Raw genomic sequence first — 70,849 nt, 5'->3', positions numbered from 1 at the left:
ATCAAAATCAATGAGTGAGATCTTTTTCAGCCTCTCTCCGAGTTAAGGGAGGTAGGGATGGGGGGAAGAGATGGAAAAATACTCAGCAGATGAGAAACTTTTCACACAATTTTTCCTGCCTGCAGTTTCTATATATAGGTTTAATTAGAACATTAAAGGCACCTCAGGATTATGCTGTGAGATTTGTTTCCTTAGCCCCATAACTAATGCCCTGCAGTTTCATTGCCATGACTTCATTAAATCTCCCAGCAAAAATCTACCTATGGAAATTGCAGAATTGCCATCCTGGGTGGGAGCACCACGTGGGCTTGGGGAAGTCAGAAGTTCTGCTTTAAATGCTCTCTAATTACCTCCAGCTGAGGTTACAAAGTGGTTTGGCACCTGTGAATTGAGTTCTTGGGAGAGAGCCCCTGGAAATAGGCTTCTTTGCCTGATACTGGAAAGTTTTGTCTCTTACTTCCCAGAACCCTGGGATGGAGATCAGATCTTTCTCACCTACCTGGAAAAGGACTGAGCAAATTCTAATTGGGATGTTGTATTAACCAACTTCCTTCTGGCTGCCAGAGGAGCTTGGTTTGTTCCTTTCAATCACAGAATCACTAAATCACAGAATGGTCTGTTTTGGAAGGGACCTTAAATATCATCCAGTCCTTCCACCTGCCATGGCAGGGACACCTCCCACTGTCCCAGCTGCTCCCAGCCCTGTCCAGCCTGGCCTGGGACACTGCCAGGGATCCAGGGGCAGCCACAGCTGCTCTGGGCACCCTATGCCAGCCCTGCCCACCCTCCCAGGGAAGGATTCCTTCCTAATATCCCATCTAAACCCGTCTTCTGGTGGTGGAAAGCCTTTTCCCTCTGTTGTGTCTCTCCATGCCCTGTAAATAGTCTCTCTCCATCTGTTTTGCAGGCTCTCTTCAGGCACTGGAAGGCCACAATGGGGTCGCCTCTGGTCTCTTATCCAGCTGAACAATCCCAGCTCTCCCAGCCTTTCCTCCCAGCAGAGCTGCTTCATCCCTCTGATGATCCTGGTACCTCCTCTGGGCTCTCTCCAGCAGCTCCAGACCCCGAACTGGGATCCCCAAGCTAGTGGTAGGAAAGCAGGAGGAGTCTCAGCAGAGCAGGGAAGCAGTGGAGGTGCAGGAGCCAAAAGGGGTCCTACAGTTACACCACACATTCAACCCACATTGCATTTCTCCACATATTCCATGGGATTCCAGATCACAAGGAATAAGCCATTTCTTTCTCTCAGTTTCCCTTCTGTACCTGCCATCTCGTACTTTTTACTCACTTGAGCAGAGGTGAAATGGCATTTCATGGTCTTGCAATGAACACAAAAGAATCATTTCCATTTTGACAATGCAGAGATCTCTGAGTCAATCAAAACCTGGTAAAGTACTCTGACATTTCCAAAGTTACTATTTTTTTTCAATCCCTTAGAGTTCTCCTTATTGTGCTTGTAGAAATAGGGCATATTGAGCTTGACTGTGAAGGAAAGAGAAATGCTAAAGTAAATCCTCGGTTTGAGGCTTGGATCTCACAAGAATGTCCATGAGCACCTTACAGACAGAGAGGAAAGGCCCCACTAAGAGGTGATCTCCTGGTCCTTGCACACCCACCTTGACACACTTTCAGTGCCCACAACACAGGAGCCAACACTGCAATAGTTGGAGATATTAAAACATTAAATTTCAGGCTCTGTCTAATCCCTACACCACAGCTTTCTTTCGTAACAGACATTGGATCAAGTCCACACACAAGCTGTTAACCAGGGCATCCAAAACACCTCTGATATTCATTCATCCTATTCATTAATTTATCCAGGTCCTGCCCAAGGAGAAACCTCTTGACAAGAAATCTGTCCCATGTTGTGCTGTCAAGCCCCAGTGCCCAGCTCACCCCTTCTCCTTGCCCTGCTCCATGTGTCACATCCCACCCCTGTCATTCTGGTGGAGATTTCTCCTGAAAGGAAGAGAGGCATCCAAGATCTGAATCATCTCCAAAACACTTTGCAGTAACTGTCAACCAGACTTAGAGGCAGATAATAATTTTTCTGTGCCCAAAAAAGAAAAAAAAGAATCAGTCTGTGAGTAAAGCCTGAACTGAAACTCAGGCATCTGAAATAAGTTTATAAATATATTCAACCCATTTCAGATGGTTAATTAATGTAGAGAAAATACACTCTGCTCATTGTGAGAAACCAAACCTATGGAGCAGATTCATCAGAGGAACTATCTCCACAGACCACTGCAGTGGCTCACAGAAACCAAGCAGCTTTGAGACAGCCACTGGTATTTTGTGTGTTTTAGTAGCACAGCTGTTAATCTTTATTCATATATTTATTCTCTTTACAAAGCAAAACAATTAATTTTTAACCAGCTCATTATTAGCTTTCAGCACCTAATTCTCAGATCGAAAACTTGCTTCCAGAGTTATATGAAGGAGGAATTATGAAACACACAATAATGAGAAAATCAGGTAGTCTGTGAGTTAGGCTGGAAACAAATGATCCCTCCTGAACTGAAGAATTAGCTCAGAAAATGTAGTGGAAGTATGAAAATACAAATTAAACAAAAAGTTAAAAGGCAGCTGAAAGCTTTCCCTGTTGAGAGGAGGATTTGCAGAGAACACTCCTCTGTCTGTCACAGTGACAGCTTCAAGAATCAACAGGAGAAAAGAGAAAATAGCATGTCAAGGTATTTCAGGAGACTGGTGAAGCTTACAGGGAAATTCCTTTGCAGACAAAGAGCAAATATATATTGCCCTTGCATTATTTCTCCTGCCCACTCCAAGACACAAAGGGCTCTTGCTCAGAACTCAATAAAGAGCTCACATAAACCCTCTGATCTTTCAGACAAGTTTAGATCACTTCTGGAAGCCACCATAAGCATAGAAATAATTAGTTGTTCTAGTTGTTGTTAATTTGGGGGAAGTTAATGGAAAATGCAAGCTTTAAAACTGAGGGGGAAAGGTAGTCAAGACTGGGCTTTGTCACAGAGCTTGCTGAGATTCCCAGATATTGAATGTCAAAGATCCAAGTGCCTGGTCCATCCTTAACTGAATGTCTGGCCTGAGATGCTGCTCCAAACCAAGACATGGAGGGGAAGTTGGGCCAATCTGGTCTGCCCTGAAGCTGCTGTTCTGAAAACCCAAAAATGTGTTTTCCCATGCAGTGGAATAAAGCAAAATTTAGTGGCCAAATTGGATTTGATGTGCATTGGAGTCCACAGGAAGAGTGGACCCAAGTGAAACTGGAGCCCCACAGGAGCTAGAAGGAAATCTCTGTTTTAGATCACGTCACCCTTGGAAGGAGTAAGTTGAGTTGGTGTCACACTGGAAGACCATGGATCCCTCCATTCATAACCTGCCCAGCACTGCCCAGCTGCTCCCATGGGATTCACAACCAGACCCAACAGCAGATCCATCAGTTTACTGGAATAAAACCAGTAAGTGCTCTCAGGAGCAGGACCTGCACCCCAGTGTGCTTTGCTGCATTTGCTCATGTCACAAATTCAGGCACCTGGGAGCTGGGAGAGCTGAGCCATCCTCACCTTGGCTGCCTGAGACAGCAGGGGGACTTTGTCCCCTCGTTCCTCCAGTGAACTGTGGTGAGTTCCTCTGGAATGCCACTAGAAAGGGTGTGACCAAGGCAGGTTCAGCATCCACAGATGGCATGAGGTGTCAGCTCATGTGATGGTGTGGGCTGGATGGGACCCTAAAGACCATCCTGTTCCAACCTCTGCCATTGGGCTGGTGTCTGAGACCCAGCTGCAGGAAGGCAGTGACCAGAACAGGAGTCAGACAGCTCACCAGCCATGGGGCTCCTCGGGGTTGCCTAATTTGAGGTTTCTCTCTCTGTGTTGGATGCAACAGGAAACTCCTCAGCCTTTGGCTGTATCTTTGGAAGGGTGCAGTATTCCCACTGGTCCTATATACTGTTTTCCAGCCCCAAGGATCTCATGAACAGCTTGTAGCACCTCAGACTGCAAAAGCCACGTCTGTTCAGGTAACTGAACTCAATGTGTCAATTTTAGTCAGCCTCTACTGAAGCAATGAGGTACCAAGGAAGAATTCCTGACCCAAAACTACCAGTGCTGCAATACTTCTGATAGAGAACTCTGCCAGCAAGTTCTCTATCAGCACCTACCCAAGGCCAGGCTGGACAGGGTTTGGAGCAGCCTGGTCGAGTGGAAGATGTGCCTGCCCATGGCAGGGTGCAGCATTGGATGATCTTTAGGCCCCTCACAACCCAAGCCATTGTGTGAGTTTATGATTTAGTCCCAAAAGTTGTGTGGGGAATCACCCTGCTGCCCTGGCTCCAGACCTGTGCCCTCACTGGGCAGTGATCCTCTGGCCCCAGGTGAAGCCACGTGAGAGAGGTGATGGAACAGTTTCCTTTTTGGTTTGTGATCTGTGACTCCTGAGCTGCTGAACTCTGGTTGTCATGCGAGGAACATCAATGGCTGATGGGTGGTTGTCTGGAAGCAGAGTGGAAGCTGTTTGTGGAATATGTAATGAGGATTATGTATGTGTGCAGCTCACCCAGAGATTGGCTGAGTTTGGCACCTCATGAAGATGCAACCTCCTCCTTGTCTCATTTTGATTTTCTTAAACCCCTTCCCCCACCACACTGGGAAATCAGGATTCATTCTTCCCCTCTCTACCCTCTCCTTCAACTTGAGGTGAGTGATTAAAGTCACAATATTTTAGAAATCCTAATGAGCTCCAGGTGTCTTTTTTAAGTTGCTTCTTGATTTTCTAAGATGGGATAAGTAAAGATTTCAAACTAAGTTTCAACTGCAAATTATAACCCAGCCACCCACCCCACTTCAATACATACTGGATTTTCAGCACCAAACCCAGTTGGGTTTGGATGGGACCATGGAAAGCCATGGAAAGAAGCCACATGGATTTGGGTTTAATGGGTTCCCAGTGCTGCCCTGTGATCCCCTCCGAGCAGCTGCACAAACAGCAATGGCATGGAGGCCTTGGAGGCTCAGGGCTCCCAGGGTTTCCAAGGAGCATTTTGCTTCCCATGACTATGGCTGCAGGCAGCTGAAAGGATGGAGAAAGGCATTTTCCAAAGCTGGAAATCAGTCTGAACTTGCAGAGGTGGACTGGGACACCCGAGTCATCCTGCTCCTAAATTTCACAATGCAGGTTTTCCGGGGGCAAAATTCTGTTTTATTTTGGAGCTGGTTTATTGCTGGGTGTCTGTGTGTGTTTGTGGGGAAAGGACAACGTCCTTTCCCCTGCTCTTCTCCTCAGAGCCTGGGGCATGCTCAGCGCCCACTCCATGGACCTGAATCCATGCTCAGTGAAAGGGTCTTGCCCCCCAGCTCCCATACCACTCCACAAATCCTTTATCCCTCCTTCTGTGCACTGGGATTCTGTGTAAGGGCTTGCAGCAGAAGAGTTGGCTGAGATGGAGCAGTGGGAAGGGTGAGGAGGGAGGACAGAGGGATGAGATGTTGGAAGGGGGAGGAGGAGAGAGATCGCAATGCAAGATCTGTGTTTGTACTGTCTCCTGGAAAATCCTGTTTTGATGACCATGAAGAGCCCGTCAATAGAAAGAGAAGATTATGGTTTTCTACAAGTAAATCAGCTGAATATCCACTGCAGCACAGGAGCCTCAGCTCGCCCTGGCACAGCTCTGCTGGCCCTCAGCAAAGCACCTCCACCAGGAGACACCGAGACGTGCAGGAGCAGCAGGAGTGTGGCTGTGCTCACACCCTCAGCCCTTGAATGGGACTCCAGTCAGCAGTGGAAGAAGCAGGAAACCTCTGAGGAGCCTGCAGAAACTCAGACTCCTATGTCAAAGACCTTTTCATTGTTAAGTGTTTCAGGGCAATATAACAACTGAGGCATGGGCTCAGACCAGCAGGGAGTCTGAGCCGTTTATTCAAAGAAACCAGCTGGTTTTATACACTTCCTCAAGACTCAGTATTCCCTTCTATGGTAATTCTCACTAAGCGACCTATGACAACCACATCAGCAACACGCTCTGTCAGTGTCCTTCTGTGGGGTGATGACGCTCTGTTCACCCATCTGCCAGCTTCCAGCAAGCTCCTCTCTGCAGGACTCTGTGCTTGGCACTTCCTCCCACCAAGGTCAGGTGGACACAAGCCTCCCTGTGCTGCCATGTGCTTCTTTGTGCTCTGATGTGCTTCTGCAGGTGCATGCCACAGCCTGCAGCTCAACTCCATCCCATCTCTTCCCACAAGGCAAGTCTCACTATCCAGGGCACAGGAATGTCTTTGGCAGCCTTAGGCAAGAGAAAAGCTCAGTGCTTCCAACACTCATTTCCTTGCTGAGAGGGACAGAGAGCAGCTGGTGGGTGTCTGAAATGTGCAGTGTGCCCCAGGAGAAATGAGGGAATAGTGGGACAGTTAGCCCATCACTTCTATGTCCTTCTTCCTTTTCATGTAGCTTTCCCCAGAGGCTTCAGTTTCTCACACTGCGTGAGAAACTGTTTGGAGTTTTAAGGTGCTCTGTGTAACTGTATCATTTCCAGAACAAGAGTCAGAAGTTGCCTTTGCTTTTTCTTTCAAAGTATTCTAAGAAATAGTTTCCTCTCTCACAAAAGCACTGGTCATATTTTTCCCTGAGAACACAAACTGGGTTATTTCCAGACTCATCCTTTCATGGGGTTTCATTCTGTTGTAAGTCTCTGAGAAACAGATGCTGGCAGTCCAGAAAATATCTCAAATAATATTTATATTTTGCATTAGTGAAGGAGCAGAAAAATATGCTTGTAGGGCACCAGAGAAACAAACTACTTTTAGTCCATTAGCAACTAAGGAGGTTGTTAGGCAACTTCAGATGGGAACAAAACTATATTTATATAATTTCAAACCAATAATTTTGCATCATTTTTATTCCCAAGTCTTCAAAAAGATGGTCAGAGTGTTGTCCAGCACCCTGAGATTAAATACTAATGAGTGGGAAATCCTTCCTTTGGGGAACTGCAGAAGCTAATGGAGCTTTGTGCAGAGAAGAAAAGCAGGATGTCACAGACCATAGTCACTAACAGGTGCCTGTCAAGGGGAACATAATGGGAAAGTTGATCTTGGGATTTAGCAAATTGGAAACTGAAGGCTGGGAATGTTGTGCTTTTCATTGACTGAGGTGATCTCTGGTCAAAAGGATTTTCAAACTCAATTTACAGTTGGTAGATTTTGAATTCTGACAGACCTCTTGCTTAGCACCAGCTAAAAGATCAGCACTGAGCAAAAAATGGCCTTGTCAGCCCAGCTGCACTGAGAAAAGGTATCACCTGTCCTGGCAAAGCCAGGTTTGCCTGGCTGATGAAGCAGATGATTAAAGAGCTGCCAGAAGGGACCATCTTTGGGAGGGATGTTTCTGGTGGAGAGCTGCAGAACCACAACCAGGTCATGGAATCATGGAATCCCAGAATGTGTTAGGAAGGCCCTAAAAGACCATCTTGTTCCAACCCCCTGCCATGGACACCTTCCACTAGAAGATGCCTCTCTGTTGATTCATCACCACTGTTGAAACAGATGGAAGACCACATGCGATCAATTCATGTGCAAAGCTCAATAATTTAGGGAATATCAAAGAAGAGAAGATGAGACAGTGATTACAAGTCTCCCATACAACAAGCCTGTTCTAATCCATCTCTTTATGCCTCTTCCTTGCCTTCATCTCTCCTAAACCAGTTAAGGACAAGCCAGGCTTACCTGTGCAAGGTATCTGACAGCTCAGAAAATGAATCTACATGAAGCACCAAACACCAGCCCTGCCAAAAGGGCTGGAGGCAACAGATCCAGAAATGCCCAGATAATGAATATGTGCTGCCCTGGCCCTGCCCACATGGACAACTCAGGTGCTGCCAGCATTTGTGGTTTTGAAAAGAAGGTGAAAGTTCTGAGGGGCTGAAAGCAGAGACCAGGTGTGATTGGAGAGCTACAGAAAACACCACACCGTAGGAGACTTACAGAGCTCAGTCTGGTTTGCTGCTCAAAAAGGGGAAAAAATTAAAAATACAAGGAAGGCAGCACAGGGGGTGATTTGATGAAAGTGTGTAAGTGTCTCCCTGCAGAGAAAATACAAGCAACTAGAGTGCTCTTGAATGCAGAGCTCACCACAGAAGCAGTGGTGAAGATCTGAACCAGGGTAGCTTTACACTGGAAATGAGGCACAAGATTTTTCTGCACTGTGTGTGACTAATCCGTGCAACACAGACTGTCCATCCTTCTGCTGTTTCCAGAGCAAAGCTGGGTACTTTTACAGCAAACTGCCTGTGTCCAGCAGCAGTGATCAGGCTCAAGAGCTCAGTGATGTGGAAACTGAGTAAACTGCAGTCCTATCTGCAGGTTCCAGTGGGACTGCATCCTCCAGGTGAGCAGCAGCCACATGTCACTGCACAAAGCTGCTTGCAGCAGTCCAGGAACAGGGCACTCAGTGTTGATGTTGCACCTACTCCAAAAACTCAAAACAAAGCCCAGCTCCTGCCTTTAGCTCCCTCCTCCCAGGAACATGGGGTGATTCCCAGATTTACGCTCCAGTAATACAGACTCCAGGTTAACTCCTGCTGCTGGTGCCATCCTGGGGGGACCCCACCAGCCGGGAGTGACTCAGCCTGAGTGGGAGAAGGCACTGAGCAAGTAGCACTGCGGGATGACTCACAGGGGGTGTCTGCAGCGCTGAAAGCAGCAAAGGAATTCGCTTTCCCCAGCACTGCGTGATGTAGCTCAGGCAAAACTTCACCTTTTCCATCGGTAATGAAAAATAAAAGCAGCCGGGTCTGAAGTACCTGGATGTCAAAGCCCTCTCTGGACAGAGCATTCTGAAATGCTGATTTAGCTCATTCCAACAACTGCAGCTGTGGGTTTGGCTGCTCCCCAGGGTGTTTCCCATCACATTTCTGAAGCAGCATCTCTGATGAAGGAGAAATTTATGCAGTCTCTGCATGGCAGGCTGCCAGACAGCAGCAGCTTCCTGCTGTTCTGAGGAAAACCTCATTCTCCTCCAGCACCCCTTCCCTGGCACCGCCTGCTGCACACCCAGGACCTCCCAGCAGCTTCTCCTCATCCTGAGGATGCTTCTCATGATTAAAAAAAGCTGCATTCTGCTTCTGATGAAAGCTGGTTCATCAGATACATGCTGGAAACAGCATAAAACTCCACAAAGGAGTTGATATCCCCCTTCCAGAGTTCCGTGAGTTTAAATGAAGTTTTGCTGACTAATTAAAAACCCTTCATCCATCTCATAAACATCCTGGGATCGCTTTTCTCACTGGCTGAATTATTTAAAAGTCATTCTTTCAGGATCCAAAATTATTGTTTTGGTGTTGTATTACTGCAAGTTCAGTGTGGTGAAAACCCTTTGGCCTTTGAAGAACCTCCATTGAATAATAAACACAGAAATGCTGTTGCTCTGCATTCAAAACACTTCCCTCAGTGGAAGCATCTGATCCCAGAAAACAGTGAGGCAGAGCCTTTAGGGATACCTTTCCTGCATTTGTGCTGGTAGAAGTGCATCAAATAAAATGAGAGTAGAGAGAAACTCAAAGCTACAGTTTGATCCTAGAATGGTTTGAGTTTAAGGGCACTTAAAGTTCATCCAGTTCCAGCCCCCTGCCAAGGGCAGGGACACTTTCCACTAGACCAGAGCTCAGAACCCCATCCAGCCTGGCCAGCTTGAGTAAGCAGACCCAGAAATTCTACAGCACAGCTAAGAGCCCCATAAGGGTGATGAACGAGGTGAGGACAAGGCAAGAGATGTTAACCTAGGCATTGCCATCACGCAAGGTAACTGTGACATGACAACCCAGGGGGCCACCAGAGACAGATGTGGGGACGCACATGGGGTATCTGCAGAGCTGAACATGGAAAGCCTCTGCTAAACTGCTCCATCAGGTTCTCAGGTTGGTCTCCCCTGCTTTTCCAGCTGCCTTTCAACAATGTAGAAGGTGGCAGTTGGACACAGGACACTGACAACAGTCAGGGCTGGCTGAAGCCCCCAGGAAGATGAGTTTGGAGGTCTGGAGTGCAGCCACAGCTGCTGCTGTGTGTTGGTGTCGTTGGTACCATGCAAGCTACTCGGGGGATGTTCCCCTGAGGTCTCTTCATCTGCAGCAGATCCACCCATGGGGAAAGAGACTTCTGTAGTTATGGCTTCAGCTGCATCTGTACTTATATATAAACTTCTTGCTAACCCAGTCTTTCCAAATCTATTTCAAATTCCTCTCCTTTTCTTTTTTGTGATGATTTTGGTAGAGATTTGCCCACCAGCACAAAGAGCAAGGCTTTCAGTTCAGGCAAAGCTCCACACCCACAGCAAGAAATGGTCATAAAGTTAGAATCATGAAACATCCTGGGTGGAAAGAGCTCCCCAAAGAGTATTCAGTCCACCCCCAGCCCTGCACAGACACCCCCAAATCCCACCCTGTCCATCCCTGGCAGTGCTGTCCAAACTCTCCTGCAGCCTCAGGGCTGGGACCATTCCCTGGGCAGCCTGGGCAGTGCCCAAACCCTCTGGGGGAGGGAAGAACCTTCCCTGATCCCATCCCAAATCCCCTTGGCCCAGCTCCAGCCATTTTCTGGTCCTGTCCCTGTCCCAGGGAGCAGAGATCAGAGCTGCAGCCCCTGGTGAGCTCTGCCCTCAGCCCCCTCTGTCCAGCTGAACAGGCCCAGTGCCTTCAGCTGCTCCTCGTGTGGCCCCTCCTGACCCTTCCCCATCCTTGTGTCCCTCCTTTGGACCCTCTCCAACAGTTTTAGATCTTTCTTACCTTGTTGTGCCCAGAACTGCCCCTAGCACTCAAGGTGTGGCTCCTGCAGCCCAGAGGAGAGCAGGACAATCCTCTTCCTTGCCTGGCCTCCCTGATGCCTCCCAGGACGTGGATTTCCCTCCTGGCTCCAGTGGGGGAACAAAGGAGTCCTGGACAGCAAATCAATATGATTATGCAGAAGCTGATTTATTGTTTGCTTTTAACTTTACTTATACATTTTAAAACTCCTGTCCACATGATTACACATTTTTTGGTTGGTGCTTTTATCTTGTTCACACGCTCTGCACGAGCCTCACAGGTATGATGATAGGTTGCAGTCCAGAACTTCACCACCTACTTTTATCGTGGGTCTTCTAATCTTGGCATTCTGTTTTTCAGCTTCTTCTCTCCCAGTTTTGCACAATTTATGTTTTAGTAGCTTTGAAGAGTTGCAGAAAGTTTGATAGACTGCAGAAAAACACCTAAAAATGGCTCGTTTAGTGCACCTGTTATAAACATCGGTCTAAACTAAGAAAAATATAGAAAAACAGCTAAATATGTAGAAAAACAGCTAAATATAGTTTGGCTGATGCACTTGATACAGATTATGGGTAGACTGTTCAGATACATTGCTATGGGTAGACTATTCAGATACAATGCAGGGCACTGCTGGCTCAATGACCTTGCATTGACCAGGAGCCCCAGGTCCCTTTCCTAGAGCTGCTCTCCAGCCTGTCTTTCCCCAGTCTGTACAGGGCAGCCCTGCATGTACCACATGTAAGAGCAAAGCACTTCCCAACCTCTCAGCTTTTTGGGCCATGAATGACATACCCAGAGTTCACATTTCCTGTATTAGGCAAGTCCATGCCAATGGCAAGGAATGATGCTTCCAAATGACTTTAATAACATGGAGAAGTGATTGAATAAGGCATTTCACATGAGCACTATCACTTTACCTGTCTCACATTCACTCTGGAATTGCTAAGCATCGTCCATCAAATGCAATTTAATTTCAATTACCATTTCTCTTATAAAGCTTATAGCTTTTTTCTCCCCCACCCCCCACCCCCAAACCTTGGAGCACCCTCATACAGTATTGCTCACACACACACAGTACAGGGCAGGTGCAGAAAAAAGAAAATCCAATATATTTGTATATTTCTGGGACACTAACCTAGGAGCTGTGCTGGATCATCCCCCTTCACACACTCGTGGCATATTGAGTAAGTAGGATCATTTTTAAATGAACACTGCTCATAATATTAGGACTTAATAGATTCCCATGGGAAGGAGTCACAGTTCTGATTTCAGTGTGATACTTTGGAGGAATCAGAAGGCAGAACATTCCTTTATTTGACTGGCACTCAGCTTGGAAATCTGCAGAAAATTGTGCTGTTTCCACTAAGGCTGTAGAATCATTGCAAAGTGTCTGTCTAGAACATATAAAATGGGTGTTCATGCGTTCTACAAAAGGCATCTGCAAGGCTTTGGATGTCCAACGTCAGCTGGGAGAGTCAAGGAAAGAAAGAATTGTTAGCATCTGCCCAGATCCACGGCAGATGACCAGGGAGCTGAGAGCAGAGGGAGGGTAGAGCGTGAGCTAGGGCAGGTAAAGGAGAGGACTGAGAGGGGTAACAATTTGGTTATCTCTGTCACCCAGCTGCCCCTCACATCCTTTCAGAGCTGTCAAGGGAGGCCATTGGACAGGAAGCATGTGGGAGCTGCCTGGACACGCAGGTTTGGCCATCAGGATCTGCTTGGCTGAAAACTCTGCAGGCAGCAGCCCAGACAAGAGTGATGGCACTTGTGAGCCTCCTCCTGGGAGCGCCTCCTGTCTCGGCAGGGAGTGATTTTGTCAAGTCAATTAAGGGCAGAAATACTCCTTCTCATGCAGAAAAAGTCCCGCAGGCAGCTCCCTGTGGAGCAGAGCAATTGTCACAGCTGTCACAGCTGTCCCAGCTGCAGGGCTCTGCTCTGTTCTGGACCTGGCACTCTGCCTGTTCCTCCGGATCTCATCTGATCCTTTGGATTTCATCTTTGCCTCCAGCAATTCCCTCTACCAGGAGGGAAATCGCCAGCAGCCTGTCTGAGGCAAACGGGTCTCTGCTACCAACAGGTAAGCTTTTATAAAAGAGGGACCTTGTAAAATCATGGTTCAGGCTTGTTACTTCAGCTAAGTAGAAAAGGACTGTGGGAAAGAGACTCAGCTGAATTAGGGGCAGAAAAACATGTAACATAAGGACTGTGTGTCCACATCGTGGAGTATGGTGGTTGGTTGAATTATGTTTGTTATGATTTAAAAGTATGTAACTGACAACTGGCTAATGTCGCTATGGGGCCAGGAAGAAGCGAAAGAACACAGCAACACCACTCCTTCCAGGCAGCAAGAAAAAGTGATTTATTGAAAAGCCATGGCATGTGTGTAGGATAGATTGCAAAAAACAAAGTAGAAAAGACTCATTGGTCAAAGAAGGCAACACCTCTTCCAAAACATGCTTTCTGCAAAATATCACGGGACACTCACACGACTCAGGGGTCAACACTGGTCTGTCTGTGTTTCCTTTTTATCTTCCCTTGTTTTGTCTCTGTGAAAGATTTCCAGCCTGGGAAAGATCCTGGCTGGAGCTAGGAAAAGTCAACAATGTGGGAAAAAACCACCATCAGGGCAGTGTTTGGCATCCAGTGGTGTGGGCTGGTTTTCAGTGAGACATCCAACAGCTGCTGCGTGCAGTCCTTGGACAAGTCAGCTGTGGATTTTGATGGAGCATTAGGCACCTGTCCCATCCTCACCTGCTCTGCAATGCAGGGGTGTAGGAGGGGACACAGTGTGTTCAGCTCTGCTTTGAGGAGGTGGCTCAGACTCTGCATTTCAGATACTCTGTCTGGAGCAGAACTGCCTTCAGCCACTGAAGTAAAGTCATTGACCCTGAACTTGAGGAAGAGCTTTGCTATAGAGTGGACACAGGCTGGAACAAGCCACCTGGGGAGGGTGTGGAGTCTCCCTGACTGGGGACATTCCAGAACCCTCTGTGGTAGTCCTGTGCCACATGCTCTGAATTTGCTTTAGCTGCACCAGATGACCCACTGTGGTCTCCTGCAAAGTGACTCATTCTATGATTCTGTGATTCCTTGGGCCATCTGGTGCGTTGTCCATGTCTTCATTTCATCCAAATCCAGCCAGTCCAGGTGGATTAAGGATGTTTCTCCTTGGTGTGTTGGTCCCAATGATCTGCTGGTTGTATCTTCCCTGTGAACACCCCATGGTCCTGCAGACCCTCACAGTCAGAAAACCTCTGCAAATCACCATGGAACAAAAGCTGTTGTTTCCCAGTTCACAAGGGAGAACCTATTTTCTCCTGCTGATACCAACTCCAGAATTCCCCAAGGAAAAGCTGTTATTGAAACAGCAGAAGTGGCGACATAAATTCCTACACGCTGAGATATGCACAGAGAGCGACAAAGGCCTCAAATTACTTCTTTAGTACCACTTTTTGGCAGGTAGGATCTGAGTGAGATTTATTGGCCTCCAGGTAATACTGAAGAGTCCAGTGATTGCTGTAGCTCCCAGCATCCCCCAGACCAGGGTTTGATCCCTGGCTGGTTTTCTTAATCTCCAATGCTCATGAAGCATCAAAGCTGGAAACCCAAGTTCCACTCTGTGTTGGGTTGATGTGGCCAGAAATGTGTTATTCTATCACCATCTGTTGAAAGCTTCGTGGGGCAGTGATTCCTTATCTCCGTGGCACTATTGTCTGCTAATGGACCATCTTTAAGATAAGGTGAAGCAATCATCTTTATCTTTTCCACTGCCTATCCTCCCTCCAGGAAGATATCATTTGCTGCTGGGCCATTGAGTCCCAGTGCATGACTGATAAAAATACATCATCCCATTGGGAGATGCTCCAGCCAGGGGTGGAGCCAAGCCTTTCCTACCCAGATAAAAACTGAGATTTTGAACAGCAAGTTATCCATTTTTCCACTGGATTCCAGAGGAGAAGCCAGACCTTTCCACATCATCCCTGGACATCTGGAGGAAGATTGCACCCTTCTCCAGAAGCACTGCTCCAGCTGAACCACATCTGCCACTGCAGGAGGATGCAGCCACCATTGAATGGGACTGTGCCAACACCCTGACTGACTGACGGGTGTCAGGTTGTATTCTGACTCTGGCAGGGTTTGGATTGTTGGTTTTTTGGGTTTTTTTTAATACTGTATTTCTATTTTCCCAGTAAAGAACTGTTATTTCCTAATTCCCATATCATTGCCTGAGAGTCCCTTAATTTCAAATTTATAATAATTTGAAGGGAGGGGGTTTACATTCTCCATTTCAAAGGGAAGCTTCTGCCTTTGTTGGCAGATACCTGTCCTTAAAACCAGGACACACTCACCCCCAATTTCAAAACCAATGATAATCCAAAGTATTTGTTGACACAGCCAGGCTATCTCCTGCCATGGATCAGTGTCAGTGCCTCTGGTTGGCGTTTTGCCCCCTGTCTGAGGTGTCCTGGTGTCACGGCTGAGCCCAGGAATCCCCTGCAGCTTTCACTCATTCACGCTATTTCTGTCCACTGCTTTTAAGAGGGGACTTAACACATTGCAGCAGGGATGTCGTCACAATATATTAACAGAGTATCTCTGCATAATTCCCTTCCATCAGGTCAACTAGATTTCATTTCTCAGGAAGAGTTTAGGAAATTCTTATAAGTGTTATCCAGAAAATAACTCTGACTCTCACAGTTTTCTCACAGCCCAGCCAGTCCTTCACTCTCTGCTTTTGGTCCATTCCTTAAGCTGATTTTTTTTCCCTTGTATCTGATCACTTTCTTCCTTCTTCTGTCTTCAACTCACTGAAGGTTTGATTTATCTGATCTAACTGATATCTTGTTTGGGGTGGGAAGGAGGTTAAGGTGACCAGTCCTGGTGAGGAGACCTCCATAGTGAAAAATTACAACCTTTCCCCACCAAGCAATATAAAAGTTAAAACAAAATGAACTAAAAGAAAAAGGTTAAATATGTAATTTCACTATAGGAAATATTGCCTTTAGAAACCTTACCCATGCTCAGTACTAGGATACCTTTAGGCCTTTTCCACTGTGAACCCATTCCATTTCCTGCTGAATGGTGTTTTCCAGCCCTCAAATCATTTTGTGTTAAATATTCCCAGGTCCAGGTTGGTTAAACGACAGCAGATATCCATAGATCAGTCTGTCTCATCCCTACAGCCTGGTGATTACATGGAAGATGGATGGGCTGGATGATATCCACAGAGCAGCTATTAGTCTGTCTGGGGCTGCTTCAGGTCCTTTGGCTGGGATAACGAGGTTAGTCACACAAACTCCTTTTCCCATGATTACTTTTGTGGCTTAGGCTCCCCCCTCAATTTCATCACAGCAGCACAAGCACAGCAGAGACTCCCCTGGGCACGGCATCGGGGAGATTCTGGCTCTGGGCTCATCCTGGTATTGGAAACTGGATGATTTCAGCTTGAAGACATGGATTGGGGATGTAAAATGGTCGAGGCATTGCCCAGAATCCCACAGTCAAATCCTAGTCTGCATCAGCAGGATTTTCCTTCCCAATTCATGATGGGAACTGCAGCCCTAGAAAGCTCATGGCAGAGTAAAACTGAGGCACAGTCGAGTGCTTACGGAGATTCCCATGAAATAAAAGCAACTTGAAGGGACCAGAGCAGCACCTGGATCTGATGGCACCATAGGGAGAAAAGGCTGATCCCAATCAAGATGCACAGGACCCATTTTCCCATCACTGAAGCCAGGTGCTCCTGGTCCCTGGCTAACAGGGCGTCATGGTTTTATCTCTGAGCATGGGGATTGGACTAGATGACCTTTGAAGGTCCCTTCCAACCCAAAACATTCTGTGATTGTGTGATTAGATTGCAGAGCCTTGCAAATAACTCTGGAATTTGTCCTCTCCCCCATGTGAGGAGGGATGGAGGTGCTTCAGAGAAGCAGCTCCCTGACCTACCTCCCTTCACTGGGGAGCAGGATGTTCCTTGGAGCTGCTGCCCCTGGAGCACACGTGGGATTCAGCTGGGGAAGCAGTTCGGTGCCCTGGGAAGGGCCGGGGTGCAGCGCTGGCTCAGCATGTTGACAGCATGACATAAATCATTTCTTCTCCAGCCCGTGCTGCTCTGTGTGCTGGGAGTGCAGGACACACATTCCCTGTACTTGTACAAGCACATAATAAATGTCTGGTCCGTGCCCAGAGGCAGTGACAGATTGGAGACTTGTTTTGTCCTGACCTCCTTGCACATGGAGGAGCTGAGGATTCAGCCCTGGTGGAAGCCATTCTGACACAATTTGTCCAAGGACAAGGACACAGCCCTCCTCTTGCAAGAAATTTTACTTTGCTAAGGCATATTTTAGATCCTTTGCCCAGCATCTAAGGACACCAGAAACTTAAACCATCGCTCAGAGGCTGGACTAGGCTTCCTTTATACCCCAGCAGCCCAGAGTGGCTTTTATGCTCATCCTTGCATCCTCCTGGTCCAGAGGAGCAAAATGAACTTGTGGAAGACACCCTGACCTAACCTTGTCCGCGGAGGGAAAAAGAGACCTTTAGCAAAGCCACAATTCACTCAATCCTGAACCTGTACAAGGTGATGACCAGGTGATGCTATCAGAGCTGGCACTATCTGGGCTGGGATTAGCTGTCAGAGAGATAAACCGGCACCAGTGACCTCAGGAACGGAGGATGTGATGAATAAATCCTTCAGAGAAAGTTTTATCCTGCCCCCGCTCCTGCTCCTGTCTGCTCCCGTCCTTGGTTCTGCCCCGTCCCCGCTCCAGTCCCCGATCCCGCTCTCGCTCCTGCTCGGACCCAGCCCCGCTCTCAGCTCGTGTCCCTGCTGCCGGACCCAGCCCCGCTCCTGCTCCTGTCTCTGTTCCCGTCCTTAGTCCTGCCCATCCCCGCTCCCCGCTCCGTCCCCGCGGCACGGCTGCTGTCTCCAGTCCCGCTCCTGTCCCTGCGGGACGGCTGCTGTCTCCAGTTCCGCTCCTGTCCCTGCGGGACGGCTGCTGTCTCCAGCCCCGCTCCTGTCCCCGAGTGACGGCTGCTGTCTCCAGCCCCGCTCCTGTCCCTGCGGGACGGCTGCTGTCTCCAGTCCCTCTCCTGTCCCTGCGGGACGGCTGCTGTCTCCAGTCCCGCTCCAGTCCCGCTCCTGTCCCTGCGGGATGGCTGCTGTCTCCAGTCCCGCTCCTGTCCCTGCGGGACGGCTGCTGTCTCCAGTCCCTCTCCTGTCCCTGCGGGACGGCTGCTGTCTCCAGTCCCGCTCCTGTCCCTGCGGGATGGCTGCTGTCTGCAGTCCCGCTCCAGTCCCGCTCCTGTCCCCGAGGGACGGCTGCTGTCTCCAGTCCCGCTCCTATCCCCGCGGGACGGCTGCTGTCTCCAGTCCCGCTCCAGCCCCGCTCCTGTCCCCGAGTGACGGCTGCTGTCTCCAGTCCCGCTCCAGTCCCGCTCCAGTCCCTGCGGGACGGCTGCTGTCTCCAGTCCCGCTCCTATCCCCGCGGGACGGCTGCTGTCTCCAGTCCCGCTCCAGTCCCGCTCCTGTCCCCGAGGGACGGCTGCTGTCTCCAGTCCCGCTCCAGTCCCGCTCCTGTCCCCGAGGGACGGCTGCTGTCTCCAGTCCCGCTCCAGCCCCGCTCCTGTCCCCGAGTGACGGCTGCTGTCTCCAGTCCCGCTCCAGTCCCGCTCCTATCCCCGCGGGACGGCTGCTGTCTCCAGTCCCGCTCCAGCCCCGCTCCTGTCCCCGAGGGACGGCTGCTGTCTCCAGTCCCGCTCCAGCCCCGCTCCTGTCCCCGAGTGACGGCTGCTGTCTCCAGTCCCGCTCCAGTCCCGCTCCTATCCCCGCGGGACGGCTGCTGTCTCCAGCCCCGCTCCTGTCCCCGAGGGACGGCTGCTGTCTCCAGTCCCGCTCCAGCCCCGCTCCTGTCCCCGAGTGACGGCTGCTGTCTCCAGTCCCGCTCCTGCCCCGTCCCCGCTCTCGTTCCCCGACCCCATTCCCGTTCCTGCGGGAGGGAGGGGGATGCTGCCCGTGGCTTCGGCCCCGCACTGGGATCCCGGGCAGGGCAGGTGGTTTCACAGCGATAAAAATGCCCGGGGACATCCCCCAGAGAAAGTTTTACAGCGGTTAAAGTTGTATGTTTTTATAAATGTTTCCAGTTGTCTGTAATGTTAATTGTTAATGTTAAGTTCTTGGCCTCACCCTGTTTTCGGCCCCAATAATCTTATCCCACATCCCTTTCCCCACGTGTCGGGTTAATGCCCTCGCTGCCTCCCTAAAAAGGCGCCTATGACAGAGGAGGAGCAGTGACGTCATGGAGTACATGCAAATGAGAGACGCAGAGAATGCTGGGACAGAGCTGAGAGAGAAAACCCCTAAAATAACGAGCCTAAATAACATCTAAGACTGAAAATAGAGTTCCACAGCTGCGAAAAACAACAAATAGGCAAGGTCACCAACTGGAGCTTCTGTCTTATTGCCGTGATCGAATGGCACCCTAACATCATGACCCTCCCTTCAGATAGTAAGCATCCCTTGTGGCGGCAAAAACCAGTGAGTGTTAAAGATCCAGTTTTATTCTGTGAAGGCAGGGGAACAGTTCTTTATGTCTGTGCTGTTCTTCAGGAGTGCGCAGCTGCTTGGATTGCCTGAATAAAGGCCTTAAAAAGGAGCGGGTCTTCTGGCCTCTTTATTTTAGAGGAGAGTCGCAAGAAGCATTTCTGGGGAGCTCAGTGGGTGTCTCGAGTGCAGCCTCACCACTCACTGTCCTGTCTGGGCCCCACAGCTAATATTAGGTTAAAGGCCTTTTGTCGGTTCACAAACCTCTGGAATGCTCCAGGCACTCTGTAAGAACTGAGTTTCGCCCCGGGACTTCTGGGAGGGAAATATTTGGGAGGTTTCAGGGTGGCAGAAGTGACAGCTTCCCACGAAGTAGCCGTAGCTCCTGCAATCTGCCCTTGGAAGTGCCAAGGAAAATATCTCCTGGACTAGAACTTCTCAAAGGGCATTTCTGTGCCTCACTCATCCTGTTTTGGCACCTTCAGCTTCCGGGGAGTCTCTCACCTGGTGCTCAGCACATTGCCCCCACTGACTGGAAGGCCTTGGTGATTAAAAAGCCTAAATTTCCATGTGATTTATTAATAAAAAACAAAAAACAAAAAACAAAAAACAAAAAACAAACAAAAAAAAACAACAACAAAAAAAAAAAAAAAAAAAAAAAAAAAAAAAAAAAAAAACCACCAAAAAACACTTTGGGGTTTTTACCCTCTTAAGCTGGGTGTCTCTGGGTCACCTTGAGCGCTTATTTCTTGACTTTCCTACGAAAAACGGCCCGTGATCATTCCTGCAGGGTCAGGAGCTGAAATGTGAGCACAAACCAGTATTTTGGGAGTCAGAGTAAAGCTGAGCAGCACAAACACCTCCGTGCAAAGAATGCAAATAGAGTCAGTTCCTTCCCATGTCGGGGGAATTCATGGACACAGTGACACCTCTCATAGCAGCAGCAGCAAAGCTTTCAAAGGCAAGCAGCTCACTCGGCCTTAGATGGACAAATTCTGCTCAGTGCCTTTGCTGAGCACACCCTCCAGCCAGAAGCAGCTCTGGGCAGACCAAAGTACTGATCTGCCAATCTGGAGCCAAACCTTGTCAAATTAATTAATTTAGATGCTTATTCTCAAGTTAATGGGAATGTGGAGGCTTTAGCTGTGTTGAGTCATCCTGTGTAGCAACAAAATCCAAGTAGGAAAAGACCTGTGAGGCCATATCCCTGCTCTGGAGTGGATGTAGTTGTGTTGGAAAGCTCTGGGCTGGGCTGACAGACTGAGCCTGGCAGAGCTGAGTGTGGCTTTCACCTGCTAACAGGTAAAAGTGCTGCCAATGCACCTTCCTCTGGCACAGAAATAGAGGTGGCTCCAGCTGCTTCCCATTCCCTTCCTGCAGGGAAGACATAACCCTGCCATTTCCTGTGTGGCTGGTTTCTGACCTGTGTCTCTGAATGATTGGCAAAACACAAGCAGCAAGATTGATTGTGGGATTGAATTAGGTGCTGAGGCTGAGGCTGCACATCCCAGCCCTGCTCCAGGGTCCCAAAACCCTGGAGCCTGTCAGCTGTGTGCAGCAGGCAGGAAAAATCAGGGGAGAAGGATGGGAGGGAAGAATGAGCTGCAGCAGACATCTGTCAGTGCAGCCGTGAGGGCTCTGCTCTCGAATGAATTGCAGTGCTGGGAGCTTCTGGGATGGTGCTCCATCTCCCAGTTCAGCACAGCAAACACCAGCTGGCTGGGATATGGTGAGGACTGTCCTTGCCCAATGCACATCCCAACCATGGCAGAGGCTGGTGACCTCACACAATCTGGGGTTGGTCCTGAATAACTGGGAAATCAGGCCTTCCTGCAGCCCTGCACCAGCATGCATGGAGTCTGACCAAACTGCATTTTCCCTAGTGAAAATCATTCCTACCAACAAGAATCCCCTGGTGGCCAGAGGTCAAACAGAAGCCTGGATGTGGGAGAGGCCTCTGGCTTCCCATCCCAGAGAGCTTGGGACCTGCACTGGGGAATTGGAGGAGGCAGGCAGCAAGGAGGGGAGATTGGCAGGAGGGAAGTGCTGCTGCTCAGGGAGATAGGAGAGGAAGAAAAGAAGCATTTTTTTTCTCCTCTCCTCTCCTCTCCTCTCCTCTCCTCTCCTCTCCTCTCCTCTCCTCTCCTCTCCTCTCCTCTCCTCTCCTCTCCTCTCCTCTCCTCTCCTCTCCTCTCCTCTCCTCTCCTCTCCTCTCCTCTCCTCTCCTCTCCTCTCCTCTCCTCTCCTCCCCTCTTGTTTTTTAATTCTACGTCCCAAAAGGGACCTGCCCTGCTCTGAGGGCAGCTGTGCCCTGTTCTTGGCTTCTCCCCAGCAGTCACCCATGCAGTGCCACAGCAATGCTCCCTGTGCCTGCAGGGACCACAGGCTGCCAGCACAAACTTCCCATTCACTCATGGTGCCACCATAATACATCCAAGGACTTATAAGCAAAGGGAAAATAGATCCCTGTGCAAACTGTATCCCTTCTGGCAGAGCAGTTTTGTGATTCCCTCTTTCCCCTGTAATAAACTGCAGCCCGTTGGTTGACCCCTACTCAGTGGTTAATTATTCCTAAAGAAGTAAAAATCCTGACTGAGCAATGATGGAATAAAATATGCATGAGGAATACAGTTAGCAAACTGCCAAAACCTTAAACTCTCTGGAATGATGCATTATATATATATTAATAATCTTTGGGATTCTCATAAACTGAAGGACTTTACAGAACAAAAGAGCAAACCCAAAGACATCCTAAATAAATGACTATCCTTTGTCCCCAGCTGAAGCACTGAGGACCTACAGGATCATAGGTAACATGTGCCTGGAGAAAAACATTTGAAAGAGGATTTCTACCTATGTGACCAAATTATTTTATGACCACAGTTATTAAACAAGTTACTCACACCACTTCCCACATCACCTGCACACTGGTAACAGCCAGAGAAATAGAGATGGTGGAAAGTTTTTTGCCTCATCAAATGTCAGGAGATTATCTGTGAGATTATTGTACAGAAAAGGAGTGACCCAAACACATAAAGAAAATGGGCTGAGAGGCCACGAACTGAACAAGACTTTGCCAGACTCTTTTTGACATATGCAAGTCCTTTAGTACCAGCACTACCACAGCAGCAGTGAATGTTTTCCAAGGGCCATCTCAGGAAGACGAAGCAGAGTCTCCTCAGCCAGTGGCTGAGTCCAGTTGGAGGCTGCATGACCCTGGAAACAGATGGAACCTGGGCCTTGTAGGAGCTCTGCAGGGAGATTTCCCCTCTGGAGCCCTGTCTCCAGCAGGCTGCCAGTGTCCGTCACCATCCCCTCCAACACACCCACCAGCTGCCTTCCCTCCATTTCCAGCACAGCCTTGGCACCAACCCACCTTCTAATTAAGGCGCAAGAGAAGGAAGGGGAAACCTTCAAAGAAATTCCACCAGCAGCTTCCACAGAAAACTTCAGACCAACCTGATCAGCTGCCTGCTCCAAGTCCTCTTCATCCCCTTCCCTGCATGGTCCTGCTTGGCCTCCCAAGCCCTGAGGACACCAGGTCACTTCATCTCTGCCCTTTGAGCCAGCACAGAGATGTGTTTTATAGAATTCTACATTACATTTGGAATTTTATTTCGTTTTTATTTTCCTGCTTTTTGTTGTCTGTGTTGAGGCCCTGTGCGTCATCTCTTCTCAGTTTTATTTGATTGCCTTTTGGAGATGAGGAGATTAATATTTCATCAAACGTACAGGGAATAAATAACCAGGTTTGAAAGACATCCAGAACCTTTCCTGCCTTGATGGGCATTTGCAGACCTGAGGAGCGGGGAGGTATTTTTACCACAAGCTACTTCTGAGGATGTCACAATCCCTGCCACAATCTCTGCAGGACATTTCCACCACCCATGACATGTCCATGATGCTGTGGGGTTATGCACAAAGCTTTGCCCAGTGAGTGTTGCACTCACTGGATATGCCCATTCCTCTGTGGGACAGAGGGAGGGCTCAGTCTGGAGAAAAGGAAGTTCAGGGGGGACCTTCTGGCTCTCCACAGCTCTGACAGGAGGGGGCAGCCAGGGGAGTCAGGCTCTTCTCCTAGGGAACAAGGGACAGGATAAGAGGAAACGGCCTCAAGCTCTGACAGGGGAAGTTCAGGTTGGGCATCAGGAGGAATCTCCTCATGGGAAGAGCTATTAACACTGCAAGGGGATGCCCATGGAGATTTGGAGTCCCTATCCCTGAAGGTGTCCAAGGAACATGTCCAAGGACATGGCACTCAGTGCTCTGGGCTTGGTAACAAGGTGGGGATGGGGCACAGGTTGGCCTCAATGGTCTGGGAGGGCTTTTCCAATCTTGTGATTCCATAATCCATGGAAGATCCTCTGTTTATCCATGTACATCCATGGAACTCATGTACATCTGGGCAACAACAGCACGGCCAATGCAGCAGAGTCATGATGGGTCCCTGTTCTGCCAGAGAGACACAGCCACAAAGAGGCTCATAGCTGACAGGGTTGGACATGTCTCTGTCACAGAGCGTGTGAAGACTTTCAGCTGCTGCATTGATGGGATTGGTTTCCAGACTAAAACCATGGAGTTTTTCCCAACCACAAACCACTGTGATCTGTTTGATGGGAAATGCCAACTGCTGATTGGGAAATTTCAGTTGACTTAGCTTTGAATGAGAAAAATAACAATTATGACTTTTATTATGATCAGTTTAGCATTCTGCCTTGAGGTTTAATTAGCTGTAAAACAAAAGCTTTTGTGTTTCTGTTCTATTCAAAATTGACACATTCTCTCAAAAGCAATTTGAAAAACACGGCAAACACTTTTGAGAAACTTAGGAAGCAAATGAGAAATTCAGTTAGATCCCAGATCTTTGTGTGTTTCCTTGAGTTTGCTTGGTTTAGTTTGCAGATGCCATGTTTTTTTAATGTAGGATTTCCTATCAATGCACACAGTGTGAGAAGAAGAAATGGCAGGAGGGAGTTTCCTCCTGAAGAAGGATAAATGAAGGAATCAGTCACTTGCTGCATGGAGCAGTGGGTCAGAGTAAACCCAGCTCCATGCGTTTCAGTTTTCCTTCTCCCAGCAGGATGCTGGTTTGTCTTCCTGCATGGACAACTTCTGCATCTCCAGCAGAGTTTGGTGGGATGAACAGAAGTATCCAGAGGCCACCAAGCATTTCTCAAGGCCTTCAAGACAAGAAAATCTGCTGGCTCAGCTCTAAGGTAATACTCACTAAATGAGGTGGGTAACAACCTTAGGTTTCCTTCCCCACAATGTTTTCAGCGAGGTTGTGGTTTCAGCCTTCCTGCTCTCGGTCTCATAGCAGCTGTGACACTTGCAGGGGTGAAGCAGGTGATACAGAGTGGTCAAATACAACAGGAATACCCAAATTTAAGGCATGATTATACTATGTGGTGACCAGGAATGAGGGAAACCTGGTCCCAGCAGCCACTTTCATCACGCAAAGTTTGAGAGTGTGTCCCTCTCACTGCAGATCTAGGAGGAGGAAAAGGACACAGGACAGAAAACCTGGAAACTAGTTTTAAAAGCAGAGCAAAAAACAAGTCTCCTGGGAGAAACTTAATGTGTTAGGTTGGATTTTTTTTCTCAGCCTGCAGTTGCTAACACAGCCCCACGTGCTGACAGCCTGTCCTCCCCCGAGCAACACCCCGAGCATTCCCAGCTCCACTCGACCTCCTGGGAAAGAAACAGTCAACACACAGTTGGGGAAATCGAGGCACACTGCTGATCTCAGCTGGGATTTCAGCTGACAAGCCAAATTCTACCCTTCCACCAACCTGACCTAAATCCTCAAGACACTGAGGATTATTTTTTCCTATAGATGTCCCAGCTGGAAGCAAAGCCCTGCTAGCAATGCCGCATGTGGGAAGCAGGGACACATTTCCCTGCAGCCTTTCAGTGCACACACCAGTCCCAGTCTCATCTCTATAGTGCAGGAGGGACACATGGAGTTTTCCCAAACCAGGGGAGGGTTGGCTGCAGGGATAGTGGTGTAAGTCTCACAAACAGCCCCATAGTGCAGCTGTCATGGAGCTGCTCAGACACAGGACCGTCAAACCATGCGCAGTTACATAAAATAGTTATAATTTACCAAAGGCAGGTAAGTCAGACTAAACCTCTCCTCTCCCTCCTTCCTTGAGATCTGATATTTCTCTTCATTGTCTCCATCCCTAATACCCTTCTCCCACGTTTGTCTCTGTGCCACACCGAGGAGCTTTAGATTAACCATGATGAATGGACTGATTTCTGTGTCTCAGGGACTGTTTTATTTTTCCTTTGCCACATCTGACAAGTTGCATTTTAGTATAAATCCCCTCAATTAGGTGCTTCAAACAGCTCTGCAGCCTTTTCCATGATATATGGGGAAGGAATTATCTTCATGTCCCTGGCAACCAATTCGTTAACTAAAAATTGTGTTCACTTCTGTCTTCCCTGCATCACCTCATTTTGGGCACCTGAGCAGAGCATGGCCATCTCACCTGTTCCACTTGGTGGCCATGGGCAGGTTGAGATGGTGATAGACAATCACTGGTCTTGGTGTGGGGATGAGGTCTCTGGTGCTTCCCATTGGAAGGTTCCTTCTGTCCCCTAGGTGCACAAAGCCCTGAGAATCCCCCAAAACCAGAGTGTGTTTTGTGACCAGGAACTGTGCCCTAGACCTGTGATGGTAGAAGGTGTCCCATGGCAGGGGGTTGGAGCTACATGGTCTTCCACTCAAACCATTACAAGATCCTGATGTACTCAGCTGAATCCAGGCTGCACAAAGTTATCTAGAGCTTTCTCAAGCCATTTTTATAAAATTTTGCATTTTCCATGGGCTTATTGAAGTGGAAGGTAACACAAGGCTGCCTCTGGAGTCTGTCTCATCCCATCCTTGTCAGGGAAGGAGTATTAAGAGATCTCAGAAACAAAAAGTTTCCTGAATTTACCAGAGCTTCATATATTTTCAGATTTCTTTGCCAAAGCAGTGACACAATTGATTAAACCCAGCTAGCTAATACCAGAAGATTTATGTCTGTGTTGTTTATTCCCCTTGATTACTGGGCCAGGAGCATTTACCCTTTGGGGGTTGGGATGGGTCACTGGGCACCTGCACATGCTGGGGCCAGTCCTTGTGCTTGGTCCCACAGCTCAGGGACGACCTTGATCCCCTTCTACCCTCTCAGGTGCTCTGGAGACAAAGAGCAGCTCAGTGAAGATGGATAGAGGCTGTGGCAGAGACATTGCCTTCCTATTGATCCATTGACAACCTGTTGTGGTCTGCAGCCATTCCCAGAAGCAGAGGCTGCAGCTGGGAGCAGGATCCAGCAGCCCATGAGAGGCTGGTGGTGGATGAGCCATCATCAGCTAAGGGAAATATCACATCCCTGGATGGCAATATTTGGCATCCCATGGCAATATTTTCCAGCATCCCCTCCCAGCAGTACACCTCACTGATCCTTATTTCCTCAAGGAAGGAAGGAAGCAGAGTGCATTGCCTGGCTGTCTGCTCCAACTCACCTCAGGCTGATGGAGCTTGGCTCCCAGGATAGGTGCAGCACACACAGTTGAGGCGCACCCCCCTAAACCTCAGAGGGTACAGAAGGCATGCTCTGAAACTGCCCTGGCATGGAAGAGCAGGTTTAACCCAGCCAGAAATTCATCCAGCTCAGGACTGGACCCAGTCCTGACCGTGGCAAGCCCAAGAGACAGCGGTGTGTGGGATCCCTCCCCAGGAGATCAGGGGACAGCAGGAGCTGAGACACACAGCTATGACAGGAGACCCTTTAAAACCTGAGGGTTATGCTGGGGGAGAAGGGAAATGTCATTATCTAGCACCTCAGGAGCATCATCCAGGCTCTCTCACACCACTGTCCCCCACCCTCCCCAGACACTTGTCCTCCACCTTCTCTGTCAGTTCAAGCCCGCCCCTGCTCCTGCCCCACCACCTCCCACCACCCATCCTACGGGACCAAGCCCGGTGCCAGCAGCACCTCCACCTCCCCGGGACTGCCCTTGTGATCAAACACCCCCCGCACAGCCCCGGTGAGAAAGAGCTGCATCCACACCCCTGTCCTTCCCTGGGAGCATCTTCCTCACAAGGCAGGGCTGAAACCCCTTCCACCCCATCCCTGGGGAAGAGAAAAGGGGCTCTGCCCTCCCTTCGTGTTCACTATGCATTTTGTAAAGGGGCTGCAAAGGTTGGCGGGGGAAACATTGCCTTGTCCCAGTTCCTCTGCCAGAGCCCTGGACTGAAATCCCCAAATGCAGAGTACCCACTCACCCCCTCATCCCCGGCAAACTGCAGCTCCAAACCCTTTGCGGACACAAAGGAAGCCCCCAGGCTCCGCAGGAGAGAGCCCACAAGGTCTGCACGATGGGAGTAAGAAGGGTGGAGAGGAGAAATCTCCCTCCAAGGAGAGCCGGGAGGGCGGTCCCTGGGCCGGTGGGAAGTTTCTGCTGCTGAAGATGCTGAGGGAGGGAAGGAGAAAGGAAAAAAAAAACAAATAGAGTTGGAAGGCACCAGGGAGGTGGAGGAAGGAAAAGGGGAGGAGGGAGAGGAGGAGGGAGAGAAGGGGGAGTGGGAGGCTGGTAAGGAGGGATGTAGCCCATCGCCGGGCGCGCTGGAAGGGGGGCAGCCGGAGCACCGGCTCCACGGAGGTTATAAAAGGCAGGAGCGGGACGCAGAAGGAGCCGCAGCCCGGCAGCCCTTGGCTGGAAGCGGGAGGATCGGCTCCCCGACGGCAGAGCAGCCAGGCAGCGGGGACACGGCCAGCCATGCCCCGCGGAGCTGCGAGCGGGGGCCGCTGAGGATGCTGCCCGGCCCATGTCCTGCCCTCCTCCTCCTCCTCCTCCTCAAGGTAAGATGCTTTAAGTCCTCTTCTCCCACAGGGGCCCTTCTGCCCCCTCCCCATCGCCCCTGCGCCCTGCGCCGTCCGCGTTCTCTGCAGTGACTTTTCAATTTCTTTCAATGGAAAAGTAAAAAAGAGAAACTGAAACACAAAGGACCTTCGGGAGAATTCCTCCAGTCGAGGCACTGAGGCTTGGCAAGAGCTCGTGATGCTAAAAAACCATCGGTGGGGAGGGGGGCTGAAGTCAGAGGATCATTTAAAGGGGGGAGAATTGCAGCCAGGTCCTGCTGAGCTCAGCCCACGGCTCCCAGCAACTCCCAGCCTTGCATCTCCCAGTGAAATCAGTGCCACCAGTTTCCCAGGCTGCGGGGAGGGGGTGGCCACTCTGGGGGTATGATGGATGTGAACAATGCAAATGCAGAACCCAGTTGTACCCCCCATTATTAATTTTCTAAGGAAGCCTCTCCTTTCCCCTCCTGCACCTGCAAAGCACAAGACTTTTTCTCTCTAATTTGCTCACTGTGGAACTGTAGCCACTGCTAATTTTGCAGCCCTGCACAATATGCAAATGCTGTGTCAGAAGCAATATTCCTCCACCTTGAGTGCTCATCAAAGAGGGAAACATTCACAGCCCAATAAATCCCAAACCCTGGACAAATGAGGTGAAGGGGTTTCTGAATGAAATCTTGAATTTTATTTGAACAAGCCTATAGTGGCAGTTAAACAAAATGATCAGGCTTTGATAAAACCTCTGTGTCAAGGAGGGGTAAAAGAGCAAATCTGCCTGGCTGGCTACAGAATGGTGTCTCACTGGCCCAGCTGGGACTGCACAGTTAAAACAGCAGGTAAAGTGGAGGGAGAGCCCTCCCCATTGGCACCACTATGGCTCATAACCTGCAGGCTGTGCACCCCACTGTTCACCCCACACACATCAGCTGCACCTCTGAGCCAGGAAAGTTCTCACCTAAGTGATGAGAAGAGCTGATGTGCACCAGGAGACCCCCTTGCCAAGTTGGTGTTGCTTCTTAAATCTCCTCTTCTGAGCAGCTGCTCTCTCCTATCACTGCAACCCACTAAGCCTGATTGATAGGATTTATGGGAACTCTTCTGCTGTCACATTCCCTGGTTCAGGTTTTGTTTGGCTCTGATGTAAGAAATGAAGGTGAGACAGGGCAGAATCTCCTCCCTCAGCCCAGGTCCTCCTTGGCCAGTCGGCAGGGACAGCACAGACCTAGTGCAGGCAGTAAGATCATGTTCTGGTCAGGACAGCCGTGATAACTTCAGTGAGCAAAAAGCAGTCTAAAGAAGCCTGAAGTTGCTTGAGACCCAGATCCCATCCTCTGTCAAAGCTCCTTAGGCTCAGGGGATTCCCTCAACCATCCCCAGGTGTTCCCCAAGGATATTCTCCTTGTGAAGCTGTAGCAACAAGTCCTCAAAAATTGTGCAGATTTTGAGACATAACCACCCCTGTGCTGGAGGTGGGACTGGGTGGGGGGGGAGAGGGGTGTATCACAAAACCAGTCCAGGCAAAGAGAAGCCTCTCCCAGGTGGCTCCAAAAAGAAACAGCCCATCTACAACTCTCCCCCCCTCCCCCCTCTTTGCAGTCAAGCTGTCTATTTTTCCTTATAAATACATGCATTCAAAACTCAGATGCTTTTCCAGAACAGTCCAACCCTCTCCCTGGGGCAGCATGGGCTAAAGGACTATGGAACTCCAGCTTGTGAGTGCATCCCTGCAGCCAGGTGTACCTGCAGCAGCATCCAGCCTGTGAGTGCAGAGACCTGCAGCAGCCCAGCTCCAACACAGAGGTCAGCAGGGACAAACCTCTGCTGCAGATTCTGGCTTGGCAGTTTAGATGTTCCCCATGCAGCTCCACTTTTGGATTGGTTTGCCCACGTTGCTTTACCAGATAGACATCCCTCAGGAGGTCAGACAGACAGACTAGGAGACGGGCAGCCAAGTGCTCCCTGACACCCTGCAAGTCATTTAAACAAACTAAAAAAGTGATTAAAATAAACCAGTCCACCTGCAGCTCTGTCAGGAGCTGATGTCATTTCTGGGGCTGATAAAACTGCAAAAGCATTTTATGAAAAATCAGAGATTGATGCTGAGGATGCCTCCAGCAGCAATAAGCCCAAAAAACAGTCCTGCCCCTTCCATGCTCCAGTCCTTGCATAGGATGCAGAGCTGCAGTTGCAGGACATGCTGACCCTGGGGATCTCTTCCAGTCCTCACTTTCCTTAAAAGCTGGAGTTGATTCAGTGTGTATGAAATCATCCCTGTGGTTTCGCATCTCCAGCAAAGAAGTGAATGGAAAAGGCACAGCCTGTTCCCAGAATAGCTGCTCTGTCACCATAGGATGAATATATAGGAATACAATGAGAATATCCTGCACCACCAGCTCAACCCTGCCCTGAAATCCAGCTCTGCTCACCCAAAATCCTGCATCCTTCTAGGGTTAGCCTAGAAGTTTGCTGTGAGTGACAAGCTCAAGCTGCAATTAGGTCTGCAGTGTTTAGAGAGGCTACATCTATGGCTTTGTCTGTGAGAACGATTTTTGAACCCAAAACACAAATCAACCCCCAAATCATGGGGGTCGCTCACCAAGCAGAGCCCAGGAGCCACTGCCCAACACCTCAGAGCTGTCAATCAGGAGAGGGTGGCTCTTTCTGAAGATGGAATAACATACCCAGGGCCCATCTGTTGTTTTTCTTTTTTTCCCTAACTGTATTCTGAGCTGATAGAAGAGACCCTCCTACTCTGCTTTATCCACAGTCACCCTCCTAGGAGCAGTCATCTCCATTCCAATGGCCAAGGGTAAAGTGGGTTGGCATTTTGCAGATCACAGTCCCTCTTTCACCCTGAAATCTGCACTATTCAGCCTGGAAAGGCAGTGACAGATGCCTTGGTGTGGCCAAGCTTTCCTGAGCTGTGAATGTGAATAAACCAGGGAAAAAAATTATGGGGAGTTTAATTGTGGATGTTCATCCCAGGGCGCAGCCCTAAAAAGGTGATGGGTGAAGGAGGGGGTTTGGAGCAGTCAAGATGTGGTGTTTGGGACAAAACTGGAGGGAAAAATGTCCAATCCAAACTTGAAAATACCTGTAAATGCACAAGAGTCACACACGTACAATCTGCAGGAGAGTTTAATAAAATTGTGTTACAAAAACAGCCCTCCCTCAGGCTGTGTCCATCACTCCAATTTTCCTCAGCAGCCTTTGCCCCAGCAAATCCAGATCCCATAGGAGCTGCATGGACTGTGTCCCCTTCCCCAGCTTGTCTGTGCCTTTCGCTTCCAACACCCAAGTGCCATTAGTCATTTTTTCACCTATCCCCAAAAATCCATGTCTCTCTTGACAGATAAATGAAGTCAGAATTATTTATGGCAAGCAAGGGAGACCAGAGCTTAATCCAGGAAAACATTTAATTGCTCATAAATCAGTTTTTACAGGGCATTCATTTAGCCCTGATTGATATTCTTTTGTTAGGATCTGCATCCAGCAGACTTGGAGAGGGACTCCAAACAGAATAAATACCCTCACCAAAGCTCCTGTCTACACACCACAGGGACTGGCCCTCTAATACAGATAAATTAATAAACCCGCAGATTTTAATGCCAGATGGAGATGTTCTCACTGCCTGCTCTCCCCCTGAGTAACATCAGCCATGGAAAATCCCCCCACGGGTCTTGCTTTGAGCCTTGTTCCATTGCCTGAGCTTTGCCTTGATGCCTCGATGCTGGCAGGGCTTGGGATGGGGCTTTGGAAAAGCAATGAAGGAGCAACAGGGGCTTGGTAGGGCAGCAAAGGGGCTTGGAGGAGCCATGAGATCATGGGTGGCAAAGCAGATTACTGCCAGGTCTAAAACAGAGGTGTAAAGAGGGTCCTTCATGGACCAGTTGCTGCCTGGAGGTTTCATTTATGGATTCAACTGAGGATGAAACTTTGCCAAGCAAAAGCCCTCAAGGTGGAGCAGGTAAGAAGCTCCCCAGCTGCAGAAAACAGTTCCTGGAAGTCAGAAGAGACAAAGGCAAAGAGATTCCCTGTGGTGAAGGCAGTAGACACAGGGGCTTGGAGGCACCTCCAAGCACGTTGGAGGGGCAGCCCTTTCAGTCGCTGTTGCAGGCGACCTCCAGCCTCCAGCTGCAGTCCTGGTAGGACTCCTGCACCACTGATGCTGCTCTGCCTGATGCTGCTCTGCCATCTGAAGTTGGCATCCAGCTCTTTTAACGCTCATTGTATTTAGTACCCAAAGTCTGGCACCTTTTGTAGCAAGCTCAGAGCCAAGAACAGGTTCCATCCCAGCCTAATGCCCCAGGGAACCTCAGCAAAAATCCAGGGCAGCACTGCTCAGCCCTTCCCTGCCCATGTGTTCCAGGAGGTCTTTCTTCTTCTGCACCAAGTGTTGTAGTGGGCAGCAAGCCCAGCCAAGCCAGGGAGCAGAACTGATGGGTCAGAGAGGTCCCTACAGCAAGGACAGCTCCGGAGTGGCTGGTGTTGTCCCCCCTCCCAGGAAGGTCAGGCACTGTCCACTGCTCCCACTGCCCTCCCCACCTCTGTGCAAGGCCCTGTCTCCCGGCTTCAATCCCACTAATCGCTCCACTCTCCAATTACAGCCCCTCAGCACTGCACCTTCTAGACTGCTAATTAGGCTACAAGCCATCTATCTCGTGCTCAGAGCTGTCAGCCCTTGCTGCCATGCAGATACCCTCGTTTTTGAGGCAACATTATAGAGGGGGGGTGGGAGGGGGGACGGACACATGTGTGTCTCCGGGTAGCACAGTGTAGGGGGTGATGTTGCAGTTGGATGTGAATGTATTAATTAGTATCTGTGGATTGCTTCAGAGAGCAAAGCACCACAAGGGGACATTAATTCCTAATTGCTATTAATTGAATTTTTCTACCAGGTCAGTGGCAGGTCACAGAGACTGACGCCACGTGTGTGAGTGTGCTGCTCACCCCCACAGCAGCAGCCAGACTCCCAGTGCTGATGAGCTGACACTGTCCTAGTCCACTGCATCTCCTGGCCCAGGGGACCTGCCACCCTGTCCCCTCACAGACACAAGTACAGCTCCAAAAAAACCAAGTGTTATTTTCAGAGCCCTGGTGGGACCAAGACATGGTTGGCGTGTCCAGATCAGAGAGATCTGCTCCATGTAGAGCCCCACGGCCTGAGTGACCTGAGACAGGTGGTCCTCAGTGCCTCAGTTTCCCCTCTGGGATGCCCTGGCATAGTGGGTGGTGGAACACCAACCACAGCAGATGTTTGGTCAGTGTGGGATGCAGGAGACATGGGAGCAGTGTCAGGTTTTGGTGTCTGAGCTGGGCAGTGAGGACTGGGGGCTGGTTCTGCTACAGAAAGTGTGGGGATGAGAGGAAGGAGCTGGTGCTTCATGAGGTCCAAGAGTAAACCAGAACCATCCCTGCGTATAAAGCAGAGATGTTACAGAGCCTGGAAGGGAGCTGGGTGGATGCTGAGGAACAGCAGGGGAGACAATGGTGGCTCGTGATGAAGAAGACGCTGCTGCCAGTGAGGGCCCTCCTGCAGCCCGTGCAGCTCCTGGCAGAACCACCATCCCTCCCTGTGGGAGCAGCTCCCCGGGCTAACTGGAGCACTGTGCAAAGCGACTGCTTCCAGAGGAGCAGATTGCCTTCCTTCCGGACAGCTGGGGGCTCAGCTGAGGCTCTCCAGGATTCTGGCAGGCTGAGGGAGGTCACAGAGGTGTTGCTGCCTGCAGAGCAGGATCTGCCATAGCTGTGTGAAGGAGGGCAGGAGGGCGGGGGAGCACAGCCCCTCTCTGGCCCGAGCATGACCCACTGCCGTGTCGGGCTCGTGAGGTGAGCTTGGCTCCAGCCTGGCCAGGCTGGGCCCTGCTGGGCGCCATGTGGCATCTTCCAGAGCAGCGATGCTCCGGCACGAGACGCTCCTCCAGGATGGAGCTTTGACCTGTTCTCTCTGTAAAAGCGTGCAGAGGGGGTGCACTAACCCACAAAGAGCAAAACGAAAAAAAGAGATAAGACAGTGACCAGCAAGTGCCAGGTAAGAAGTTTTTTCACTGTGGCAAATCCCCCTGCAGCTGCCACCACCCCTGCTTATTCTCCTCAAAATGCTGACAGGAGTGGAACAAAACCTCTGCCTCTGTTAAGAGCTTTGGCCACACTGCAGTGAAACAAGCTCATTTACAAAGCCTGCAAAGAGCCAGTGACTGCTCTATCCACAGCCCTCTGGCTGTGGCTTTCTCCATGTGCTGCTCAGCACCAAGACCTCTCCCTGTGTCTGGAAAGAGAATGGGCACTGCCAGGCTGGAGCAGGCTGGGATTAGGAGAAACACATCCAATTTACACGTAAAAGCCTGTTCAGGTAGACAAACTATCCCAGCCGTTTTTGGGCAGAGCCCTTGTGTCTCAGCTGCCAATGCCAAGAGCCACCAGGTGCAGTGGGCTCCAGCTGTGGGCATCAACACAGAGGGGAGCAGACTCCCTGTACCTTGATTCCCCCCTGTCTGGAGTTTGGGTGGTCTCAGTTCTGAAAGGAGACTCAGGAGGTGCTGGGCTCCTGCAGGACCAGCATCCAGGAGCTCCGAGCAGCTCCCGCTCCAGGGCAGGGTTGAGCTGCCGGATCCCCTGTGCCATCTGGAGCAGTCACAACAAGGGAGCTATTCTCAGCTCCATTTATACGTCTGCCTGACATCTCTCTTGCTGTCAAAACCAGCTTCCCAAGGCAGTAAACTGTTGTTTGGAAAAAAGCAAGTGGGTGCTGAGCTTGTCTCTGTATCTGAATAAATCCTGCTAATGCCTTGCTAAGGCATAAGGATGTCTGGGTGTGCCAGCAAGAGCAGACAGTGTTTCTATGGCTCAAGGACAAGAAGAGGAATGCTTTCTCCCTGTTCAGAGCAGTTTGGGAGGTAAATTGCACTCAGGAAAGGGGTCAGGAACTAGGAATCAGCCTGGCTGATGGGGAAGACAGAGGCTGTCCCCAAGGAGCTGGGAGCTTGCCTGCAAGCAGGGGAGGTGCAGCCCTTCCTGCCTTCAGGCTCAGGGCTGTTTCCCAAGGGATCTGTATGTGAATTATTTTGGGGCTCATCTCTGTCATTTAAGCAGTAACTTCTCTCCAGCTGATTTGGTCGATGAAGGTGAAAGAAGTGGAGTTGAGCCTCATCCACCATTAGTGCTCGTGGAACAGAGAGGGTGAGCCTGTGTCACCCTTCTCTGAGCTGGAGGAGAGAGTGGACAGCTGCTTGTGTAGAAATCTGTGTTCTGCAAAATATCAGGTCCTGTCCTTCCCTCATCTGCACCCTGGTCAGTTCTGAGACCAACAGCATGATCCCTCTGCCATCCTTGAAATCCCTTCATCCTGACAATTGGCTTTCTCACTTTTAGTTACTTCAAACTCGTGCAAAGGCACAATAATTCAATAATAATTTTTCCAAAATAGCTCCCTGTGCAGAGTTTTAGCAGAGCTGGGTATATCCTGGTCAGTGCTTTCCGACTCAATGGGAATGTACCAACATTTACCATTGTTTGCTGACAATTCTCTGGAAAAAAATACTTTAGCCAGAGCTTGTTGTCTGTGGATTGGATCTCCTTAGGGACATCTTTCCACTGACAGATTACAAGGCTGTGATTTCAGTAAGGGATTGAAAATCCAAGCGTGGTGTCAGGCTCATCATGTTTCCCCTGTCTGCTCTCAGGATTGAAAGATGCTAAACCCAAAAGTGTTGATTAAAATGCTAAATAGAGGCTCCACAATTCAGCAGGGGCTGCAGGAGGGTTTGCTGAGGAGGTTATTCGAGGCAGGAGAGGATCACTGTTGGGAAACAGAGAGCAGTCCCCAGCCTTGGGCTTGGATAAGCACAGTTTCCCTAAGAAACCATCCTGAAAATGGTACATGTCCATTGTGCAGCTTTGGGGGCGGTACTCACCCAGACATGGACACGCACAGGTCTGACCCAATGAGGCATGTGGGGCTGGGGAAGCAGCCCAGTGCACATATAACCCCAGCCCTGTCTGCTCTCTCTCCATGCAGGCGTTTCTTCTCTGGGACAGCCCGGCTGCAGCCTCCATCCAGGAGCAGTACTGCGAGAGCCTGCCGCCTGTCACCAACCACACTGGTGAGTGTCCCCCAGCACTCGAGCCACCCCCGGGATCCAGTGCTTGGGAGAGGGTGCCAGGGCTGTCTCCGGGCTCATCTGCTGCTGCATGGATCCTTTTTGGGGAGGTGGGATGTGCAGACACTGCATCACAGCCCTCTGCTGGTGCTGCTGCAGCCTCCTTGCAGGGTGTCAGTGGAGGCAGGTGGAAGGTGCAGATCTCAGGAGATGAAAATGGAGAAAATGAATGTCTGTTGGGCAGAGAGAGAGATGGACAGAGACATCAGGGCTGGCTGCCTGTTCTATGCTATGCCCAGAGACAGCAGGACTTTGGCTCCAACCCCCTCTACCACCCCCCTGCCCAGGGATGATGACTGCAGGTTTTGACTTTTGTGGAGACCACATCACCAGTGCAGTGTGGCCACCATGGCTCTGGGCTCAGCCAACTTCCATCCCCCAGCTCTCCTACACAGGTGCCACTGAGCACTTTGGGAGGCCACAAGTCATGAAGAGCTTCTGGGGACATAGCTATAGCCACAGCTGGCTCAGCCCTGACAGGTGGGAGCAGCAGGGTCACGGACAGCCCACTCCTACTCAACATTGTACATGGGTTTGATCCAGTCATGTCAGAGCTTGTGCCAAAAGTGGCTTTCACCCTATATTCTGGATGTGACTTGGATGTCACCTCAGCAGTGACAAGTCTGGTTCAGTTGACAGGTTTTGGGGGAGGAGAAGTGTGAGAAGGAGTGGAGCTCACAGGGACGAGGAGAAAAGTCCTCCTCAGCTCTGGGATGCTGCAGTGTTGATTTTCCAAGACTGAAAGAGAATCAGAGTGGGCACCAAAGAACTCTGTGTCAGGGTGATGGATGGCCACAGGACTGGGCACTGAGGGATGGCCATGGGGACCCAGAGCTGAGGAATGGCTGCTCACCACCCATTAACAGCAGCATTAACAACTCCTTTTTCATAAATCCCATCTTGCCACCAGCTGATAGTGTCTGGCCAAACCCAGGCTACCTTGCCCTGCAAGAAACTTCCCAAACCCACAAGGTGGAGGCAGAAAGCAAAGCTGCCTGTGGAGTGGCAATGCCTGGATGTCTGTTCAGACAAGAAACTTGGTCATCACTCGTGTGTTTTGTTCCCTGAAGGTTTCATCCCTCTTCTTACTGAGCGCCTGTCCTTGACCATGTTAAGCTGTGATAAATCCTGACCCAAGGGAGCAGGCAGGCCCCAGAAAACCCTCATGCCCAGCTTGTGGCCTTTTCCACCCACTCCCAAGCTCCAGGGAGAGATCAGAAAGGGGGGAGAATTTCTGCTGTGGTTTGCTGATGGATTGCCCTGGAATTACCACCATCCTCAAGCACTGAGCACTGCTTTCTGCAGGGATTAGGCTTTGCTCATTGGGGATTTATCAGCGTGATTCCAAGCAGGATTTGGTGCACCTCAGTCTCCATCTCCCTGGCAGAGGGGAGAACGTGAGGTTCAGATTTGCAAATTGTCCATTGTCTCCAATTGTATCCAACCTGCAATTCCTGAGCAACTCATTAATTTGGACAGGGCTGGCACATGTGAGAGCCACTTCCAGCTGGAGGAAAGGACTTAGAACAAGAGTTGGAGGTGAAACTAATTGTGTTACATCTGCTTGGGAAGTGGTGTTCAGCACCAGCCCTGGTCCTTGGGGTCCATTTAGACCCTGCCTGATGGAGACAGTGATTCCTTTGGAGGAATTTACTAAACTGGAAACTTAAATTTGAGCTATTTAACATAAAGAGTTGTTAGGATGATGCTAATGAGAATTGCAGCAGGGCTCTGAGACTTAATTTGTTAATGTCTTCACAACCCTGGGGAAATGACACATGCTGATAACACGACTCCAGTGGTCCCCCAGCACACAGCTCAGCAGGGGATCTGCTGGATGCATGGACAGGCACTGCCTCCTGCCTGTGTGCAGCATCCCTCCTCCGAAACACGGCCCAGCATGGGCTCTCCTCCCCTCGCCAGTCCCTTCATCTCTCAGTTTTAAGGAGGATGTGTGGCTGGACAGTGATGTCACCAGGGTGCCAGCAGTCTCCAGGCATGTGCATTGAGCTGGAAAAGTCTCTGCCACAGCAGTGAGGTAGAGGGTGGAGGCACACTGAGGTGATGCTGTCCAGGTTCAGGGTGTGCAGGGTGTGCAAACTCTTATCCCAGGACATGAGCACCTGAGCCTCACAGAGCTCTCTTGTCCTGCCCTCTTATAACCATGGTTTTACCCCTTTTCCTTCAAGTCCCCAGTGCAGGGTGATGTCCCTGGGAATTCAGGCTCATTGGGATGCTCCAGCTTGATAGTTTAGGTAACCATCAAAAATTCTTGTCAGTGAGCCCCTGATTTTAGCTGGGACTGGGACACAGGGGCACAGCTGGATGCTCCATCAGAAAGCTGCCTCCCACAGTAGCAGTGAAAAGGAATATCAGGCTGGATTTGAGGTCAACATGGCACATTCAGGAAGTCAGGTCAGCTGCACCCCCAAACATCTGCCAACCATGAGAGTCTCAGATTAGGCTTGAAAAGGAACACAAATGTCTGGGGTGGATAGGTGCTGTCCCAAGGGCTCCCAGCCCATGGACCGACTTAGATTTCTCTGGCTGATCATTTAAGCTCCTGGGTCTGTGTGCAGCTGCTTCTCTCCCTGTCACCAAGTCCATCAGGGAGGGACAAGGTCATTTCATCCCCCAGGGCAAAGCATTCCCTGCAGCTGGAGGACTGCTTCCCTGGGGAGGGAAGGGCAAATCTGAGAAGATGGGAAAGCCTCTTCTTAATTAATAATGAGGCTTTTCCAAAGCAGCTCAGCAGAAAGCACTTGAGCAGAGCAAGCAGGGAGCACTCTCAAGGGGTTGTTTTGCCATGTAGCTCTCAAGCCTGCATCAGCCCAAGGAGTTGCCACCCAATTGCTCACATCCTCTTCTGGTCCTGGCTGCATGACCTACTCCTTTAAGCTTTTTATCACAAGGAATTCTTTTTCTCAATCCTGTGTGTGTGCTCAGGAGAGAGAGGGGGGCACAGAAAATTCCTTGTCAGAAAAGAAATGTTTCATGCCAATGCCAGTTCACCTAAAGCACAGAAAAATGACTTCAAAGCTAAGCAGAAAAAAAATGTCTGTAGGTTTTTAACTGAAGGTTTTTTCAAGGGGGAAAGGGATGTAGCTTTGCATTAAATAAGGCAAATCTAATTGTTCCAGATACAGCAAAATCCTGTGGCTAAGAAGCAGTGAGCAATGAGAACATATCCTTCACAGGCACTATCAGATAAGTTTGGTAACACCTTTCACAGCAGGTGACAATTTGACCAAGAGCCTTTCCACCCACTCCAGCTCAGCTCCCAAAGCACTGACGCTGCTCCAGCAGCCCGTGTGCCACTGCTGCTTCATTCACTCACTGACTCCCGTGGGATGGGTCTGGAACTTCAATTCATAAAGGTCAGATTAACACCAGCAACTCTTTGCTCTTCAGTCTCATTGGCATCTCTCCCACTGAGGCAGAAATATTAATAAAGAAGCTAAGCAAGGGTTAAAGGTGCAGCAATGAGTCTAGGCAGGGACTTGAGGGAGACACATGGTACTGAGCAGTTTTGGAAAACAAAACTCTCATCTACATGAAAAAATCTAGTGGTTTAAACATATATTGATGTTGATATGACCATTCTCCTCCATCATCTGAGAAACAGGGATGTCAATAGCAACTCACTGATATTCATAGATGTTATTGTAGTGAAGGAGGGAAGGTGGTGAGGTTTTCCAGTACAAAACCATGTCCTGGCACGTCCCAGTGTGAGCAGCAGCTACAGCAGTTAAACTGTACTTTGGACGGGATGCAGTGAAAGTCACTGCCAGAGACTGTTCAGTTGTAGCCAAACTGAAAAGAAGGCTTTGCTGGGAAAACTCAGCTTCACTCACCCACCACCAAATTCCAGCCAACCCCAGGGAATAAACAACTTCCTGCCACTCTTGGTCTGTGGTTCATGTCAGGAGAACAAGATAAGCCCCAAACACAACCCACTACATTAAATATATTGTATACATATATATGATGTAAAGCTGTACATGGATCATCTTAAGTGACAACATTGAGCAGATGCATCAGATTCCAACACCACAAGCTAGGTTTGGTGCGTTTTATTTATTCTTCTCCAAAGCAGCAGCAAAGACCCGAGGGGATAGTCAGTGACAGTGAATAGCAACAAGCCAAAGATTCATTACAAAGACCCATAGCTATCATAATGCTTAATTAGCCTGGATAATTATTTTACACCAAGGATCATGGAACTTAAATGCTTGGGAGGATTGCTGGGAATGTTTTAAGGACTGGAGTCTTACAAAGGTAAATAGAAGCCCCCAGTGCCACTGAAATCAGTGCTGGAGGTAGAGTGTAAGCAAGGATCTACTTTGAGGCAGCCACAGCTGCTTCCAGCCATACTGAGGACCAACCCTTGCTCAGAGGGAAGGCAAACAGCTCCACCACCCCAATTTCTACCCCCACATTAATATAAATTGTCCCCTGGTGCCATTTTCCTCAATGCCTCAAGGTGCTACTCAAGCATTTAACATCTGAGTGACTCAGCAGCTTGACCCAGCCACCCCTCCCTGGCACCTCTCCACCTGGAAGTTAAAGCATCCCCCAAAGGTCCTTATTTTGGGGCAATAAGTACAAAATGGATCTTTCTTTTGCACCACTCTGGTGGAGCTGCCTGGGAGAGACAAAGCGATTTTTGTGCAATTTTGCAGTTGATGCATTAGACATCACAGTGAGTTGTATTTTGATTAGATGTGGAGATGAAGCCCTGATTGCCAAATGCAAATGTTGCAGCAGAGACACAGGGGAGATTCTCAGGGAGCCAGAGGCTCGAGGCAGCAGCAGCAATGCGGTCACAGAGGACATCAGGGCAGAGATAACTATGGTTGAAGAAGAGCTCAGGACAGGTAGTGATACAGGTTAACAACTTTCAGCTGTTAGGCTCTTGAGACACCTTAGATAAATAACCCCATCACTCTCAGCCGTGGGAATGAGCCTTTAGTTCAAATTTCCATCATCTGTCCTGGCCCCTCTGCATTGCAGAAGAGGAGAGAGGCTTCACCCTTCCACACCTCAGAGTTATGTCTGTGCACAGCACCAAACTGGGACATTGTGCTGCTGCACACTTCTGCCCAGTGTAAAGCAAGATGTGTTTACCAGCACATTTATATCACCACAACCTTTGCTTTACTCCTCTTCCAAGCAGCCCAGCAATGGCTTGAAGGCATGATAACACTTGAGACCTCCTGGCAGCAGCTCAAGAGCACTGTGGCCACACATGTGGTACTGCCTGACCAGGATAAACATGCTCCATCCTCTTCAAATTTGCTCAAAATCTTTTGGCAGAGTAGCTGAGAGTGGAGACTTTACCCTGCTGGGAGTCACCTGGTTCTGTGGCTTTAGCTCGGAGCCATCTTGGTGACCCTGCAAGAGATGGGAGCAGGCTGGAGAAGGATGTTTTCTAGAAACAGGTGGGATATTGCTACAGTCATCCTGAGACAGTGATTGTGTTATAGTTATTTCAGGATAAGTCCCTGGACAGACACGTTTTCCTTCAGAAGAAAATAAAAGTTTTATATTGCTTCAGAGCAGCACAACCCAAAGCTAATAGGGTGAGAAGGGATTGGAGCGACTTCCCCTGTGCCACATTCCCTGTCTCAAAGTAGGGCCTGCTCCTTCCTCCTCCAAAAAGCATATTTCTGTGTGGGAATTGGGTGCAGGTGGGAAATTCACTGACCTTTCCTGCTGTAAATCTGCAAAGACCAAACCTGTGCAGCCACACAGGAGCTGAGAAGTCACAGCACTAGTGTGCAGAGCCTGTAGAATAGTCCCCTGCAAACATGGATAGGCCAAGCAGGCAGGGGAGCATTTAGTACACTGAAACATATCATTTCTATGCTAAACAGTGCTCTGTATGCTGGGAGCCAGGAGCCACTCAGGGAGAGCTGGAGCAGAGTTCTGCTGAGTACAGGGGATGTTGCAGCCCTCACGGCACTCTCTGTCTTCACTCTTTTACTTATCACTTCCCTATTAGGAGGGGTTTTTTCTCCTATCTGTATGTTGGAGAGGGCAGAAAGAGCAGCATCTGCTTTCTGCAACATTTCTTCATCAAGCCTTTCTCAGTGTAAAATTCTCTCTGGGAAAAAAAAATTTTCTCTGGGAAAAATACTACAGCCACCCACTAGATGAGAACCTGGTGGGACAGAGCTCCAAATGCTGCTAGTGCCAGCACAGGGGTGAAGCACAGGGGGAGGTCCAGGAGCTGACAGCCTTGCTGAACATCTCATCTGACTGCAGCCCCAGACCCCAGTGTAACCCCACAGCACCACCCCAACCCATGGGAAGAGGAAGACTGAGCTCCTGCTGATGCTGGTACACCTTCCTTGTGGTGGGACTGGTGGGACCCACTGGGTTTGGTGTCTGGTGGGATCCTGTTGTGCTCCAACAGGAGTGCCAAGCAGCATCCCACCAAGTGCTTCGGAGAAATGTGGAGATATTAAATCCAGCCTTGAGCAGACATACCACAAAATGATGCACCTCTGTCTGGCTACATCATTTCCACGAGTCTCTCTTGGGTTTGCTTATTAATGGCATTGCTGGGGGTTTGTTTTACTGGTGAAGAGTATCATCATTGTTGCAGTCTGGCCCTACTTTTAACTGCTCTGGCCCCCTTTTAACTACTCACTCTTCCTGTTTGTCCTCCCTGAGCAATCTGTCACCCAGAACAGACCCTGGAATGCAGGAGGGAAACTGAGGCAAAAGAGTATGCAAAGAAAATTGAGTTTGTGTCCAGCCCTACAGGTCCCCGGGAGAGGTTGTGATAGCTGCAGGAGCTGCCATGGTCATTAGGAGTGTGCAAGCCCCATTTTCTTGTGCTGCATTGTTTCAAGTGAGGCTTTTCCCGTTCCAGCCATTCACACAAATTCTCACCTTGGTGGCTAACAGGGAGAGCACTTGCAATTTAACTTTGTCCTCTGCTCAAGTAATTACTGGTTGTTTTTTCTTTACATGGATGAATGTTATTATAAAATTTTTAACTGTGACCCTCTGTTTCTCTGTCAAATTTGGGTCAAAACAACAAAGGAGATCAATAAATTCAAATGGATGCAGAAAGGCACAGGCACACACATGATAAAAGGCACCTTGTTTCCTATAAAATACAGGCTTAAAACAGTTAACTTAAAGGGAAGGTTGCCACAGCAACCCTACACATTAACAAAGCTAAAAGCAAAGGTCATTGTTAAAATTAATTTCTCCCTACAAGCTATGGGAGGCAGAAGGCAACACTCACCATGCTCTGATGCTTCCCTAGCTCACATGCTTGGAAGCTGTTTTCTCTTGCTAAGATATTTCAAGACACTGAAAGCCCTGAAAATTTTCTCTGAGAACATCACAAAATAACAAGGAGCCAATTTTTCGATATTCGATGAAAACAAATATTCCTCCATAAAAACTTTCATCAGCAGCAGCAGCAGTATTTTGCTTTTTTGCCTTTGGTCACTCTTTAGCCAGCTCCATCCATAGGAATTTTTGGGAAAGGCATTCATATAACAACCAGAAATCCAGAGGGAGAGGAAATGCTGTGTTCTCACGCCCAAGGAGCTGTGAATTGGGGTGTTTTGTCTTAGGAGATGGCAATTTATATCTGTGTGCCAGCAGCACATCTCTGGTACTCAGGAGTGGTTTGGACTGAACTCTGCCCCTTCCAGCCTCTCCTGCCCACCCATTTTCTGCTTGTCTTGGATTGTAGTATATGGATATTGCACCCACTGTGCTTCCAGCCTCACTGTGAGATGGAGCAGGGATATACTTAGCTACAGTATATGTTGTTCTAAATATAGACAAATTATACATAAAAAATCCTGCAATCTGGCCTACCTAATGCCTATGTTAGCACACTTGTGTAGCTGGGAAAAGCATGCAAATCCTTTAAATCTGAAATAGCAGCAGCTTTGGAGTTTTCTACCCGGAAAAGACTGGAAGAGACCAACAGGAATGGCTGGAAAGGAGATTTTGCAGTCAGGAAGTGTGAGATGTTTGGAGAGGCTTAGAACCAGACTGGACCCACCACTGAGGAAGAGCAAGTCTGGCTTTGTGCCTGTTGTGGGGCTACATGCCAAAGTCATGGCTGAAGGAAGGAGCAGGGAACCAGAGCTATGGAACGCCAAATGGACTTGGAAGCCAGGTCTGAAACCAAGTTTGTGCCAGAACTGGGCTTAGCCCAGTAGTTTAGGCAGGACCAGAGCAATAGTCACGACCGTGGTGATTCAACCAGCCCTTGCAAGTCTTGCACAGCCCCCATTTTGTGTCTGCCATGAGGGTTTTCTGGGGGCTGAGCATGTGGAGATCCATCAGCTCGTCCAGCAGCCCCAGCTCTCCAGGCAAATCTTGACCTTTCACCAGCCTGGAAGAGGCCCACGGTGGCCCACAGAGCTCTGCTAACCCGTGCACTTTGTCCTGCAGGTCCCCAGTGCAACGCCTCGGTGGACCTGATCGGCACGTGCTGGCCCCGGAGCGCGGGGGGACAGCTGGTGGCCCGGCCCTGCCCCGAGTATTTCTACGGCGTGCGGTACAACACCACCAGTAAGAGTGCTGGGGACGCTGCTGGGGACTCGAGGGGTCAGACTGAATACACCCCTAGGAACAGAGCTCAGCAGCCATAAAGAAAACAGTGCCCCAGAGCCCAGATTGCAGGGAGGGTCATTTCAGAGAAGAAGCTTAATAAGCAGGTCCTCCTGGGAGAAGAGGGCTGATGTCCCATCTTGGAGACAAAGGCAGAGGAGTGATCCTGCCCTGCCATTGGAGGTGGTACAGGGTTCTGAAGCCCCAAGATGAGCAAAGACCGGGAGACTTTGAACCTTGTCCCCTTCTGGCATGGTGGCTACACTGCCACTGCCAGTGACATGCTGGGAGTAGAGGATGAAGTGATAGCATATGAAAAGTGCCCAAAGTCACTCCTAGCATAAAGTTGAGTTTCTGACCACCCAAGTGCTGTTTTTGATGAATGAAACACCTTGCTTCTCACAAAAACCATAATTTTTTCCATCCTGCACATTCTTGCAGGCATGGGGGATGGCACAGACACACAGCTCCTGCTTTGCCTCCTGTGCCACTGTAGGAGCCTCTCTGCATTAATGGCAACTGGAGCCTGTCTCTGAGCCCTTCCCACCCCATCAGCCTGATGAGGCTCACGGTCTCCCGTTACTGGAAGCCCAGTCTTACCCCAGTGCTGGCATCGCCCCACCACTGATACCAGCCACAGACTCTGGGGCACCTGGGCCATTCCTTCCCAATTAGCCACCACACCTAATGTCCTTGCTAAGGGGCACAAAAGCTCCTAATTCAGGGAGAGAAGTGAAACTGCGTGCTGCCATCTCAGCAGAAATCCTGGGCTGGCACATGATCACCCAAGCAAACAGTGGAGTGAAAAGGAAGAAGAGTCTAACTGGTCCTGCTTCCACTGCATCCCTGTGTGTGGTGAGGAGGTGTTGGAGTCCCCCAGTGCCAAGGGCAGAGCTGGTGCAGACCCAGAGCTCTTGAGAGGGTCTGAAATATTCCAAGGATTGTGGTTCTGCAATTGTGACCAAGGCAGTAGCTGAGCTGCCTTCAGAACTGGCCTGATGTCAGTGCCCTGCATTAGTGACAGTCAGGTAACGTGCCTGTGCCCATCCCATGCTCTGTTAACCCTTGGATGGGCATCCTCTCTTTCAGATAATGGGTACAGGGAATGCCTCGCAAACGGCAGCTGGGCAGCACGTGTCAACTACTCCCAGTGCCAGGAGATCCTCAGTGAAGAGGTAGGATCTTGGGAGCCCTGGATCTTGGCAGGAGGGCGAGAGACACACAATGGAGACTTGAAGGGCAACAGCATCCAGGCCAGGAACAGCCCATGGGAACTGAGGGCTGAGCATGCAGCAGCATCCCAGTGAAAAAGTTGCATGTGGCAACATCATGCCTTCTTGATTTTCATTTTTATTCCCTATCAGAAATAAAGCCATGGCTATTTCCATCCCCATGAAAAATCCAAGAGGATTGGCAGTGTGAGGTCCCTCTGGGGGGGACCTCAGATCAGACCCGTCACTCTCCTGCAGCTCCCTTCTGACACAGCACTCAGTGAAAACCCTGTCCTTGCCTGCTGACAATGAAATAAAGGAGATATTTAGGAAGCTGAAAGAGATTAAAAAAATGGGGATCAGGAATTACAAGCCCCTGAGTAGGTCAAGCCACCCCTTGAAGCACAGGAGAAGAAATACGAGTTTTTCATTTGCCATTGATACCAACTCTGGTGTTTAAGATGCTGATATCTCTTGCCAGGAATGGTTTTCTCACTCACTTAATTGCTAATTCACTGATTGGATGAGTGCCTAAGAGCAGGAGTGATCAATTAATTCAATTATCACTCACACTTCCCTTCTGCCCTCTCAGCTGCCCCAGGGCAATGGGGAATGAACTGAGATATAAAATTCCAGCGAGCTCAGCTGAGTTCCAGCAGGGTTTCCCTAGAGAATGGGTTAGGATGTCGCTGCATTGAGCTGTCCAATGAGCTGCTCTGGTACAAGTGGGATGTGAAACCAGCCTGGTTATCTGTTAACCCACATTAGCCTCATCTCCATCCATTCCAGTCCTATCCCAGGGTGGGCTCCAATTGCTTCCTGAAAAAAGACCCAAATTTTGAGATGCAGCTGCCAAAGGTGATGTGGTGGAGGAGGTGGGTTTGTGCTGGTACTGGGGCTGCTGCTGACCCTCTGCCTATCTCCCCCTCACAGAAGAAGAGCAAGCTGCACTACCACATTGCTGTCATCATCAACTACCTAGGCCACTGTGTTTCGCTGGGGGCCCTCCTCGTGGCCTTTGTCCTCTTCATGCGCCTGCGGTGAGTGACAAACCTGCTGCCGTGTTCTGTGAGGTCATCTCAGGCAGGGATGCACCCAGCTCTGGTGCTTTGCCAAATCCTCTCCCACAGCCACTTCCCTCCAGGCTGGAGGGATCCTGCCTGTCTCAGGGTTGTTTTTTCTTCTGCTTTTTTTAAAGCACCTGGTTACGGAGGCAGGGTGTTCTCCTTGGTGCCTTCCACTCCTGGTCTTCTTCCTGCCCACCTCACCCAGGGCATGGTCCCAGCAGGTCACCCTTGGGGTCCCAACAGAGACACTCAGCTCCCCAAACAGTGCTGTACCCAGTCCCCCTGCTCTGATGGTGCTTGTTCCACCCCTCTCCAGGAGCATCCGGTGCCTGAGAAACATCATCCACTGGAACCTGATCACAGCCTTCATCCTACGCAATGCCACCTGGTTTGTGGTGCAGCTCACCATGAACCCAGACGTGCATGAGAGCAACGTGGTAGGTGCAGCTCTGCCAGGCTGAGCCCAGTCCTGAGCAGCTGGGGGGGTGTGAGGACCCTGGAGATCACAGAACCACAAAGTGGTTTGGGTCTGAAGGGACCTTAAGGATCCTCTGGTTCCAACCCCCCTGCCATGGAGAGGGACACCTTCACTATCTCAGGTTGCTCCAAGCCCCATCCAAGCTGGCCTTTGACACTTCCAGGGATGGAGCAGACACAACTTCTTTGGGCAACCTGTGCCAGGGCTTCACCACCTTCCCAGGGAAGAATTTCTTCTCTAAAACTACTCTCTTTCATTTTGAAGTCACTAAGATGTATCTACAAAAGCAACTTCAGGGGGTGAATAGGACTGGCTGGTGGCTGGCAGGCACCCCATGTGTATGAGAAACATGGGTTTGACTGCTCTGCTGGGGTCTGTGCTGCTTTGTGCATTGTTTGCACCCATGTGGCACAGATTTTGACAAGCTCCACATCTCCTGGCAGGTTTGGTGCCGCTTGGTCACCGCTGCCTACAATTACTTCCATGTCACCAACTTTTTCTGGATGTTCGGCGAGGGCTGCTACCTGCACACGGCCATCGTGCTCACCTACTCCACGGACAAGCTCCGCAAGTGGATGTTCATCTGCATCGGCTGGTGTGAGTGCCAGGCTTCCCCTCACTCTGCCATGCCCAGGGTTTAGTGATGGGTGATGCCCCCTCCGTCCCCTGCTGCAGTTCTTCCTGCACACAAAGAGTGGCAGTAAGGGTGCCAGGAGCAGAGGGGTGGGATTTGCATGGACACATCAGCTCACTGGGTGGTTTGTATGAGAGAAAATCCCTATTATGGTGTGGTTTTGTGGTGATCTTGCACTCTGAAACTCACCTGTGTGTTCCCCTGCAGGTATCCCCTTTCCCATCATCGTTGCCTGGGCCATTGGGAAGCTCTACTACGATAATGAGAAGTGAGCCTGATTGCTCTTATCCTTCACTCTTCTTTCTATCCCAAATCCTCAGGGATCAGTTGTGTCAGGAATTCTGTCAGGAAGAAAAAAAGGGTAATATTCTTCCATTCTTTATTTTATCCCACTTTTCAGCTCTCCAAGTCCTGCCCTTTCTTGTTTCCCCTCAAAAGGCAAACGTGATTTTTTAATGGGGAAAAAGAGATTTAACCAGGTCTCCTACAATAGGTTTGCTAAATGGAGTTGGGATTTAAGCAGCAGAGATCTAAATTCCCCCACCTGAGCCATTTTCACAGACACTTGCTAATGAAGGTCTTAACAGGTACCTGAGAGTTCATCCCAGAGTGGAAAGTTGAAAGGAGCAGGTTGAGATGAATGGCAGCTTGTTCTGTTTTCCAGTGGCAGTTTTCCCTGCTGACTTCAGAAGCCCCGTGCTTCTCACACAAACAGTGATTGAACAACTTTGACAAGGTGCTCCCAGGACAGGGATACACCTGAGTGAGTTCCCTGAGTGAGCAGGGTTTGCTGAGGACCTGTGTGTATGTGAGATTATGGAGAATCATGGAATATCCTGAGCTGGAAGGAACCCACAAGGATCATTGAGTCTGACTCCTGGCCCTGCACAGACACCCAAGAATCCCACCCTGTGCATCCCTGAGAGCATTTCCCAGAAGCTCCTGGAGATCTGGCAGCCTCAGGGCTGTAACATTTCCTTGGGGAGCCTGTTCAGTGCTCAGGCATTCTCTGGGGGAAGAACCTTTTCCTGATCTCCATCCCAAATTCCTCTGTGACAAAACCTCAGGCCATTTCCTTGTGTCCTGTCCCTGTTACAGGAAGCAGAGATGGGGGCTGCCCAAGGGGAGGAGCTGCAGCCCCTGATGAAGTCTAAACTCAGTCTCCTCTGCCCCAGCTGAACATTCCAAGTGCCCTCAGCTGCTTCTCATGTGGCCCCTCCACACTGCTCCCCATCTTCATTCCCTCCTTCGGATGCTCTCTAATGACTTCAGATCTTTCTTATATTGTTGTACCCAAAACTGCCTCCAGGGTGAGAGGTGAGGCTGCCCTTGTGCAGAAGAGAGTGGGGCAGTCACCCCCTTTGTGAGGAGGGTGTCCCTTCTTGTCCTGCAATAACTAGATCCCACATCCACATATGGCCCATAAACACTCCACAAGCCCACACACACCTCCTTTTACTGAGTTCCCAGGGAAGCTATTCCACAATGGCTGCAGCAGTTTGAGTTCTAGTGCTTTCACCTCACACGCAGTGACTTATAGACTGTGCAAGGACAGGAGTCTATCCAGGTCACTGTCATGTCAGGCTTGTCCCTGACACTGCTTGTCTTTGCCTTGCAGGTGCTGGTTTGGGAAGCGAGCTGGAGTTTATACTGACTACATTTACCAAGGCCCCATGATTCTGGTGCTTCTGGTAAGAGCAAAGTGACCTTGTGTGCTAAATAGAGTCCCTCTCCTGCAGGTGGGACACAGCTACTTCTGCACAGGGTATTGCCCCATCCTTTAGCTTCACTCTGCTGGGGCTGGTTCTGCTTCCCCACAGCAGCACTGCCCCTCACCCAAACTGCCCCCTGAGCAATTTTGGGTGGGTTGAAGAAGGAGCCTGGAAACCTCATTCTGACAGGGATGTCCCATCAGCAGACTCCATCCCTGCCCTGGCATTGTTTGGGTGTGGGTGGATGCTTTGCCAAGCATTTGCAGAAGCCTGGGATCCTTGACTCCATTCTCTGATCCTGATTCCACTTCCCTGTTCCTGGTCCCCAGCTGAGTAGCAATGCTTGATCCAAGGGTCACATGGATGAGACTTTGTCTTTTGGGGAGGGACAAAGAAGGGCAGAGGTGGCAGGTCACAAGCTGGGGGTCCAACCTGTATTTGCAGGGGGAAGCCCATGCACAAAGTCCCAAAACTATTCCTTCCTACCTTGCCCAATGCAAAGAAAACTCAAGGGAGTAAAAAGCACCAGCATAATGAAATAATTGATCCTGCTTCCCATTTCCCTGCCTGTCAGGCAGCCAGGCCACTACTAATTCCTGTCAATTGTGTTCAGCTCCAAAGACACCTTCCCATTCCCTTATTCAGCAGCCAGGAGAGCAGCCAGGCAGATCCTGGAGGTGATAGCAGCCACTCTCCACCTTAGATTCTTCCTCTCCCTCTACTTTTTCACCTTCAGCCCTTTCTCTAGCACTTGTCCTTCCTTGGCAATCTCCTGGCATGCCCTGCTGCCCTGATCCCTTGACCAAACTCCTAAATCTTATTGTACAAGTGTTTTTAAAAAAGGCATACGTCCTCTCATGGTACATGGAGGGCAGTAGATCAGGTTCAAGAGGAAACACTCCCTTTTCCTATGGCTCCCCCATCTCCCCTACCTGCCCCCTCTGCCATTGCAGAAGAAGTGGAGGAAATACTGGGGAAGCAAACACTAACAAGAGACCCTGTTCCTCCCAGATCAACTTCATCTTTCTATTCAACATTGTTCGAATCCTCATGACCAAGCTCCGAGCTTCAACCACGTCTGAGACAATCCAGTACAGGTAAGAGCATGAGCAACCCTGCAGGAAGCCAGCCTAGGAACTGGGTTCTCTGGTTCTTAGTGGGGATGGGAACAGCCCCATTAGCCTGGGAGCATGGAGAGAGACCTAAGAGCACCTCAAATACTCTTTTGAGGTACATGGTCATTAAATCTGGCCAGGAAGAGCCTTGTGATGTAGAGTGTGGATGACTGTTTCTGCCTTTGGAGTGAACCTTTGGGATCTGAGTCTCTTTGCAAAAGCCTGTTCTGGTGGGATCTGATGAGCTCTCCCGGCTGGGAGCTGCAAATCCTGGCATGGAGGTGAGAATTAAATCACTGCTTGACAGAAAAGCAAAAGCTGAGGAAGGAGTGATGAATCAATGCCACCCCAACACATCCTCCACTGTACTCCCGCAGCACAAGGCAGGAAGATTTAACCCTTCCTTGCCTGTTGGGGAATATTTTGCAGACAACGTAAGAGGTGCACGGTCAGAGCAGCTCCCCGAAGTACCTGGAATAGAAAACAATCTGGGCTTCATCATTGCCTCTGTCTGGATCATTTTGTGGGCAGGAATTGGTGGATCTCACCGTGTGCTGGGTCAAGAGAAGCTGTTTTGAGATGGAGGATGGCTTTTTCAGCTGAGAATAGAAAAATTCTGGTTCTACTACTGGGAAATGCCAGCTTTCCTCATCACAGAGTATTGAACTGGGATGAGGGGTTCAGCTTGTGGTAAATAAACATAAAGGTTCTGGGAAAAGGCTAGTTGGCCCCAGTCAGCAATTTTGAGAGGCTTTTGGTTTTCTAGTATTGGCTCCATTTTGGGAGGGTTTATTGCCTTTGGCCAGGAGAACATTTTCATTTCCTAGAAATATTCTGTGGGACAGGAAAACTTGGATAACTTGGCATGTTATAAACTGTGCACTTCTGCTTAAACCAGGCAAGGAACAGCCCTGGAGGAGTCCTGCTCACCTTAGATGGTAAAAGGCTGATGTGTCCCCTGCTGCCATGGCTGTCCCCCTGGACAAGCTACACCAGTCAATGTGCTGTACTGTAGTTTTCCAGCTCCCATCCTTGGTTCCTTCAAGCTCTTCCATGTCATCAGCCCACTTGTGTGTTCTCTCCTCTAAGACAGAGATGCAAAACAGGTCCCAGACCCCCTCCCTGCCCAGCTCAGACCCTCCAGGGATAACCATCTACTGCTGGAATCTGTCCATTAACAGGATCTTTAAGCAAAAAGTGATGACTTGACATTGTTCTTCACCCCTGATCCAAAGGAATGAGGTGCCAAGCCCCAATCCTTCCCTCACTCTCTGTATCAGCACTGTAACTTCTCAAAAACTGCACTTGTAATCTCATCAAGATATCAAATTAATTACCTGAGATACGGTTTTCACAAACTCATGTTGAAGGGTGTGAATTATTATACCCTCCTTAATTCCTTTTTAATTAAGATGTAGATCAGCCAAGCAATCATTCCATGCCAGCTCAAGGTCAGGCCTCTGTTCTCCACTGCCCTTTTCTGGGTGGAGAAGCAGAGCAGGTCCCCAGTGCTCAAACCATCCCAGTCCCTTGGGAACTGCCAAGCCCAACTTGGCTCCATCCTCCCCCAGTCTCTGGTTTTCAAGTCCTAGCAGACCAGCCCAAGCCGTGCTGGTGCTGGGAGTGGGATGGGCGGGGTCCTTGTGCCCAGAGCTGTGCTGCAGCAGCTCAGGTCCCTGTTTTCTCCCTAGGAAAGCAGTCAAGGCCACACTGGTGCTGCTGCCCTTGCTGGGGATCACCTACATGCTATTCTTTGTCAACCCGGGGGAGGATGAGATCTCCAGGATAGTCTTCATCTACTTTAATTCCTTTCTGGAGTCTTTCCAGGTAATAGTCCTCCATACTGGCTTCCACCCCAGTCCTTTCACCAAGGGATGTGGAGGAGCCCATCCTGGCTCACGCCTCATCCTGCTTCTGCCCCCTCCTGAAACCAGACATCCCCAAACCCCAGAGCTATTTCAAAGCTCCTGGCTTGGGGGTACCTGTTGGCTTGTGACTGCTGCTTGTCTCCTTCCAGGGCTTCTTTGTCTCTGTCTTCTACTGCTTCTTGAACAGTGAGGTGAGCACAAGGGGCTGGGGCTTTTTGTGGGGGTCTACACCCTTCTTTGCAAGCAGACAAGTTCAGCACGAGGCTCTACTGCTGCACAGGGCTTGGAGGGTTCTGGTCCCTAATTCCCCATCTGAAGGTCTTTGGTGATTGGAGTTGGTGCTTCACCTCCAGCCCCAGGTACATCTGCAGCCATAGATTTTGCCCAGACAGGAATGGCTGCTGTCTGTCTCCTCCTCTGGAGGAGGAAAATCCATCCCCAAGAGGAGATGCTCGCAGGGTGCACTTGTATGATTTGATGCAACAGAGATAAGGGTCCTCCCCATCCCAGGGAAATCCTTCCCCAGAGTGAGCCCCATACACATGTGGATTGCACATGGATGACTACATCTCCCAAGCTCTAATTCAAAACACAAACAGCAGAAAGCAAAGGAGCTGAGAGTAGAAGTGAATCCTGGGGCCAGGTATTTGGGCAGCTCTTTCCTCTGCCTCCTCCAAATGCTCCCACACCTTTGCTGGCTCAGGAAAATTTACCCCACATGAACCTGTTTAGTTACCAAATCATGTACCATGAATCCATTTTGGCTGGAGGGCAGAGCAGGCGGGCTGGTGCCCCTGAGCAGCCCCTGTGTGGTGATCACATCCCTCGTTCGTGTCGCCCAGGTGCGGTCGGCCGTGCGGAAGCGGTGGCACCGGTGGCAGGACAAGCACTCCATCCGTGCGCGCGTGGCCAGGGCCATGTCCATCCCCACCTCCCCGACCCGCGTCAGCTTCCACAGCATCAAGCAGTCCACAGCTGTCTGAGCAGGGAGCCAAGGCCTCACCAGGAGCCAACGTCCCCACGGGGGAACCCCTGGGAGGGGGGCATGGCACAGGACCAGGTCCTGCCTGCGGCCCCCAGCCCTGCAAGGAGAGCATGAACTCACTCGGTCGTGGAACACCTGCACAGCTCCGGCCCCGTGTGCTGGGCAGGCCTGGAGGACAGGACAGCTGAGACGCTGCTTTGTCGTCTCCGTGGCAGCTGTGTGACCTGCTGGCATAGCAGAAAGAGCCAGAAGAACCAGGAGGGCTTGCAGCAGCTTTCTGCCAGTTCCATCCTGGGCATGATGTCTCATATCACTGCCTTTATTAGGTCTGTTGACTTTGAGGTGACAGGATACCAGGACATTTCTGGGACAACTTATGGGGCTAATTCCCTGGGAAGCTGGGTCAGCCTTCCAGTGAGAACATGCTGGAATGCTGCTGAGGGGGGAAATGCTCTAGAGGAGCCAAAGTCCTCTGTGTTGGAAGGGGATGGATGGAGAGCCCTGGGGTGATTGTAGACATTGCTTCATGTGGCTGTGTTTTTGTAGCACTGGGGCTGAGTCATTCCCCTGTCTCTTGCTGGGTCTCCAGATGTTCTGTAACTGCTGCTTGGTCTGACCAGGTAATTTCTCATCTTGACACCAAAGGTGGGGTAAAGCAACCGGATGGGAGAGGGGAGGGAACTCCCCTCCCATGGAGGTGGGTCCTAGGGTCTCTGAACAGTCACATAGAGTGGGCTCAATCTGGAGGGAAGCACAGGAATTAGTTAAATCCTCTGGTCCAGCCCAGATGGATCCAAAGATCTCTGCAGAGCCCTGGACTTCAGGCCGACTCCATGTCCCTGCTCAGAGGGTGGAAAGGTGAGGGAGCCCTGCAGTAGAGCAGTGGCTGAGGTCTCCAAAGGCAGCTACTGCAGGGACAGGCCCTGGCTCTGCCCCTCCTCATTGCCCTGCTTTTACCTGGGCAGCTGGGCCCAGTGCCAAAGCTGCTCCTTGCTCTTGTGCAGGGGATGGAGCCACACCATCCCCACGTTGGGGTTAAGTGCCTTGGAGGAGCAGCAGCCTCCTTTGCTCCCTTCCCTCCCTTCCTATCTCCATCCCCATTCTGGGGACTCCAGATTGTCCCCAGTTCCCCCTCTCCCATTGCCCTCTTCCATGTGGTCACTGAGAGCAGCTGAGCAGAGAGGTCCCTGTAAGCGGAGGGACTTGCCTTGACCTCTTTGGAGCCATCTTTTCTTTGGCCCTACAAGGTCTGGGTATGCCCAGGCAGGTTTATGGGCTGTCTGCCCTCTACATCCCAGGGATTTTGCCACTGGGGCCGTACAGGGTCTGGTGTGAGCCCCGTCACACTTCTGTGCCTATAGTTTTCCCACTATAAAGAGCAGGCATAAATGTTTCCTGTCCTGGGGAGATTAAAGCATCAATGAAATTGCAGTATTCTATGATTTCCTCAGGATATACCACAGGAAAGGAATAAAATCTTGCATTTTTTTATTTAAAGGGAAGCATAGGGAAAAACCTCTGGGTTCTTTCTTCAAACATTTGTGAAATTCAGTAGTTTGGAGTAAATTCCTCCCACTTCCCTCTCATTTTGATGTTCTACCTGCATGTCCACAGTACAGCCAAACTGGAATATCCCATAATCTGCTGGGAACAGCAACAGTTCCCAGTATGGCACAGTGACCACAGCAAGGACCGTACACTGCCTATGGGGTATGTTTCAGTCTTTGTTCAAGTTCAGCCACTACCAGGAGTCCCAAAAACTGCCCCTTCTTCAAAATACAGGTGTGAAAACGATCCCTGGAGCGGTGCAATGGGAAAAGTGGCAGATCCCAACTCTATGGATACTTTCTGCTGGTGCCCTACAAGGAGTAGATTTGTGTCTCTGTATCTTGGTGTCTTTGTTGGATATTTTGGCAGGACCTAATAAAGCTCTGCTGGCAATGAAGAAGTGGAAATGCCCCAGAGAGCTTTATTCATTATCCCTGCAAGTAATGTTGTGCTACATCATGTACAACATCAAAAAATGATGTGCTACACATTCAATTTGGATTTTTCTAAAGTGGGGTCTTTTGGTGGATAGAAGCTGGATATTGAAAAGCTAAAGAAAGAAACCCAAACAAAAGCATCTGTGTTCCTATCACTGCTTTTCCCTTTTCCTCTTGGTGGTCTGCTCCAACTGATGTGACTTTGCTTTCCATAGCTGGAGTGTGTATTCTTAGTCTTGTTTGATTAAAAATACTTCAATTCCTCTTACAAGGACTTGTGGAGCATGTTTATCTTTTGGAAAAAACAATCCTGGCATGGCCTCTCCCCAGTTTCCATAGGAGCATCCTCACTGTGCAGTGGGCTCAGCATCCCACTGGTCCAGAGGATTTTTGTCTCTTTTTGCCCCAAAAACACATGCCCAGAGCATGGGGGTGGCTCTCCACAAAGGTATCCATGTCCTCCAAGAGAATCCCACACGAGTTTTCCAGACAAGTACCATCAGGATTGCAGAAAGTCCTCCAGGTTTTCCCCCTTGTCAGGTGAGCTAATACAGAATAAAAATGTGATGTGTTTCACAGCAGGAGGGAGGGCCAATTAAACTGGCCTATCATTCCATGTATCAATGTTTACAAGTGAAATTCAGACACAAACAGATTTCTGGTCAAGCTCTTCTGATGCAGAATTAATTTGTTCGTCACACAGAGCTTTGGAGAGCACTGTAATTTAGTAAGCACCATACACATAAATAATAATTACAGGTTCCTGCTGATTACATTATTGTATTTAAAGTTATCAGGGAACTCTGAGATTAATGACCTGCCAATCCAGTGTTCTTGATAAGGCTGAAGCCTCTTGGAATAAGCCTGTGTTAACTGTGTTAACATAAAGTTATCCTGGTGCCTTTCAGGGCTGGGAACAGCAAAATGGGAACTCAGGGATGGGATCTCATGGTGCTATGGGATATCCCAGTGAGATGATGCACAGGAGCTTCTCTAGCATACTGAGATGTTTTTTTATTTAGTTTGTAGTCCTGGTTTGAAGGACAATAATCTGCCAATAAAGGCAGAGGCTTCTCTTTGAAATGGAGAATGTAAACCCCCCTCCCTCCAAATTATTATAAATTTGAAATTAAGGGGCTCTCAGGCAAAGATATGGGAATTAGGAATAGCAGTTCTTTACTAGGAAAATTAAAATAGAAATGCAGTATTACACAGAACAATCCCAACCCTGCCAGAGTCAGAATCCAAGCTGACACCCATCAGTCAGTCAGGGTGTTGGCACAGTCCCATTCAATGGTGGCTGCATCCTCCTGCAGTGGCAGATGTGGTTCAGCTGGAGAAGTGCTCCTGGAGAAGGTGCAGTTTCCTCTGAAGCTCCAGGGATGATGTGGAAAGGTCTGGTTTTCCTCTGGAATCCAGTGGAAGAAGGTACCTTGGTGTCCCAAATCTCAGTTTTTATCTGGGTAGGAAAGGCTTGGCTCCTCCCCTGGCTGGAGCATCTCCCAGTGGGATGATGGAATTTTATCAGTCATGCCCTGGGACTCACTGGCCATGAACAGGAGACATCTCCTGGAGGGAGGATGGGCTGTGGGAAGATAAAGATGATTGCCCAGCTGGTTTAAAGATGGCCCATGAGCAGATAATGTGTGCCAGGAGATCAGGGTCACTGCCCCAGCTGGGTTAACAGATGGGACAGAATTCACATTTCTGGCCACATCAACCCAACACACTTGTTTATTTGGTTGACACATTAAACCCACCATGGAGATTGTCGCTAGCCCTGGAGTCACTTCCCACCCTCTGCCCTGCCACCTGGGATACATCCCCAGCAAACCAAGGGCCAACAATGGAGAAAACCTGCCCTCCAGAGCCTACATGAAGGCTGAGGGAAGCTCGTGATCCTGATTCCTTGTGGAGGATCTGTGCCTTCATTCCACTTTCCAACCAGGCTGCTCTCTGCAAATATCCCCACTGCCAGAGCCAGGACCTATCAGTTCCATGGCACGTCAGTCGGAGGATTTAAGGCTGGTATTTAAAGCAAAGTGGGGCTGTCATTCCCCTTTCTCAGACAAAACATATCTGTCTGCTGGTCCACTTTGGCCCAGCTTTGGGCCATTCCTGGATGTTGAATCCTGCTGTGCCTTTCCCAGCAGGTAAGGAGTCTGGAAAGGGTGGGAGGTCAAGCAAGAGAGGAAATCTTGTGGCAGTTTTACAGCCCAGTTGTAGCTTTCAGCACTATCCGCCCCAAGATGCCTCTCATCTGCGATGTGCTGTCCTTCAAGCACTGCTAAACTGCCAAATAAATAGTTCATCCTTTAATTCCAATGCCCCCTCCTTCACTGCTCTCTCCAGCACAAGCCTTGCGCTGACATTTGTTACCACAGTCACAGTTAAATGGCTCTCAGACACACCTGGTGGTGGGAGACAGGCAGCTCTGCCACCCTCATGAAAATTTCAAGAGGACATATTTTTCCAATTTGGAGGAAAACTAAAGATCAGACACAAGTGATTCCATGGCTCAGCCATGGAGGAAAAGATCCTTGAGGAGCCCCCGGGCTGTATGGAAGGCAGCAGAGGTGTGTGATCACACAGCCTGCTGGAATTGGCACCTGCACAGAGCAGAGATGGGTTAATCCCACAACCAGGATTTGTGTTCTCACCCAGTACTGAGTCCATCCTCCCAGCTGGCACCTTCATCCAGAGGTATATGCACCAAGGACTGCCGAGGCTTTCCAGGTTTGTTTGGAAATGTCACAATCCTCAGCCACCTGCTCCCAGCAGAGCATCTGCAAGCACCATGGCTGAAGTCCATGGCCCTGACCTCCCCACTTTCAAGAAAAATTTTCCATGGGAAAGTTGCCTTTAGGCTGCTGAAATCTTTTGCTGAGCCTCCTGCTAATGTGGAAACTGAGGCACAGATTTGCCATGAATTTTGGGAAATACTGGACTCTGCTGGCTGAGCACCATCCTGACAAACACCTCTGCTGCAGAGCATCCTCCAGCCCCAGAGCATCCTCCATCCAGGTCTGAGACATATTTCAGGAGACATCAGTGTGAAGGGGGCTTGGGACCCTCCTCAGCAGCCCAGAGCCTCCTTCTGCCCCAAGGAAATGTCCCAAGCACCCCACCCTGATGCAGCCAACTGCACCAAACATGATTGTTCTGAGCAGCTTCCACTTCCAACCAGCTGGCTGATGAATCCAGGTGCCCTAGTTTTGGGTGCAGCAGGAGAAGGGTAACAACTTCCCTCACTCAGCACTGTCCATGGGGCCAGTACCCAGTGGGCCCAGTGCCGATGCTTGAGATCCAGCTATCCATGTCCTCTCCTGATCCTTGGCTGCTTCATTTTCTGCCTCCCCATTTTTCATAGAGGCAAATCACCAAGGACCTGTCCTCACCTGCCCTTCTCAGCACATGATGTTGGTGACATGGTTGTCAAAGCCCAGACAGCAAAAAGTCTTCGGGGTTTGTGTGCTGAGTGTGGCTGACCTCCAAACATGAGGTGTCAGAGCCCCTGGCTCAGTCCCAAAGGATCTTCTTTGACTGCCAGGGACTATTAACATCTCTCTCCTTCCAGAAGGATGTCAGCTTTATTTGGGATGAAACCAGCCTTTGAAAGAGTAGACAATCCAGTGATGTTGCAACCAGTAGGGCTTCCTGACCTGTGCTTACAGCTCTGGGGGTGCCAGGTGAGGTCTTGGAGGGTGGATGAGTCTCTTCCTGCAGTGGGATAGCTGTAGAGTCCCAAAGAGCTGATGGCTCTGAAGAATCCTTTGGGGATGTGAAATATAGGGCAAAAAGGGGAGCCCTGGGTTAAGCACTTCCAGCAATCATAATAGCAGAGGAACAATTATTGGGTCAGCAGGCACACACAAGCACAGAAGTAGGATCTTAATAGAAGTCAGGAAAAAACATTGTGACTGTTCCAGCTAGTTCAAAATGAAAATAGGATGAGATATCCAGGAAAAGCCTTGGATTATAGGCAAGACTAATTCAGGCATCCTGAATGGAGTTTGAGTAACTCTCCATCACTAATCCAAACCAGAGTAAAAAAACTGTTCATATTTCTGATTAAAATTATTTGGGTGACTAAAGGGAGCTATATTTTAATGCTTTAACGTGCTTAAGGTGTCTTTAGAGGCTGCACATTGAATAATAATAAATAAGCACATAAAGCAGACTTTTTTCCCCTCTGGGGAATGTCCTGCCCCATTTGCATGCAGGGAGTGCTGTGTCCAGCTCTGGAGACCCCAAAAAAAGAAAGGGCATGGAACCTTCTGCACTGATTCCAGAGGAGCCCATGAAGATGCTCCTCTCCTCTGGAGACACACAAGGAGAACTGGTGCTGTTCAGCTGGAGAAGGCTCCAGGGAGACCTTAGAGCCCCTTCAGCTGCCCAAAGGGGCTCCAGGAGAGCTGGAGAGGGACTTTGGACAAGGGCCTGGAGTATCAGGAAAAGACTGGATGGCTTCCCACTACCAGAATTGAGGTTTAACACATAAATCACAAATCGGATCAAAGTGCATCTCACCCACTTCTGGAGCAGTCCCACTGCTTCCACTCAGGATCAGGTGCTTCCAACACAATTGAGTCCTGGATGCTGGTCCCCAGCTCCTTATCAAAACTTTCATCACCTTCCTCGTTTCTCTGGTTAGGAAGGTTCTAACTCCTTTTCTCCTTGTTGTTAGCCGTTACACACAAACCCAACCTTAAAATGGATAAATCCACATATTTTAATTCAGACCAGCTTACAAAGGCTTCATTCATCTCTTTTGAAGCCCAGGGTAAAAATTGAGTCTTAAACAATAAATTCTGCTTGGTTGGGTTTATTTTTTTCCACAGAAGATAAATTTCCTGCCACTAAATTTCCCACCTGTGTGTAATTCCCATGTTTATCAATTTCTTTTTCCAAAAGCAGTGCTCCCACACATAATGTTACAGCAAGGAACAAAGCCTAGCCCAGTTCCTGGAAGTCCACTTCTGCTATAGAAGTTGCAGCTCAGGTGTGGTATGCCTAAATTGTATGGGGAGCTTTGAAGGCCCTGGCATAGCCCAAATCATCACAATCCCAACCTGGCAAAACAAGGCATGAGTCAAGCACTGCTGGAGAGGAACAAGTGTGGAGCCAGTGCCATGGCAAACAAGGGAAACCTATGCAAAATGGGAAGCAATTAGAAGAGAATTAACCAGGCTGCAGGAGGAGAAATTGCTTCTTTCAAACCATCTTGATTATACGGCTGCAATGGCCCAGAGCTCCCATGGCTTATCACCAGCATGAATAGATGAAGAGGCTGTTAATAGGATTGTCAGAAGTTCTCCCAAAGCCAAACATTCCCACTGGAGCAAGGGCTGGCAGAGAACTGTGATGTTCCACAGTTTCCTCTGCTCAGCCCTCACCCATGAATGCACTGGGCAGAAGAGGCCAGTGCCTCGTTGGTCTTTCCAGAAAAGGGCTGGGGGCTTGATGGTTGGGAAGGTGACATCTCTGGTGGAGCTGGATGGAAACGGGCCCTCCACAGACTGTCCCCATCCCATACAGCCCTTCTCCTTCCCTGAAAGGTACACGGTGTTTGTGCTGTGGGGAGGAGTTGGTCAGACTCCGACAGCCAAGCTCTGACATGGGCTGATATCTTGCCAAGGTGGGATGGGGCCAGGGTATGGCTAGGGGTGGGCAGATGTGTGACACCTTCCCGTGTCCACCCTCATCCCCCAGGCAGTGACATGGACAGTCACAAGGAGAATAAAAGGCTTGGAAAAGGACCTGTGTCCAGCCAAGGTCAGATTTGGTCCTGTGACCTCCTAAAAGGATAAACCTCAGCTCTGCATCCTGAAGCTCTGGGAAGCCGCTGGGACACCCCTTGTCAGCTCCCTGAAAGAGCTCTGGGAGTTTGAAACAAGAATGGAGGGTGGGAACTTGCTTTCTATTGCAGCTGAAGTAAACAAGGAGCAGGTGGGGGTGTACAGCCAGGGCTGCACACAGAAACCAGGCCTGTCCAGTGCTTGGGGAGGGGATTACCAGCTGTCCCCTTTCACTTAGCTCAGATGAACCCCAAAATGGGCACCATGTGGTGCTCAACAGCTGAGCTGCAGCTGCCTTGGTGCCAATTACATACTCTCGATAATACCACTGTGATAATTGCATTAATGGGACACAAATCACACACCTAAGCGTTATAAACAGGAGCTAATTGCTCTGCAGTGACACCGTGCTCCATGCAGAGCTGTCCATCCCTGCGAAGAGCAGCTGTTGCTGCAAGCATCCTTTTGCTCCCAGGAGCTCCAGGGCAGCCCCAGTCCCTTCCCTGTGCCCGAGCCACAGTCCCGGGGGAGTGGTGGTGGACACAAAGAGGCACTCAGCCATATCTGCTTCTAACCCTCAGCGAGAATAGCCCTTCAAGATTCATCTGATTCTTTCCGAGGCAAATTAAGCCTCTTGTATGGTGGGGTGTGTACAGGTAGCAGAGGCATCTGACTCTATATCCATCTCACCAGTGGTGAAGGGAGTCCTGCCCTTCTCCTGGGCCACCCTGGGTATGACCAGAGGCTGTGGGTCCACCCTAGGGACACCCAGTGTGCCTGGCAAGAGGGTAGGAAATGGGTTATTCCTGCCTGGAAGGAGCAAGCAGGAGGTGGGGAAGGCACTGGCCCTGCCATGGGTCTGCTCAGGTGCTGCATGGACTGTTTTTGCACCGTGTTCTTATTTCTCATGGCCTGCCCCATGCTCCCTGCGCTTCACAGCTAGTTGCTAACACCCATCCCTCAGTCTCCCCCAGCTCCCTGCCCCTGGCACATGGAAACTGAGCTGGGATTTCTCACAGCCCCAACCACAGCTCCTCTTCCCAAGGGGTATCACAGCCCGGTGCTAAGCAGGAAGGACACGCAGGTGCCTTCCCCACAGGCTCTGAGCCTTCTGCCTCTTGCTGGAGGATAATTAATGCCTCTTGACTTGCTCGTGTGACAGACTACAGCAGCAGTGAGGGCAGCAGAGCAGGAGCAGGGTGCAGCTGGGCGTCCTGCCTTCAAAATCCAGCCTTAGGCAGCTCAGTCGCCCTTTCAGGGTTTGGGATGAGTATAAACCCAGTTCCCTAACCATGGCACTGCACTAAAAAGGGGCAGATCACTCAGGGACTGCCTCTTGTTACAGTCCATCAAAGCAGAGCAGTCCTCAAAATACCCTTAACTCTGACCCTGAGGCTGTCCAAGACAAGGAGGGAAAAATTTGATTTAGAGGTAACATTTTTCAGAAAATTGGAGAGCCTGTTTAGCAGGTAGGCTAAAATCTTCTGGAGTGAAAGGCGCAGGGCATGTGGCACAATAAAGGTTGGGATGTACCCTAACAAACCATGAGCAAGAGGCGGGTTATCATCTGTGCCACTGGAAACGAAACACACATTGCTCTTTCCAGCCTTCCCCCAGCAGAGCCTGAGCCAGCAGCTCTGCACCACAGCAGGCAGAGCTGCAAAGCAGCAGCGCAGAAAAGCCGGGCTGAGCCCTCCCGGCACTCGGAGAGGGCGATTGCTCGGCGTGAGAGGAATCTTAATGGCATGGGAGGCAGCTGCAGCAGCGTTTATCACCTCAGCAGTCCCTCACAGGCAGCACAGGGCTGGAACTGTAGGAAGGGGCACTGGCAACGCTCTCGGGGCACGGACAGTGCGGTGTCAGCGGCTCTCCTCATTGCAATGCTCAGGGCAGGAACAGTGTCATCGGCTCCCGAAAACCAGAGATAACACCACTTTCCCAGTTTTTGCTGCAAGAAGATGGTGCAGTTTCGCACTGATCTGGCAAATTTGGCCCCAGAAGCCACAGTCTGGAGTTGCCCAGCTGCACAAATCAAAAATACACCTGGGATTCAAATGGTGGAGAAGAAAGTGGGAGAATTCTAGAATACCAGAATGGTACTGGATTGGAAGGGACTACCCAGGTCCATACCCCTGCCATGCGAAGGGACGTTTTGTGCTGGGGTTTAGGATTTCTTCCTTTTGTTTTCTTAGGGAATTTTCACCCATTTTTGTTGCTAAGAAACAATACAGATCGCTACTTAAGAGAGATGAAAGAAGTAACGACGGAGAAAAGGGAGGAGTGCAGCTGGCTTTACTGGGGAGGTTGAGGGGTTGATCTTGGAGGGGCAGAGTTACCGCGAACTGGGCTGGGGGAAAAGGGAATAGGCACAGCTCTTGGGCATCCTGTGCCCCTCGGCATTCGGAGGTGTGAGAAACAAGACCCACTCTTTAAATTTCTAGAGGTTTAATAAGGGATAAAACGGACAGTATCCAGCACTGCCAGGGATGCCTGACAAACTGCCAGGAGCACACCGTTAGCTTAAAACAATTTTCTTATACTTTTAATTACATAGGTTGCATATGTGAAAAACGAGGTTCATTTTCCTGGTAAATTTTGAAAGGTTTAATAAAAGACAATAAGAGACAAACAATAAAGTAAAAGGTTATACAGCTGGGTGCTGGGCCTTCAGCCAAGAGCACACCCTAACTGAGAAAGTATTTCGTTAAATGCATCAATATATTGCATATTCATGGGCCTTCATGCATTAGTCAAAATCATTCCCCCCCACCACCTATAAATCAACTTTTTTCTTTTTTTCCTCCTTGTGGCTCCATCCTGTTGGTACTCCCTGATAATGGAAGATCAATAAAGTACTTCCCTGGGGTTCTGGTGTCCATCACCAATAACCCAAGAATGTGAAAAATTTCCTGATTATCCTTTTTATCATTCTTTGACTTAGTTACATGAACAAAAGTTTTTTACATCACTATGTTTTAGTCCAAGAAAAATATATATTTATCACACTACTATTTCTAAGTTTTGTTAATAGCAGAACTAAAAGAAACTCTATTCATTTAGCAAAGTTTTCCAACATTATGCATATAGCATTCATTTTAATATTTGTGAAAAGCCAATAGTATAATATGTACTTATAACACATATATATTTATAAGTTTTGTACATATTCAAACATTTCTTTGAGTTCTCTCACATCTTCAGGGATTTTTTTTTGCTTTGTTCGACCCTTGATCCATTGTGCCATAGGATAGGTTTAATTGTTGGTAGTCATGTATGTCATTTCCTCACAATGTATATGCCATTTCCTCACAACAACAGACAGGGAATTATTGATAGCTGTAAGAGTTTTTTCACATCCTTTTTCGGATGTTATCTGTGTGGTTCCTTCAATGTTATCTAATCATGCAGAAAGTTTTAAGCTATTTCCACAAACTTACCTAAGTTTTTATTGTCAGTTACAAACAACGACAACAACAGCATCCTGCAAAAGCTAACATAGTCTCTATTTCAATATTTTGAAAGAAAGCCTAAACTGCAATATGTATTTATCACACTAATGCCTAGGTAAGATACACATGGCCAGGGCACTGGCCACAGAAGCTGACAAATTATACTATATCAAAACCACTTAAAAGTACAAACTGTACTACCTAAAAAATGTTCTGCTTAATGATAATTTGCAAAAGTCAACACATAACAGTGAGAGCCACTAATTCCACAGTTACTTATAACAGAGGGGAGAGAGGCTGTGGTGGCTGTGGGGAGAATTCATCACCATTGCAGGGTTCTGTCTCCTGCTGCCTTTCTTCTACTGTGAGTGGAGCTCTGCTCATAAGAACAGCCATTGCATCTCACCAAACAGGGGACCCTTTGGAACTGTCAAGAAAATTAATCCACAAACACCAGAGGTTTATGTTCAAAAAGGAGACAGAGGAGTTCTGTAACTTTATTTGAATAAATGCCATGAGGCATTTCCCATGGGGTCTCTCAAAATGCTAGAGGATGCAGCCTCCTTTTTATCTTAATTTCCCAGTCATATTTCCCTCTCTCTTTCCTGTTGCTGTTTGATTAGGAACAGCGAATAATGTAGCAACACACACACGACTTTTTTAAAGCAGCAAGAAGTGATTTATTGAAAAGTCATTGTATTTATATAAGATAGATCGTGTAAAACAAAGCAGAAAAGACTTATTGGTCTAAGAAGGCAATATTTCTTTGAAAACATGTTTTCTGTAAAACATTACGAGACACTTACACAGCTCTGTGGTCATCACTAGGTGTTTAATTTGTGTTATTAATTTTCCTTTCTCTTATTTGTCTCTGAGAAAAGTTCCTAGCTTGGAAAAGATCCAAGCTGGAGCTGAGAAAGTCAACAACCTGGGAAAAATCCGAGTTGGATTTTTCCACAAGCCTTCAGCAGTGTTCACACTTTCCCCATTGGCTGAGGTGCTTGATAGGTACAGGATTTCCAAATTGCCTGATACAGACCCCCTTCTAATGTGTACCCACCTGTCTTTTTCTTTGTATCTCTGTTCTTTTTCTCTAACTGCTGCTCACCCAAGGCCTAAATTCCTGGAGTTAGTGTAAATTAGTGGAATTCCTATGGAATTTATGATTCACCCATTGCTTCTTTCACCTATCAGTACCTGGGTTTATCTACCAGCAGGTCCACATTTTGTTTGTAAAGACACCTCTCTCTCATTCCTTTCAAAAGTCAACTTCCACCCAAATCATCTTCTGGAAGAGATCCACATCATACAATTTTGAAATATCACAGCAAAATATTTCAAACTCGAAGGACAAAAAAAAGTCATTCTGGATTTTAGGGAGGACTGACAAATTCTACCAGAAGCCTTATATGCTTCAGTGTGTGCCAGCACTGCTCATAACACAAAATGCTTTTGTTTGAACTCTTATTTCCAGGCTGGAACAGACATTTTCCAGTGGGTACAACCTGGGCAGATCAGCTGCATTTTCCCTCAGAGGAGCATTATTTGTTTTCCCACCCCGTTAAACCTCCATGGCTGTACCGTACTGTGACCTCTCTGTAAGGAAGGGGCTGCATTTCATTACCCAGGGGAAAGCACTCAGCTTGCAAAGGAAAATCAATACCTGTCATCTGTATTTATGTATGAGCTTTTATTAATGTGGACTTTGGTGTTGAGCTGGTGTTCTCTGTGTCTGTCCCTAATACCTCCTTCTCCACAGGCTCTCCCTGCTCCATTCAGTAGCCAATTCTGTTTCCAAAGAGATGCACTTTAAAAAGCATCTGCACTGCTTCCTTTGCCCAAGGGAGTGGAGTTTTTTCAGCAGTTCAATAATATTCATGTACAATATAACATTATACAATCATGTCCTTTCATGCCATGGCCACCTTGATGGTGTTTCTCTTTTCCCCATCATCTTTTTCCAATAAAAGGGAAAAATTAGCCAGGGCTCATAAAAAACTTTCAGCCAAATATACTTTTTTTTTTTCTTTTTGGGATTGTTTACTGTTTTCTTCCTTAATAAAGTTTTCTTTTTCTTTCCCACTGGAAAATCAAAAGCCCATGGAGTATTTTATTGGCAAAGTGTTCAGCTTTCAGTTGTTGAAAACCTGAAATGTTTTGGCCTGGAACCAAAATCATAAAAGTATTTCTAAGGAGCATTTTTAAAACCTCAAAACTCTTCTTAGTATTTAATGTTTTCAGTTAAGATTTATTTTTAAAAAGTCCTGGAGCAGATGTAGTCTGGGAGGAGGCTGTGCATTCATCATGTCTGTCTACAGGTCGTGTGTTCTTATGGCTTTGGCAGGGTGAGAGCTGAGGATCCCTGACACATTCCTCCACATCCCAATTCCACCTGCACAGTGATTTATGGGTTAATTTGAAGCTCTGAGCTGGTTTCACATTCCCTAAGCCCAAGCAGGGATCTCAAGATGGGCCATATTAGCAAGGCATCTGTTTTGGGTAAGCAGCAATGCATGAGTGAGGCAGCTTCCTAATTTGGCATCTCTCTCCTCAGAGCAATGAAAAACAATTCAAAAAATTTTTTAAAATTTAAAATTAAAAATTGAATGGGAAGAGAGGAATACAGAGACTGTAATATCTTCTGCCTGCAGCTCGGCTGGACCTGCCTTTCCCCCATGGCTCCTGAGATGTTTTGAAGTTGTGGATGCTCCTGGCCACATCTAAATCCTCTTTCTTCATTCGTTCACTGCCCAAAGTGGACTTAACCTGTGGAGTTGCTAATTTTCCTGTGAAGAATTACTTGATTTAAGCACTCTCATCCCTTGATCCTCCCCATCCCCCTCCAATCTTTCCCCTGCAGAAAGAAAGCAAAAGATGCAAACCACTGTTGGCACCAAGCTTGGCATGCATAGCACAGAGAGTGACATGGAGAAATGGGCCACAGCAGCTGTGGGAACTTTGATTGCCTTCAAACAGAAAATTAATGACTGAACTTACGTCTCAGAGCTGGAGAGATTTTCTCCTCATTTACTCAAAACTGAAAAGGAGAGGCAAGGTGAGTTTTGCTCACGTGGATCCTTGAGGAAATTGATGTGCAAGGGGCTTCTCACTGTGTTGCTTTCCATGAAAGGATTTTCTCAGCAAGTACTGAATGCTGGGAAAATCATGGAGGTGTGACCTTATTCCCTTTTTCTCTATTATATTGCTTTCACCTCCACTAAAATCCTTACAAAATTAGGGGGTTGAATTCATCTGGAAAACTCCCTTCTGCTCCTTTCACTTGAAGGAAAATTGCTGGTGAAGCCTCTCATTCATGGAGGAAAAGCTGGAGGGAAGGAAACCCAAGGCATGCCGTGCTCTCCTCTGGGGCATTTTCATGCCACACCAATGCTTTTTCACCTCTTGCTGAAAAGAGGGTTTCCTAACAGAGTGGCAGCTCTGCTGTGTCCTGTGCCATTCTGCAGCAGCTCCTGCTGCAGTGGCGGGGAGGGGTGGGCATGGGGAGGGATCTGCAGCTTCTGGATGATCCTGAAGCAGCACTAGAAGTCACAGCATCATGAAACATCCTGGGTTGGAAGGAACCCACCAGGATCATCGAGTCCAGTGCTTGACCCTGCACACACATCCTAATAATCTCACCCTGTGCATCCCTGGGTCCAGACGCTCCTGGAGCTCTGGCAGCCTGGGGGCTGTGATCATTCCCTAGTGAGCCTGGGCAGTGCCCAGCACCCTCTGGGGGAAAGGCTTTTTCCTGATATCCAGCCTAAACTTCCCCGACACAGTTCCAAGACCAAGCTCTCACTGAAAGAGCAGCAGCCAGGGTAACATAGGCATGATGTGCACCAGTACAGGCAAGTGCTTGAGGAAAAAACACCTTCCCATACAAAGCTGCTCTCCTGGCTGTGACAGCTCCAGGGAGATGGATACACAGAAAAACCATAGCACTTTTAACTCCCGGGCTGCCTCTGAGAAACACAAAACTGGTGTTGGCTCAAAATGAAAAGCAAGAGCCTGGGCTGGCTGTCGACCTGCAGCAGCCAAACACCAACAGCTGGGCTCCTGCCAGAGCAGCCAGGCACCTGCTCATTTTTCAAAGCACTGGATACATTGACACATCTTGGTGAGTTCAGGCAGCTCACGCAGCTCCTCTCGCTGTTTTGGGAAGAGAAGGGCACAAATAAAGGAGAATCTCAGTCCTGAAGGCTTTCACTGCACTGTAATTTCATCACATGGGCAGGATGAGCATTCATTGATGGAAGTGAATGTCTGGAGTATTTATTGCTGTCTGAGCCAGCTGTGCTCTATGTGGAGCATCCTTCCTCACAAGGAAATTTCAGAGGGGCTGAAAAGGAGCCAGCAAGGAGACTTGTGGAGACCTGGAGTGGGATCAGATGAGATTTCCCCATAGGACTGTGACCAGCTGCAGTTTCATGCAGCTTCTGCTGCATCCTGGGTAGTCCATTAACTCTGTGTGGAATAATCAGGTTTTCTATCTTCATTAAGATACAAAGATGATCTCCATGAAGTCACTTCTGCTTGGCAGGAAGCTCTTGGGAGACCCCTGCCTGCACACCTGTAAAATTAAAGGCATAACATTAATTCAGCATTCTGACTGCATCGGATGCTCACATCCACATCCAGCCCTGTGCAGTGCAAAAGCCTCCACATCAGCAGTATCACTTCTGGCCACTTGGTTTGCTCCCACTGGTGGCTCCCTGAGGATGGTGGCTCCAAGGAAGCCCAGCCTGGTCCCTTGAGTTGGGCTGGGCACAGCTGGAGCATTACCACCCCAGTCACATGGCATGGTGTCACCTGGAAAAGTCAAGATTATTTGAGAGCATCTCCACCAGTAAAAAAAGCAGGGCTTGGACAGGGGTTTGGTACTTGAGGGTTTGGTACTTGCAGGCAACAACCCTGCAAGCTGTGGGAAGAGCCCTGTGATGCCCCCATCTCAGAGCAGGCACAAGTGCTGTGTTCAGCCTTCTGTTCAAACCAGGCAGCTGTGCCAAACACTGAGCCTTCCTTATCACCTCGTATTCCCAGAATACTGGGCATGTCTTGGATGCAGGCTGTGAGCACAGAGGGGGAGAGATATTATCTTGTTGCTCTGCCAGTAAGAGCTGCAAAAAGGCAACCACAGAATACAATCACAGAATACCCTGGGCTGGAAGGGTCCCCCAAGGATCATCCAGTCCCACCCCTGTTCCTGCACAGACACCCCCAAATCCCACCCTGTCCATCCCTGGCAGTGCTGTCCAAACTCTCCTGGAGCTCTGGCAGCCTCGGGGCTGGGACCATTCCCTGGGGAGCCTGGGCAGTGCCCAAACCCTCTGGGAGAAGAACCTTGCCCTGATATCCAGGCTAACCCTCCCCTAGCACAGCTCCAGCCGTTCCCTGGGTCCTGTCCTTGGTCACAGGGAGCAGAGAGTGGAGCTGCCCCTGGGGAGGAGCTGCAGCCCCTGGTGAGCTCTGCCCTCAGCTTCCTCTGCTCCAGCTGAACAGACCAAGTAATCTTGGCCATTCCTGGTGTAGCCCCTCCAGACCCTTCACCCTCTTCAAGTCCCTCTTTTCGATACTCTCTAATAATTTTTAATCTTTTTTATATTGACTTGAGGTGCCCCAGCCCAGGGC

At 49.3% G+C, this 70,849-nt stretch overlaps 1 protein-coding gene across 1 annotated transcript; it reads left to right on the top strand.

The window, feature by feature from the left end:
• The first annotated feature begins 27,878 nt into the window (after positions 1–27,878).
• CRHR1 (corticotropin releasing hormone receptor 1) lies at positions 27,879–56,240 on the top strand. The gene is made up of 13 exons (XM_056512097.1): positions 27,879–28,165; positions 36,183–36,267; positions 44,758–44,877; positions 46,006–46,091; positions 47,061–47,167; positions 47,511–47,631; positions 48,116–48,269; positions 48,514–48,574; positions 49,925–49,997; positions 51,030–51,115; positions 52,825–52,960; positions 53,151–53,192; positions 53,844–56,240. Exons 1-13 carry the CDS (start codon positions 28,118–28,120, stop codon positions 53,982–53,984), a joined length of 1,260 nt encoding a protein of 419 aa, XP_056368072.1. The 5' UTR covers positions 27,879–28,117; the 3' UTR covers positions 53,985–56,240.
• The last annotated feature ends 14,609 nt before the right edge of the window (positions 56,241–70,849 follow it).

This window comes from Oenanthe melanoleuca, chromosome 27 (genome assembly GCF_029582105.1).
Source record: "Oenanthe melanoleuca isolate GR-GAL-2019-014 chromosome 27, OMel1.0, whole genome shotgun sequence".
NCBI classification, from domain to species: domain Eukaryota; kingdom Metazoa; phylum Chordata; class Aves; order Passeriformes; family Muscicapidae; genus Oenanthe; species Oenanthe melanoleuca.
Note: the sequence above shows the minus strand (reverse complement) of the source record. Positions and strands in the feature narration are given on the sequence as shown.

Bases quoted from the DNA above. Each gene is read 5' to 3' on its own strand.
- CRHR1 (XM_056512097.1), top strand. From the start codon at position 28,118: ATGCTGCCCGGCCCATGTCCTGCCCTCCTCCTCCTCCTCCTCCTCAAG. The intron at 49,998-51,029 runs GTAAGAGCAAAG...TGTTCCTCCCAG, and splicing joins CCATGATTCTGGTGCTTCTG to ATCAACTTCATCTTTCTATT. The intron at 51,116-52,824 runs GTAAGAGCATGA...TTTTCTCCCTAG, and splicing joins TCTGAGACAATCCAGTACAG to GAAAGCAGTCAAGGCCACAC.